This window comes from Vicia villosa, unplaced genomic scaffold, assembly GCF_029867415.1.
Source record: "Vicia villosa cultivar HV-30 ecotype Madison, WI unplaced genomic scaffold, Vvil1.0 ctg.000052F_1_1, whole genome shotgun sequence".
Lineage (NCBI taxonomy): Eukaryota > Viridiplantae > Streptophyta > Magnoliopsida > Fabales > Fabaceae > Vicia > Vicia villosa.
In genome coordinates, this window is record NW_026704981.1 from 1634474 (window position 1) to 1706562 (window position 72089).

Genomic DNA, 72089 nt, shown 5'->3' on the forward strand with positions numbered 1-72089 from the left:
CCAAAGCTCCTTTCAAAATTTCTGCTACACCCAAAGTGGCATCGGTAATCATTACCAGTCCGACTCCATTTCCATACTCCCCAAACAAAGTTGTCCCGTGGAGTTATGACACCCGTGGAGTTATGACACTAATGTTTATGTCCATGGAGTTAAGCAGGATACCTTGACCGAAGAGGCCATGAATTTTACTACTCCAACTGTTGATAATATTGTGGGTACCAGTAAGATTACGAGAAGTGGAAGGATCTTTTCACCAGAAATTTCTCCAAATGTTGCTACTAATCCAGTCCAGGTCCCAGTTTCTAATCAAGATATCAACGCTCGAGGCAAAGAGCCACAAGTTGAACCATTTCAAATACTGGTGGAAGTCATTGTTGAGGATCCATCAAAGCAAGAAATGGAGGAAATATTGAAAATCATCTGCAAGAGTGATTACAATATTGTCGAACAACTGGGGCACACTGCTTCAAAAATCTCAGTGCTGTCTCTGCTAAAGTATTCAGAAGCTCATGCCAAAGCCCTGATGAAGTTCCTGAAAGCTGCACATGTACCACAAGAGATTTCAATCGATCAATTTGAAAATTATGTTTCCAGTCTAACAGTGAATAATGGTCTCGGTTTCTCTGATGTTGATCTAACCCCTGCTGGAAAGAATCACAATAAAGCCCTACATATCTCCATTGAATGTAATGGCACCACTCTATCTCATGTGCTGGTAGATAACGGTTCTTCTTTAAACGTGTTACCAAAAACAGTACTGGAAAAGCTTGACTTCAAAGGAATTGTGTTACAACCAAGCGATGTTGTGGTAAGACCCTTCGACGGGTCAACAAGAACAGTGTACGGAAAGGTGAATCTCGCAATCAGAGTGGGCTCTCAGATCTTTGATTCTACCTTTTACGTAATGGAAATTCACCCAGCATATTCCTGTTTACTGGGACGCCCTTGGATACATGGGGCAAATGCTGTAACTTCTACCCTGCATCAGAAGTTGAAGTATCCAGTAAAAGGAAAGATTGTCACAGTTTATGGCGAAGAGGAATATGTGGTTAGTCACCTGAGCAATTCCAAGTATGTTGAATTGGATGACGAATTCATCGAAACTCCCTACCAATCTTTTGAGGTGGTCTCTCCAGATGTCTCTACTGCCAAGCATATTTCTGCTACTCCAACTACAACTATGGCTTCTCTTAAAGATGCCAAAGCTATGATCGAAAAAGGTGGTTGCACAGTATGGGGACAGCTCCTCGATGTACCTTACAAGTCCGACAAGTTAGGCATGGGCTATGCTAATGGAAATCAAAAGAACGATAAAAGTCCTTGTTCTGGAGGATTAATGTCACATTTCATCAGCCAAGGAGTAAATGCTATTGAAGGCGATGAAGTGTTCTTGAACCATATCATTCAGCCATATCCAAATGAAGTTCCAACCCTTCCCATGGGAGTTTGGGATACTTTGGGAGAACCAAGCGGCGGGTATAATTTTTAGTATACCGCACCTCAGAGTTCTTTTATTGCTATGGAAGACATTACCCCAACCGGATGGGGTGATCAATTTGAAAATAACAAAAGTTTCACAAGTTCCATCACTGAGCAATATCAGAATCCACCTAAAGAAGTTTGGGATACGCTAGGAGAGCCAAGTGGCAAATATGACTTTATGGTGAAATATTCCGCTCCTCCGAGCTCACAAGTCGCCATTGAAGACATTATCCCAACTGGATGGGATGAACATTACGACGACAATTTTACTCTTGAAGAAGCCAGGGAAACACCAAATAACGAGGGTTATTTTCTGTCACAGTACACTACTCATCAGAATGCACAAGTCTCCCTTAAAGACATCATCCCGACTGGATGGGACGGCCTTATCGAGTATCTCGCTCAGCCAACAGAGGTACCTCAACCTGGATCCTCATATCCAACAGATCATCCTACTTATCCTGAAAGATCACCGGCTCATTTCCCCACCAATGAAATCAATGTTGTGGAAGATGAAGAAGACCACTGCAACTGGAACAGCTGGATACTCCCTGCTCACAACAATGGATTGAACAACTGGGAAGCTGAGGATGTGATCTCCTTTGATCAGGAGTAAACGCAATTTCCTGTTTTTGTTGTTTATATTGTTCAAAGATAAAAATGGTTCCTGTACTATCGAACCACGGACTTGAAAGCCGTGTGCCTTGCCCGAAGCACACTTGTCCTTTTATAAGGGTTTGTCATATCATGATCATGTGCATTCAATAAAATCATGGGATGTTTGCATATTCAAATTTTGTGATCCTTTTTCTTTCTTTGCATTTTCAAATAGCTATGTTTTCTTACACACACCCACATAAATAAATACAGATTCACATTCACTTTGGATCCAGTCAATAACGATTCTGCTATTGCCCGTCATGACTTTGAAAATCCGATCTACCAAACTGAGGACGAAAGTGAGGAAGATTGTGGGGTACCAAGAGAGCTTGCAAGGTTGCTAGAACAAGAAGAAAAGACTATACAGCCGCATGAAGAACCAATTGAGGTTATCAATTTGGGCAGCGACGAAGAAAAGAAAGAAGTCAAGATAGGGGATGATCTAGAAAACAGTGTCAAGCAAAGACTGATTCAAATGTTGCAAGACTACGTCGAGATATTCGCCTGGTCCTATGAAGATATGCCTGGCCTTGACACGGATATTGTGGTTCATCGCCTGCCAATCAAAGAAGGTAGCACTCCAGTTAAGCAGAAACTACGGAGGAGTAGGCCCGATATGTCAAAAAAGCTCAAAGACGAGGTTGAAAAGCAATTCAATGCCGATTTTATGAAAGTTGTGAGTTATCCTCCTTGGATAGCTAACATCGTGCCTGTGCCCAAAAAAGACGGGAAAGTCAGAATGTGTGTAGACTACAGAGATCTGAACCAGGCAAGCCCCAAAGATGATTTCCCTTTACCTCACATCGATGTACTGGTTGACAATACCGCACAATTCAAGGTATTCTCCTTCATGGATGGATTCTCAGGGTACAATCAAATCAAGATGGTACCCGAAGACATGGAAAAAACAACCTTCACAACACCTTGGGGAACCTTTTGTTACAAAGTAATGCCCTTTGGTTTAAAGAATGCGGGAGCTACATATCAACGTGCAATGGTAGCTCTGTTCCATGATATGATTCATCAGGAGATAGAGGTTTATGTCGATGATATGATTGCAAAGTCCACCACCGAAGAAGAACATCTGGGTCATCTACACAAGCTGTTTGACAGACTCAAGAAATACAGGTTGCGACTAAATCCGAACAAGTGTACCTTTGGAGTAAGATCCGGCAAACTCTTAGGTTTCATCGTCAGCAGCAAAGGTATTGAGGTTGATCCTGCCAAGGTCAAAGCCATTCAAGAAATGCCTATACCCCGTACCGAGAAACAAGTCAGAGGATTCTTGGGACGTCTGAATTACATCGCCAGATTTATTGCCCATATGACTACTACTTGTGTGCCGATCTTCAAACTGTTGAAGAAAGATCAAGTGGAAAGGTGGAATGACAAATGCCAATTAGCCTTTGATAAGATCAAAGAATGTCTCCAAAAACCGCCAATCTTGTTACCACCTGTGGAAGGAAGACCTCTGATAATGTACCTAACTGTGTTAGAAGACTCAATGGGGTGTGTACTGGGGCAACATGACGAGTCCGACCGAAAGGAGCATGTAATCTACTATCTTAGCAAAAAGTTTACCGATTGTGAAACCAGATACTCACTTCTCGAGAAAACTTGCTGTGCTTTAGCATGGGCGGCTCGCCGACTAAGACAATATATGCTAAATCACACCACTTTCCTAATCTCCAAAATGGATCCTATCAAGTACGTGTTCGAAAAACCTGCTCTCTCTGGAAGAATAGCAAGATGGCAAATGATCTTAACAGAATATGACATCCAGTACACTTCGCAAAAAGCAATCAAAGGAAGTGTGGTAGCTGATCATCTGGCTCATCAAGCAGTGGATGATTATCAAGCATTGAACTTTGACTTCCCAGATGAAGACATTATGCTAGTCACTGGCTACGAACAACCAGGACCGGAAGAAGGACCCGAGCCAGGATCCCGATGGACTATGGTTTTTGATGGAGCTTCTAATGCACTGGAAATGGCATCGGAGCTGTGATCATTTCCCCTACAGGAGGTTATACACCATTCACTGCTAGATTATGCTTCAACTGCATTAACAATATAGCCGAGTACGAAGCATGTATTCTGGGTCTCAAAGCTGCAATTGATCTTAGAATCAAGTTCCTGGAGGTCTATGGAGACTCGGCGCTTGTGATTTATCAAGTCAAAGAGGAATGGGACACGAAGCACCCGAATCTAATTCCTTACAAAGAATATGTGCTGAGTCTGATTCCTTACTTTGAAGAAATCACTTTTGAACATATCCCGCGTGAAGAAAATCAACTAGCTGATGCCCTAGCTACTATGTCATCCATGTTCAAAGTCAGGTGGGACAATGAGGAGCCAATGATCACCATTTACAGACAAGATGAACCAGCCTATTGCAATGAGATCGATGCCGAAGGAACAGAAGAAAAACCCTGGTTCCATGAAGTAAAAAGATATCTCGAAGCTCAGGAATACCCTGAAGGGGCATCCATTAACGATAGAAAGTTTCTAAGAAGATTTGCTGCCAAATTCTTCCTAAGTAATGGAACCCTATACAAACGAAACCATGACTCGACTTTGCTTCGTTGTGTAAACAAGAAAGAAGCAGAACAGATTATGGAAGACATACACGATGGTACCTTTGGTACTCATTCAAGTGGACATACAATGGCTAAAAAGATTCTGAGAGCAGGTTATTATTGGTCTACCATGGAGACAGACTGCCATCGTCACTCCAGAACCTGTCTCAAATGCCAGATATATGCCGACAAAGTACATGTACCTCCAGTCCCGCTAAACGTCCTGACGGCTCCTTGGCCTTTTGCAATGTGGGGTATTGATATGATTGGAGAAATCAAGCCTACTGCCACCAACGGACATCGCTTTATCCTGGACGCTATTGATTACTTCACCAAATGGGTAGAAGCAGCTTCATTTGCTTCTGTCACCAAAAATGTTGTGGCCCGATTTATCAAGCACAATCTCATTTGTCGGTATGGCATCCCTGAAAGGATCATCACAGACAATGGCACAAATTTAAACAACAGAATGATTACTGAACTCTGCACACAGTTCCAGATCAAACATCATAATTCCTCTCCATATCGACCAAAGATGAATGGCGCGGTGGAAGCTGCCAACAAGAACATCAAGAAAATCATACAAAAGATGACAGTAACCTACAAAGACTGGCATGAGATGTTACCTTTTGCTCTTCATGGTTATCGCACATCTGCGCGGACTTCAACAGGGGCAAATCCATTCTCCTTAGTCTATGGTATGGAGGCAGTTCTTCCAATTGAAATTCAGATTCCTTCCCTAAGGATTATGAAAGAAGCTGATCTAGACGAAGACGATTGGATTCAGACTCGGTTGGACCAGATAAATTTGATTGATGAGAAGAGGCTCGCAGCTATTTGTCATGGTCAGTTGTACCAGAAACGTATGATCAAAGCCTTCAACAAGAAAGTCAAAAGTCAGGCATACCAAACTGGTGGCTTGGTTGTCAAACGCATCATCTTACCACAAGGTGACCCCAGGGGCAAATGGACTCCCACTTATGAGGGACCGTTTATAATCAAGAAAATATTCTCCGGCGGAGCCATGTTGCTTACCACCATGGATGGCGAGGATTTCCCACACCCTGTGAATGCGGACATAGTCAAAAAGTACTTCGTTTAAAGAAAAGCTCGCTAAGTTGAAAACCTGAAAGGGAAACTTAGGCAAAAATGAGCGTCTCGGTGGATTGAAAACCCGAAAGGGCGATCCAGGCAAAAATTAGAGGCTAAATAAAATTATCCCGGTAGGCTGAAAACCTGAAAGGGCAGCCTAAGAAAAAGTTAGGGAATAAAGCGTACAACTATGTTCCGTTTATTTACCTACTCACCTTCAAGGTTCAACACATCAAAGACACCGATCAGTCCAATTACTTTCTTCCAACAAGTGAGGGATGAGATGCTCGAAGACAGATTGGCAATAGCAGAATTGAAACTCGACTGGATTGTTTTCACATAGCTATTTCACTTTATAAATATTTTCCAAAGCTTTATGACAATTTCCTACTACTAGGATTTTTTCTCCTTGTACTAATTAGCCTATCATGGCTCTTTTTCAAAAATCAATTCATCTTAGGCTCAAAATCAACATTTTCACTTTTTCTGTTTTGAATACGTAAACGTCCCAATGATAATTTTGAATGAACATGTGCATTTGAATATGATTGATGTTTACCAGGAAAAACAGGAATAGCATTCAGGTAATGTCCCGATCATTTGGACATCATCCCGAAACCAGCATCAGAAGAAAAATCCCCAACAAGAAGTGCATTTCTCAGCAAATTCAACAAAGTGATTCGAGAAATCTTATTCCCCAGCAGGGCTGTTCCAGATTGCTATCCCCAGAAGGTGTGATCTCCACACCAGGACTTGGTCAAATAGTGCATCGGAGGATTATGCATCTTCCTCATTCCCACTTTAAAGGGCATCAAAGTCAGAACTTTCAAATTACTTTTCATCCCCGAGCGGTAATCAAAGATCCTTCAACAGAGCACCCTGGTTCTCAAAGAAGGTCCCCAGCCGAGGGTATTCAAACAAGACGACAAAAATCATCAACGATCACAATGCCTTCATTTATTTTCCCAATCAGAAGCTTGATACGCTCAATACATCATACATCATGCATCATACATCGTACATCATACATCATACATCGCACATCATACATCATACACATATTCATACACAACATAACATGCATATTTCTCCTTTAGTTCGAGAATCTCATACATTACATACATCATAAACATTGCATGTCACTAACTTGATTTTTTCAGGCAGACGGATGTCTTCAGCAAAGATGTTCTCAAACACATGCAGTGTTCCCCTTGAATTCTATTCCGATAAGCAGTCCTCTCAGATATAATCAAGCCGAAGATTCATTCTGAAGAGATCTCTCTTTCCAAATCACCTATCAACTCAAAAAACAAGCAACACAGATCTAAGTCGATACCTCAGACGGTTCCAGAACGATCTACCATCGAAGATCTAAAGCTGATACCTCAGACGGTTCCAGAACGATCTACCATCGAAGATCTAAAGTTGATACCTCAGACGGTTCCAGAACGATCTACCATCGAAGATCTAAAGCTGATACCTCAGACGGTTCCAGAACGATCTACCATCGAAGATCTAAAGCTGATACCTCAGACGGTTCCACAACGATCAACTTTCAAAATCTAAAGCGGAAAAACTTTGGACAGTTCTGTAACGATCATCCTCCTAGACTTAAAGCGGTAACCTTGGACGGTTCCGAAACAGTCAACGCAGAGGTTTTCAAATCCTTCATCAAGATATAATCAATGGATTCATTCTGGTGAACAAACCATCAAATACATCTGCCAGATGGCATCTGAAAGCCCATCTCAGGCAATGTTTCAATCTGCCAACAACATTTCTCATACAACAATCAAATGCAATTTCCAGCATCACTTCCGGTGGAGGTAAGTGCAAATTTTCAGGGCATCTAAAATATTCAATCATCTTCTACCTTCAGATTTCAAACAATCTCTTCAGGTTTAAGAAGATTGAATAGGGGCAATTGTTATACCCCAAAATTTGCCCGCATCTTTTTTCAAGAAAACTTCAATCTAAAAATTAAAAGTTTCATATAATCTTGGATTTTCATATCCTGATTTATGAATACTTGGTTTTTAGAATTTTTCTTATACGGTATTTTGGCTCGCTGTTGAGTTTATTCTTACGCAAACGCCAAGTACTGTTTATTACTTCACACACGCTATTTATTTGAGATTCATTTACAGATAAATAGTACTGACGCAATTGGTACAGAGATAAATCTTTTGCAGGCGCATAGTCCGTGGATTCAGACTGTACTGGTAACAAGTAAATTATTATTATCTTTTGTTTCCCACTAATTTTTGTACTATATTCCATTATTTTCAAAATCTTTTCCTTTCTATTCAAATCTCTTTCTTTCAAAATCAAATCCTAACTTTATTCTATACATCTCTTTTTTTTCAAACCCTACCATACACTTTCTTTCAAATCCTACTTCCACTCAAATTTTCCTTTTGTACGGAATCACTTCATTCCCCAACGTCTCTATCCTTCTTTTCGTTCTATAAATACCTCTCATTTTTTTCATAAAATCTCACATCAAATTCTAATTCATCTCTCAAATTTCTACTTCATATTCATTCTCTCTTCTTCCCCCGGCAAAAATGGCGAAGCGGATAGAGACGTGTTTTCTTATGATCATCACCGTCGTGGTGGTAATCATGTCTTTCTTCTGTCTGCATAGCCCTGAAAAATGTGGACCTGGGATGTTGACACTCCCAATCATCTACATGTTATTATTTGTAGCTTGGGTTATTAATCGTCATTCTTAAAGTTTGTCGTATCTCTTATTTCTTAATGTACCGTTTACTCGTCGTACTGTTCATTATAGTATGTAATATTTGTACTGTCAGTATTAAATGTCGTACTATTTGTCATATTGTTGCTTAATTATCCAGATAATATTTTGTGTGTTTTCTGCCAGTTAAATATTTATTTTTCTGTGCATTAAATGATTTTCAGGGTTATTATCGGTAATTTTGCTCGCATACAGTACATATTATTTATTTATTACGTCTGTGTTTTTCTAACAAGTCATGTAAATAAATTTTCATCATTAACACAAAACAAAACCAAAAACAAAAACAACAAAAATATTAACTTTGACTGTTGAATTTTCACTTTAACTGCTACATGCCTGAACAGTCAGTTGACAGTCAAACCGCTGACAGTGCAATTCTCCGTGTTTTGTACCATCAATCAAATCAAACTTTTGCATTTCAAAATTCCAAGATTTTTGTCCTAGAAGTCTTCTGAATATCACATGATTAGCAGAGACTCAGCACTGCACAAAAATCAGGTACGCTTAACTGTCTCCTACACAAACAGTCCCTAACTAGGGTTTTTTGTTTTTTTCAGGAGAACAAGTTTTTTGAGACTTCAAATGGATTTCATGGACCTCCATATATCTCAAAGTACCATCATACAAATTTTCAAACTTCAATTCGCTCAGACGCACAGTCAGCAGCTCAAACAGTCAACAAACGACCCGTTTGACCAAAATGTCAACATACAGTCAAAAATGAAATTTTTTGTCAAAGTCCATATTTTGTCAAAGGATTCATCATTTTATCATTGGTTGATCATAATTCATCAAGGAAAGATCAAAAATCAACAAAACCCTAAGTTTCAAAATTAGGGTTTTCTCCTAATAAATCAACTGAACTTTGACTGGCCATAACTCTCTCATCCTTCATCCAAAAAATTCAAACCAAAGCTCATGCTGAAGGAAATTCAATTATCTTTCAAATGCAATTGGTACCATGGTCATTAGATTCACCATTTGAAAAATATGGACAAAGACATTACAGGTCATTTTCAAAGTCAACAAAAAGTCACTTTTTTCAAAAGGACACACAAGGAGCATGGAAAATCATTTTGATATGAGACCAAAGACATTGGTTAGAGGACTCTTTGAGGTTTCCAAAAAGTTCAAGAACTACTTCATATGATAAAAATTGAGGGATTTACACCTTGTTGAAGTTGGCTAAATTTTGGGAAAATGCATGAAATCAACATTGATCAAAAATGTTTTTCTTCCAAATGAAACCCAATTTCCATGGTCCAAACATGTTTCCCATGATGTAAAGGGCCTCCCACGACCAACCTAAGGCCCATAACATTTTTATTTCATTTTTGGTTTAATTTTATCACATTTGAAATTAAATTGAAAAAGAAATGGTAAAGGATAATGATGTATCTTTAATCTTAAGCTAAAGCCTCCACAATTGACTCAATTCTGCAGCAAGAAGCAAGTACAACAGGCTAGGGCAAGAGGTGTGGAAAAATCAAGCTATGGTTGCTTGAAATCAAAGCTACATGTATTAAAGAAGTCAAAAATTCAACAACAACAATCAATGCTTCCTAGCTTAGTTCTTAAGCACTTCTATGTCTATAAATGAAGGAGCATACTTCAGTAAAAAAGAGACACGAATTGAGAGCCATTCATATGCTTGTAACATACTTGTATCAACTTGAATTTTTCAAAGAAATTTAAAATTCGAATTTTAATTTCTAGCTTGTTTCAATACAAACTAAATACTCAAACACATTCCCTGACCCTCACTAAACATAACCAGATCAATTGCAAGCCTTGAAACTCACTGAATCGAGCTACACAGGTCACGATTTGTCCAAACAAAAATCAATTCGTATTTGATCATACACGCATGCTTAGCAAGATGTAGACATATATTTGAGTTTAGTTTGATGTGTTGATCATTTCTGGAAGTTTAATTGAGTTTTGGATGCTTGTATACGAGGTTACCATTTTTTAAGGTTCTTAGATCCTATTTAGGGATTTTCGTTACAAGCAAAATTAGAAGAAACTAAGGCCATATTCGAATTCAGGGGAGAAAACCGTCAAAAGAGCATATCGCGAAAAATTTATATTGTGGTTTACCCCTATTCGTTATTTTGCAGATTTAGGGTTCATCAATTACAGCGCTTTTTGCATAAAAGCGCTGTTAAAAGTGGTGTCTGGAGGTTGAAGACAAAGACGTGTCCTCACCCCATTGGCTTGCGCGCGCGCCTTTTTTAAATTCAAATTCTTCTAATTCAGTGTGTTGCAGGTGTCTTGTGTGTCATGCGCCTTCAGGCTTCCCACCACCTGATCAATCTGACAGCTCATCCAACGTTCCAAAACACGCAGCTACACCATGTTCCCTCATAAATCACCACACCAGATCATTAATATTTATATTTTCTATTTTATTTAATTTAACTTCTAAAATTATATTAAAATAGTTCTAAAAATCCAAAAAATGCACAAAAAATATTTTTAAGTTGATAAAATAATACTTTATTTTCTGATATAAAAATATTTTATTTTTCTTCATAATTTAAATATTTTGTATAATTAATTAGATAATATGTATATATTTGTCTTTTAATTATTTTAACCAATCAAAAAGTCATAAAAAAAATTTGTTCTTTATATTAAATATAGTTTATATATTATAGACTAATTTTGTACATATGTAGGATAATTTTCTCTTTAAGTTTTAATTATTTGTGTAATTATTTACATAATTATATATTAGTTAACTTAATAATTTCAAAAACTACTTCAAAAATTCCAAAAAAATTAGTTTTGTTTTAAAAATAATTAATAAGCATTGTGAACATATTTTAAACTTAATTTTTAGGTTTAAATTTTATTTCCATCTTTTTCTCATTTTAATTAAATTAATCATGCATTAATTCTAATTAAAATCAATCATCAAAAAATCCAAAAATATTTCTTTTATTTTCTTGCAATTTAAATTCCTAGATCAAGTGTATATGTTGTCAAATTCATGTAAATAGCGTAGTTTACATTTCCCGCAAAATCGATGTAATAGCGTAGATTTACTTTCTGCATTTTACATTTCCGCATTTTAAATTCCAGTACATATAAAACTGCGTGTATGCCGAAGATTAAAAATTGAATCGTTAGATCACTAACTTCAAAAGATAAAGTATCCTGAATCAAAACATAATCACACTTGCACCTCTTAGGGTAATCCCTCTTTTACTCTTTTCAAAATCAAAATCAAATTCTACTGTTTCAAATGCAAAATCGAACTTTCGTTTACATCCGGTAAAAGGATAGTTTTTTAAAGGAAATAGGAAAAGACCTTATAACTTAGGGTAGACCTCCTAATTTGCTTGCTCAGATCAAAACAAACAAATCTCTCATATATCACTGTTTTTCAAAATAAAAATTTCAAAAAGACAATACTTTGTATATATCCAAACGAGGATCATTACGAAGTTAACGTTCTTTTTTCAAAACATCTTTCGAAAGATAAAACACTTTGTATACATCCACACAAGGATCATTACAAAGTCAATTTACAAAAGTATTTGAAACCACATACAAGCATTTCAAAGGCAATAGAAAAGTGATTCAAAAGAAGTGAGCTAAGCAAATTAAAGAGCCCATGGATAACCATGGATACAAAGGGTGCTAATACCTTCCCTTTGTATAACCTACCCCTTACCCAGAATTTCTTAAAGGTCTTTTTCTGTTTCTTTTATAAACCTTTCCTTAATTGGATAAAATAAAAGTCAGTGGCGACTCTCTGATTTTCAAAAACACAAAAGCAGAAAGAAAAGAGTCAGTTCGCGTATCTCTCACACGAGAAGTACGGTAGAAAACCGAGTGCATGACAATAACATATACTTGCAAGTGAAATTTGGTGCACCAAACAAGCTCTCACAGAGTAAACAACAAGTAGTCCTCAACATTAATCCACATATTTTTTGAAACATTTTCATATGATAAGCTCAAGTATTAGCACAAAACAAACATTAGACAATCATGAAACAAGTCTCAACCACACTAGTTTTATCACATTTTTAGCAAATGTCAAAACCAAATTATGACCTAAGAGAATCAACCAATACCACACTTATGCAACATTATCAACAACATTTACTAACAAACAAACACCAAGCCTTGCCAAGCATTCTCCCTCAACAAAATCAACTCGAGTATCCAAAAAACACATGAACATAGTGCAAATAAATTTTCAGCATCGCTATTTTTGACAACATGAATCTCATTACATTATTGAACCAACAAACATCAAGAAATTTACAGAAACTTTCCAGCATTACTAATATCGAACAAACTCCCAACAATTTCCACTATTAAAACCGAACCGAAGTATGACTTCCCGAACGGGGCAGCCGCGTGTGCAACATGAAAGTGTCGTCAAATCAAACTACAATCGAGCAAATATCATTTAACTACTAACACAATGTTATGACAAGCATGCTTCCATATTAAAATGACAATTAGTAACAATCTCCACATGGGACAACAAGTGTATTACAGCAAAACATAGCAAAAAGTATGCACAAAACTAAACCAACCAAACATACTACAAGAAAACTCATCAATAGGTATCATTAAGCAAAGCTGAGCAACATCCATCAACAACTAATACCTATTCCAACATATCATTTTCCAACAATTTCAAACAATAACATGAATTACTTCCCACAATTAAATCACAAATGTACATATTCAAATCAAACACGGCACTGCTCTGTCCAAACTTTAAGTCACATGAACTCATCATCACTTTATCTCCATAATTCAAGAGCATGACACTTTTAGAAAAATATAATTCTAATGATACTTCAAGCCTTTAAAACACGCTATTTTCCAACCAATTTTCATGCTAAAACCTCATCAATTAGTAGCCGAAATTTTCAGCACTTAAGCACTTATGTCAACATGTTTTTTATGCATTTTCAAAGCACCAAAGCAACATCAAAACATCATTAAAAATCCAGCAACGATTCATCATCAAAATAGCACCAAAATGTCATCAAAACACAACCAAAACCATGTTAAATTTTCCAGAAACTGTGCATGTTCATACAACCATATTTCTATGCATTTTGAGGTTCTAAAACAACAACAAAACACCATACATTCCCAGCACTAACAAGTCACAAAATCAACAACAATTCATGAGCAAGTATCACCAATTAATCACTACATCCATATTATTCACTATTCAAGCAACTTTGATCAAATCACATCTCTCACAATCAGCTCATCAAACATGTAGTATGCATTCATTTGAGTTCATAAGCACTTGAGACATATCATCAACATAATCCACATTAAAATTCCAGCCCTATCTTAGCTCATATCAACATATTTTTCAATAGTTTTCTTAAACAAACTACAACAACAATCAACACCGAAAATTCACAACAAATATCCATCAACCACACCTTGAACAACTCTTATCTATTTATGCACACAACAATTCACACCATTAAACATCCAGCGGAATTAACCATAACAAACGACCACATCATCATCAATTCTCATGTTCAATTACCAATTCAAGTGCTCAAATCTTCGGGTAAACCATAATTCTAATCAACTTTCCGCATCTAATACTTGAACCGCAACACAAATCGACTCGAGAATCAAGCAACGAATATCAACAAACTTCAATTCAATATCTATTATCAACTACACACAATGATTACCAAATTCATCCATAATGCAAGCAATTGAAACAAAGACTAAAGGATTGCGGCATTACCGAAAAGATGAAGAGGAGGCTGAAACGGAATTGGAGGCCGCGATTCACGACCAGAAGCGGCGAAAGGGAGCAGTCTTCATGGCACAAGACGAAGAGAGAGAAACGCTGGTCCGTGGCGGTGATCGGCGGCGCGGAAATCACTTGACGGAGGGAGCTGCTCGGAATGAAGGAGCACAACGGAGAAGGTGGATCAAATAAGAGACCGCATGGTGATGATTCGGTGATGAGAGGGAGAAAGATCCTTGAGCTTCAATCAATTTGTGTGTTGGTGCGTTCTTGAGTTCTTCGTGAAACTCATCATGTTCTTGAGAAAAAAGAAATAAAAGTTGTGTTTGATTTTAGAGAGTGGGAGGAGAGAATTGGAGTTTTGTTTGTGAAGTGAGGGAAAGAAAAATTGTGAATTTTTGGAGAATTCAAGTTATGGGAGAAAAGGGGGAAAACTAATTTATATAGTGTATGTGGTGAAGTGTCAAAAATGCCCCTAACGTATCTCTCTTTTGTTCGTTTTTGGGGAAATTTGACTCGGTGCGGAATTTGGAAATAAAACGAACATCACTGCGAAGATGACAAAATTTGTGACTCGTAGCCGCGAGAATCGTCTCAATCCGACAAACGGTGAGGAAATTATGCGCGTTTGAATGACAAGAAAAATCGGTTCATCTGGTGCGACCGTGCAGAATTTTGCGAGTACCGTTCAAAGAACGCAATAAAATTCAAACTTCGGCTCGAAATCTGACTTAGCACGTGTGACGAAGAATCGAAGATAAAGAAATTTTCGAGAGAATGCCGCTGGAATGGACCTCATACGATAAAAATCAAAGGAGTTATGAATTTTCAAACTCGCCGCGACATACCCGAAAGCACACTTTTCACTGAAAAATCAAGGCGTTCTTCAAAATGCTGGGAATTTTTGGTGCATAATTGGTCTTCGGTCCGAACATATGAAATGTCGGGAATATTAGCACAGAGCTTCAGTTAAAATCTCGAGTGAATCGGATGAGCGGATTGTGAGATATGAATTTTTTAGTGTCCGAAAACCTACGGTTCAGCACCATTTTTCACTGCGAACGCTCCAGTAATTTGAAAATTCGACAACCTTCCTCATGGAATTGGTTTCTGAGCCAAACACGAAAGTTGTAGATAACATCGAAACAGTCGGGGCCACGCAGGAATTCAGCTCATATCACTTTCAGAATAAGATTTATGAATTTTCTCGTATTTCCACTGTTTGAACCATATTTCACTCCGTACCTTCTTAAACCCATGAAAACTTTTTATTATTTTTTTCCTTTTCGAACGACGAAATAAACGTCTTGGATAACTTATAGCTCAAATAAAGAGGGCAAATTTTGGGGTGCAACAGCTGCCCCTATTCAAACTTCTTGAACCTGACGAGTGAGAAACGAAAGTTTCGAACCGTTGAGGTGGAAGGAGATTGAATACCAGAATGAACTCGAAAATTTGCGCTCTTGATCAATAGAAGATTCCATCTTGCAATAAGAAGGAATGTAACACCCCGCAGGCGAGGAGAAAAAACTTCAATTGACCTGGATAATTAAATAAGCTCCAACTTGTGATAAGAAGGAACAGGCAACCCCATTGCTGAGAGAAAAACTTCAATTGGTCTGGGCACCAAGAGAAGGTCGACATCTTCGGTTGATCTGTGTATCAAAGAGAAATAGACGTCTTTGGCCGATCTGAATATCCGAAATAAGAATGTCTTCAACTGATCTGGGACATCAGGACTGAGCATACATGTCTTCTTCTGGCAAAAATAAATCGTCAGGTGGGTGGATATCCTCAACTGATCGGAAACATCAGGATTGTGCCTTCTACTGATCTGGGGACATCAGGAAGAAAATGGATATCCTCAACCGATCTGGGGGCATCGGGAATTTTAAAGAATGCTTTCAACTGATCTAGGGACATCAGGACTGAGCAAGCAAGTCTTCTTCCGACGAAAATAAATCGTCAGGTGGGTCGAAGTCCTCAACTGATCGGAAACATCAGGATTGTTCCTTTTACTGATCTGGGGGCATCAGGAAGAAAATGGACCTCCTCAACCGATCTGGGGGCATCGGGAATCAAGATTGTCTTCAACTGATCTGTGGACATCAAGATTGAGCAGACATATCTTCTTCTGAACGAACTAAATCGTCAGGGAATGGATATTTCCGACTGATCTGAGGCATCAGAGGGCTTGCTCCTTCGGAAGATCTTAGAGATCCGGAGGCGGTTCTTTCAACTGAACTGAATTTCAGGATAAGAATAAATATCCTCAACCGATCTGGGGACATCGGGAATAGGAGTGTCTTCAACTGACCTGGCGATATCAGGAATAATAGACAGTCCTCTTCTGATGAAGTAAATCATCAGGAGATATCTCCGACTGATCTGAGGCATCAGTGGGCTAGCTCCTTCGGAAGATCTCGGGAGATCCGGAGGCGATTCCTTCAACTAATCTGGATATTAGGATAGGAACAGATATCTTCAACCGATCTGGGGACATCGGGAATAAGCATGACTTTCATCTGGTCTGACAATGTCAGGGAGAGGGAGACAAACTTCTTCTGATTTAGTCATTAGGATAAGCGCCTGTAATGATTAGGCGAGTCGCTCTCTGGGAGGCATTAAAATATCTTGATGACTTTCCTGTAGAAAGAAACATATATGACATGATTTATGCATGATGCATGTATGAATGTTTAGGGAATAACGTTCCTGAGAAGGAATACGCTATACGCTTTTAAGAATGTTATACAAATGATGCATGATTCGGACGCTGCTTGGAGAAACAACGGAAGAGCACTGAATTGTTGGAGTAGTCCTGGAGAGTGTATGGAACTCTGCGGGGAGGACAAGATGAGTGACTTGAAATCACAAACTGCGAGTTGGCAAAGATGGATCAGAAATCTGCTGGGGACGATAAAATCTGGATGCGAGCTCTGTTTGGGGAAACAAATCCTTCTTGGGGATAAGGAATCTAGCATAAGGTCCTTTTAGGAAAACACCTTCACTGGGGGACAAGATAACTCTCCTGGGGGACATAGGTCGATCCGTTGGGGAGAGAAACGCTCTATTGGGGAAAATGAGGAACTCGAGCAAGGAATATCATTAATAGCTTGCTGGGGAATCAGATACCAATCAATCATGATTCAACTGGGGAAGAGACATTCTACCGGAGAAAAGGGTTCCTGGAGCACGGAGAATGCATTGAGATGCGCTTTGTTGAGGAGATGAGAATCTTGGAACAAAGAAAACCTCATCTGGATGCACTTAATTGGGGAATGAGGATCTCTCGCTTGGCTAGATCCTCCAACACGCTGACACGGTGTACTCGAAAGAATGTACCTGCGAGATATACAGATGAAAATGCCCCAGGATATAGCATGGTATCTTGGCCTGCCATCCTAGCTACACAAAACTTCGAAGTAAATTAAAAGGTTTTATCATTTCTAATCATGTATTGTAAACGCAATGCAGTTTTCATATGCAAAGTTTAACAAAAACTCAGGATGTTTTATGCAAACAAAACAGTAAAAGAAAACAACTTTTGAAGATAAAAATATCTTTATTAATTGTAAACAGAGTGCTCGTAAAAGAGGCGAACACAATTCAGAAGTAGTTCCTAGTAAGAGGTAACCACACATTTTTGAATACAAAAGAAATGGCAACGTGAAACGGATATCCATTGGTTTCGATCCCGCTATCACTTTTATAACCTTGACGTTCTCATCTCCTTGCTTTGGAAGACCGTACTTATTAGGATTAATCACTGCCCAATTTAACAACTGATGTAACATCGCGGAACTTGTAGACCCGACGTGGATTTGTGAGTGCTTTAGGGATTTGAGCTGCCAGATGCACAAACTCAAGAACACAGAATCTTGCTTATCCCTCGGTCGGGAGCCCTAAACACGACGATTGGAATTAGAGAATGCTTTAGGGATTTGAGTTGCCAGGTGCAAACTCAAGAACACAGAGTCTTGCTTATCCCTCGGTCGGGAGCCCTAAGCATGTATGAAGAGTGATTGCCAAGGTGGCATGCAAGATGTAGTCGTTCGCTTTTGTCCCTTTTTTGCCTAAGCCGCCCTTTCGGGTTTTCAACTTAGCGGGTATATTTGTTTCTTTTTCATTCTTTTGCCTGATTCATTTTCTTTTCTTTTTCTTTTTTTCTTTTTTTTCTTTTTTTCTTTTTTTTATCAGGTCTATGCGAAGTATTTTTTGACTACATCTGCGTTCACAGGGTGCGGAAAGTGCTCACCATCCATTGTTGCAAGCATCATGGCACCGCCAGAGAATACTTTCTGCACAACAAAGGGGCCTTCATACGTCGGAGTCCACTTGCCTCGAGGATCGCCTTGAGGGAGAATGATTCTTTTGAGTACCAGGTCGCCTGGTTTGTAGCTTTGGGGTCGCACCTGCTTGTCAAAAGCTTTCCTCATCTTCTTTTGGTACACCTGACCATGACCAATAGCTGCCAAACGCTTCTCATCAATGAGGTTCAACTGATCCATCCGATTCTGTACCCATTCTGATTCGTCAAGCTCGACGTCTTTCATAACCCTCAGGGAAGGAATCTCAACTTCAACAGGCAGTACTGCTTCCATGCCGTAAACAAGTGAGAAAGGAGTTGCCCCAGTCGATGTACGTACAGAGGTGCGATAACCATGCAAGGCAAAAGGTAGCATCTCGTGCCAATCTCGGTAAGTCACTACCATCTTCTGCACAATCTTCTTAATGTTCTTGTTGGCCGCTTCAACGGCGCCATTCATCTTTGGACGGTACGGAGAAGAATTGTGATGCTTGATCTTGAAGGACTCACAAAGCTCCTTCATCATCTTGTTATTGAGATTCGATCCATTATCAGTAATGATCTTCTCAGGAATCCCATAACGACAGATTATGTTGTGCTTGATAAAGCGAGTAATCACTTGCTTGGTAACATTCGCATAAGATGCGGCTTCAACCCACTTGGTGAAGTAATCGATGGCAACCAAAATGAAGCAATGTCCATTAGAAGCAGTAGGCTTAATCGCTTCAATCATATCAATGCCCCACATTGCAAAAGGCCACGGAGAAGTCAAGACATTCAAAGGCACAGGCGGCACGTGCACTTTATCAGCATAGATCTGGCACTTGTGACAAATTCTGACATGGTTATGACAATCAGTTTCCATAGTGGACCAATAGTAACCAGCCCTCAAGATCTTCTTAGCCATCGTATGCCCACTAGAATGGGTACCAAACTCGCCTTCATGCATTTCTTCGATGACTTTCGAAGCTTCTTCTTTCACAACACATCGGAGCAACACACTATCATGATGCCTTTTGTACAAAACACCACCGTTGAGGTAGAACTTAGCTGCAAACCTTCTAAGAAACTTCTTATCAGTCACCGACGCTTCGGGAGGATACTCTTGAGTTTCGAGGAACTTTTTAATATCATGATACCAGGGATTACCATCCAATTCAACATCAGTCTCAAAGCAAAATGCTGGTTCGTCCAACCTATTGATGGTGATGTTAGGCGCTTCATTGGCCCATTTCACTTTGAACATAGAAGCCAAAGTAGCGAGAGCATCAGCAAGATTGTTCTCTTCTCTAGAAATATGCTCGAATGTGATCTCATCAAAGTATGGAATGAGTCTCATCACATGCTCCCTGTATGGAATCAGATTCTGATGGCGAGTTTCCCAATCTCCATTGATCTGGATAATGACAAGATTGGAATCCCCATAAACCTTCAAGTACTTGATTCGCAAATCGACCGCAGCTTCGATACCATAGATGCAAGCCTCATACTCAGCCATGTTATTAGTGCAATCAAAACAAATACTGGCTGTGAACGAAATATGAAAACCTGAAGGAGAAGTAATCACAGCTCCGACACCATTCCCGAGTGCATTAGAGGCACCATCGAACACAAGTGTCCATCGTGATCCCGGTTCGGGTCCTTCCTCTGGTTCGGGAATATTACAATCTCTGATGTACAAGACATCCTCATCGGGGAACTCAAACTTCATCTGTTCATAATCTTCGACCGGCTGATGCGCAAGATAATCTGCCAACACACTACCTTTGATGGCTTTCTGGGTAGTATACTGGATATCATATTCAGTCAAGATCATTTGCCACCTGGCTACTCTTCTGGAAAGAGCGGGCTTCTCAAAGACATACTTGATAGGATCCATCTTGGAAATCAATAAGGTGGTGTGAACCAACATATACTGCCTAAGCCGCCGAGCAGCCCACACCAAAGCACAGCAAGTTTTCTCGAGCAGTGAGTATCGGGATTCACAGTCGGTAAACTTTTTGCTAAGGTAGTATATTGCATGCTCTTTTCGGCCAGACTCGTCATGTTGACCCAGCACACATCCCATTGAGTTTTCAAGCACTGTGAGGTACATAATCAAAGGCCTTCCTGGAACTGGAGGCATTAGTATCGGAGGCTCTTGCAGATACTCTTTCACTTTTTCAAATGCTCTTTGACAATCATTATTCCACTTGACCGTCTGATCTTTCCTTAGCAATTTGAATATTGGTTCACAAGTGGCCGTAAGATGAGAGATGAATCTAGCAATATAGTTCAACCTCCCTAAGAAATCACGAACCTCTTTTTCTGTTCTCGGCTCAGGCATCTCTTGTATAGGTTTTATTTTTGCAGGATCAACCTCAATACCTTTTCCACTAACAACAAAGCCCAACAACTTTCCGGATCGCACACCGAAAGTGCATTTGTTTGGATTCAACCTCAGTCTGAATTCCCAAAGCCTCTCAAACAACTTCTGCAGATGAACCAAATGCTCCTCTTCAGTATGAGATTTTGCAATCATGTCGTCAACATACACTTCAATCTCTTTATGGATCATATCATGAAAAAGAGTCACCATGGCGCGTTGATACGTTGCCCCTGCGTTTTTCAACCCAAAAGGCATCACTTTGTAGCAGAGAGTTCCCCACGGCGTGATAAATGTTGTTTTCTCCATGTCTTCTGGTGCCATCTTGATCTGATTGTAACCAGAGAAGCCATCCATGAAGGAAAACACCTTAAAAGGAGCGGTATTATCCACCAACACATCAATATGGGGAAGAGGAAAATCAACCTTCGGACTCGCCCTATTCAAATCTCTGTAATCAACACACATCCTGACCTTTCCGTCCTTCTTAGGTACAGGAACAATATTCGCAACCCACAGCGGGTAATTCACCACTTGCAAGAAGCCAGCATCAAACTGTTTCTCAACCTCTTTCTTAATCTTCTCAGACATATCTGGGCGAGTCCTTCGAAGCTTCTGCTTGACAGGAGGACTATCTTCCTTGAGAGGTAGACGGTGTACCACAATATCTGTATCGAGACCAGGCATATCCTCATAGGACCAAGCAAAGATATCAGCATACTCTTTCAACATAGCAATAAGCCTCTGCTTTACACTATTCTCAAGCGCAGCCCCTATCTTGACTTCTCGGACTTGCTCTTTAGCGCCAACATTTACCATCTCAATTGCCTCCTGATGCGGCTGAATCGCTTTCTTTTCTTCCTGTTTCAACAATCTGGCCAACTCGTCGGGGAGATCACAATCTTCATAAGCTTCCTCCTCGGCTTGGTAGATCGGATTGTCAAAATCATAATAAGCAATAGCGGAACTGTTACCAATGGAATCCGTGGTAGTGGAACATCTGCATGATTGATGTTTTTATTTTAGTTTTATTTTTATTAAGCTATGTGCAAGTGTGTGCAAAAACATTGCCATTTAAAGGAAAAAGTTAAAAGAAAGACAAAGAGCAAAACATTTGAATGCAAAAACGTCCTTTTATTTCATGATTAACTTTGAAAATGCGAACTGCATGGCCCTACAAATGATTCACTACGCCTTGGGCATAGCGTAGGAATTATTGCATGATAAGAAAAGTAAAAACAAGAAATTTACTCCTGAGCTTGTGTGACTTGAATGACATCTTCAATTGTCCAGTTGCGAGGTATCTCCCTAGGAATACTTGGACGAATCCAGCTATCAAAATCACAGTCACTATCCACCTCCTCGCCATTGACAATGGCATTAACCTGACCATCTTAAATGACACCACCACTCACAAACTTGACCGGGCTAAGGATATTAGGCTTTGGCGATGCAATATGCTTTCCAGGACTGAAACCAAGACCATTCTTGTCAAATTTGGGACGCACATCAATTACTTGCCCCCAGCCTTCCACCTTTCCAGTCTCAACAACAACCTGAGCGTCTTTCAGAGAAGACATAATCGTTTCTGGCTTCGCTATCTCATAAGGAGGAGTTCTCACAGCATTTACAGCTTCAAACGCTTGGAATGGCGTCTCATGTATTTCACCTTCGATCTCCACATACCGGAAAGAAGACAAGTGACTCACGATGTAATCATCCTCACCACAAACCCTCACCACTTTACCATCAACCGGATACTTCAACTTCTAATGAAGAGTGGATGTCACAGCGCCAGCCTTGTGAATTCAGGGTCGTCCCAATAGACAACAGTAAGCAGGTTGAATATCCATCACATAAAAGGTCGTGGTGAAGATCTGAGGACCAACTTGGATTGGCAGATCTACTTCTCCGAACACAGACCTCTTTGAACCATCAAAAGCGCGTACCACCAACTCACTGGGCCTCAACTCAACACCAGCATAGTCAATTCTCATAAGGGCCGATTTGGGAAGCACATTCAAGGAAGAACCAGTATCAACCAACACACGAGACAAAGTCGTCCCCTTACACTCCATTGAAATATGCAACGCCTTGTTGTGGTTTCTCCCCTCAGGAGGAAGATCACGATCAGTAAATCCCAAACCATTTCCAGCTGAAATATTATTGGCCACCGCCTCTAATTGGTTCACAGATATTTCTTGTGGCACGTAGGCACCATTCAAAATTCTCAAGAGAGCATCTCTATGACCTTCCGAACACATCAGTAATTGCAAGATGGAAATCTTTGATTGGGTTTGACCCAACTGCTCAACAACTTTGTAATCAGACTTCTTGATGATTCTCAACAATTCCTCCACATCCTTGGAAGATACATCATTATCAGGTTCCCCACTCTGAATCGGAGAATTCTGGACATCAGTTACCACTTGTTTGCCTTTGGCCTTAGCCGAAGCATCTGCATTGTTTTGTACTAGCTGAGGAGAGAACACCCTACCACTGCGAGTGATCCTACCAGTACCGGCGAAATTATTAGCATTTGCAACTGCAGCTTCCACAAGTTTCTCTTTAGACGGCTCACCCTCTTCCTTCGTGCCATAGTAATACACGTCTGAACCATAATGCCAAGGAATGGCCTTCTCACTCTCATAAGGAACTGGTCCTGGCACGGTAATCATCAACGCCGCTGGTTGTTCCTCATATGGGATATTGAAAGGTATCTGAATAGGCACTTGGATACATATTGGAACAACAGGCTCATAAGGAATTGAAATCACAGATACTTCACCATTCTCACTCTTCGTGCCTCTCAACCTTCGGTAAAATTAAAGAGGACCCTCATCCATCAGTTTTTGTACCATACCTTTCAAATCAGCACAGCCCTCAGGTTGACTCTTGCAATTCTTACAATTGATACCACAACCCGGGAAGATGCCGCTATTTACCAGATGTTGCTTCACAGACACAAGGGGAAAAGTCAAACAGCTCACATCAGATACAACATTTATCTCTTCACTCTCAATGGCATTCACACCCGAGCCTCCGTGAGTTGGCATCGGATTATTGACAATATTGGGTACTGGAGTGAATTGAATGACTTTTTGATCTAACAAGTCCTGAACCTTGTTTTTCAAAGCAATGCATTTTTCAGTATCATGCCCCACACCACCAGAGTGGAACGCACAACGGGCATTCGCGTTATAGCTTTGTGATTGTCTGTCTGGAGCATTTGGAGCATCCCTCAACGTGATTTTCTCAATATTGAGCAAGTGCTGCAACAACTGAGCATATGTCATAGGAATCAGATCAAAGTGCCTGTTAGGTCTGGTCCTCGGAGGGTATCGATTGTTCTGATACTGAGGACGTTGTCCTTGCTGTTGTTGTTGTTGGGGCACAAGAATAGTAACAACATTCACCTGGGAGTTACTTCTTCCTTGGTTTCCTCTTCCATACACAGCGTCAGCATTTCCTTCCTTCTTTCTGGCATACCCCTCCGATGGTCTCTTGCCACTCGCGGCGCCAGAAGAAGTGCCTATCTGAATCCTTCCCATTTTCAAGCCCATCTCAACACGTTCACCACATCTAACCATTTCAGCAAAACTTGCAGACGTACTACAAGCCAAATAGTAATGTCCCGACAGAGTGCTTGTGAACATATCAATCATCTCACGCTCAGTCATAGGAGGTTGCACTCTTGCTGCCAACTCACGCCATTTCTGAGCGTATGCTTTAAAAGAATCCTTGGACTCTTGCACCAAACCTTGAAACTGGGTTCGATTGGGTGCCATGTCAACATTATATTGATAATGCTTAATGAAAGCCTCCACAAGATCTCTCCATGAGTGAATATGAGTGCGCTCGAGTTGTACATACCACTCCAAAGAAGCTCCAGCCAAGCTATCTTGGAAGAAGTGCATTAGAAAGCCCTCCTCTTCGGAATACACAGACATTTTCCGGTAATACGCCTTAACATGAGTCATAGGACAAGTCGCTCCATTGTATTTGTCAAAAGATGGAACTTTGAACTTCGGTGGAATCCTCACACCAGGAACCAACCCCAAGTCATTGATATTCATGCCTAACACCCCTTTGCCTTCAACAGCCCTGAGACGTTCCTCAATCAGACGATACCTTTCAACTTCATCATGCGCACCCTCAACACTATGCCTTGATACCTGATCAAAGTTCTCAAAGTTGAAATCCTGATTACCACGGTTCTGATTATCTCTCCTCCCCAACAGACGAGATGGAGGTGGTGGAGGGAAACCTTGATTCTGGTTGAAAGGATTATAAGGCACATAGTTAGGACGCCTGAACTCATTCTCATCATGATGATCATCAATACGGCCTGACACATCATCAAACAAACCATACATTTTAAGTCCTCCTAGAGTTCTCGACGAGAACTCGCAAATCCTCTTGACCCCTGGTGACGTTAGCCAACGCCTCCATGAACTGCGTCATCTGTGCATTCATCTGCTCCGTCAATTGAGCTCTCATCTCTGCCATCTGTTCCTGAATCTGTTCCATCTGCCTTCTCTGATTGCTCCTAGTCGGATACGGGTGATTAGCCGTCTTAGAACTCCTTCTGATAACAAAACAGCAAGACATAATATATAAGACCTGCAAAGCCTGCAAATGTATGACATGTATGATATATGAATGATATGCATGAAATGTTTGTCAATTTTCAGGTATCCAAGAGTTCATCCCACTTTCAGATAGGACATAGCAACCCTGATACCGAATATATTTGAATAACAATCCACACACGAGAATACTTCATCAAATTGAGCATATTTCATTCAAACATAATTCCAAATTTGAGTTCATACAAACAAAACACATAATCGTGTCACAATGTGCTCATAAGGCATACAAAAGAAATCCAGCGTAACAAAATGCGACACCATCCAACAATCCTGGACATGGGCAACAAATATCAAAATAAACAGTAAATCGACATCATGGACCAAACAGATCCACTCCACAGCAACACTAGGATCGTCTAATAACAGAATGAGCTCCTCCATCTCCTCTCCGCTGGGCTCGGAGGCTTGCGAGCTCTTCTTCAAGTCGAGCCGACTTGGCTTTTTCTTCCATCAATTGCTTTTCTGAATCCTGCACCTTTCTCTTGCTATTGTTTTCGGACCTTCGCAACTTCGCACATTCCTGTTGTTTTCGGTACAAGCTTTCTTCCATCAAGTCATGAGATCGCCTTTGAGCACGTGTCATGTTTGAACCTTCACCTTCCGCATGCTTGAGCTTACGAGCCAATTCCGCCTTTTCGTGATCTTGAAAATACCTCTCCAAACCAACCTCATTGTCCTTTGCTTTTAGCTTGATGTTGTCCGCTTCGGCCTGAATAGAGTTCAGCCGCAACTGTATCAGATAAAACCACGGGAGGTTGCTCATACAATGGACATGACCTCACAAATGGCAGCAACAGATTTGCCACTCTTGCCTCAACCCATTTCCTGTAAGGACCCATAGCAATAGGAACCTTCTTGCTCAAAGTAGTCCGATCCCTTCTATGGACTTTAGTCCAAGCATACGCTATCTTCTCTAGCTCCAGAGGATCTTTACCATCAGCAAAGTACACTGATTCAAACGCTTCTACATCATTCTGAGCCTTTTCCATTGCATATCCCAATTGACGATAGGCGAGCGTGGGATTATAACTAATACAACCTTTGGTTCCCATGAGGGGAACATTGGGATATTGACCGCAACTAGTGATGATGTTCCAAACCTTCCCCACACAATAATTCCACCTGATGTCATAAGATGTGAGGTTAACAATCCTATCTGACCACTTAAGAGAACTCTTCTTAAGCACAAAAGGTCCTCTCACTAGCAAATGCAACATGAACCACTAATACAACAACGGAAGACAAGAACCAACAACATATCCTCCCTTCTTACTTCTCGAATGGATTGAAAAATAAACATCTGCAAGCAACGTTGGCACGGGGTTTTTGTTCATAAAGACACAGATCGCCGCCAAACTCACAAAGTTCTCCCTTGATGGGAATAAGACAATACCATAAATCATGATAGCAAGCAAACGACTAAAATCAACCCACTGCTCCTTCTTAGCCGCATCCTCAGCCCTACTAATCAGAAAGCAAAGATAGAAACCAGAAACACCGCCCGATGACTTCCAATTTCTTTCCACCTCCTTTATACCCATGTGAAGAGCTTCAGCTATTTGTTCAAATCTCACAACCTTGGGAACTCGAACAAAAGGTACATCATCAGTGATTCGGATGTTGACTATGTAAGAAAATTCCTCGAGCGTTGGGACCAGTTGATAGTCCTAAAATGTAAAACATCTCAAGTGCGGATCATAGAACTGAAATAGGGTGATCAAAGCCATCGGATCAAAAGATGTATTGAGGATGGAGAGCAAATTGCCATAATCACGATTGAAGTCACGGAGAACCTCCCCTTTCAACCGAGAACTCAAACCAATCAACCCGGAAACATCAATATCCGGAATCTTGTAAGCTCTGGTATGCCTCGTGCGTTCTTTGACAGTATCAGTGAGAATGTCCATCTTCAACTTGGGTGAACTCCTGAATGTCCCTGAAAAATATGACATGCAAATGCTTATTATTATATACATTTTTTTTTGCATTTCTTTTGGAAATAAATATGCTATGATGCAAAGTGGTGGGACTTGTTGCCGCCCACCAGGCATTCTGGACTGCCGGTAACACACATAATACAGAGCCAAAGGTTCGGCCCTAGATGGTATACCATACGGAACATAGAATGTCAATTCACGGAACCAAAGTGTAACACCCTTCTAAAACCCCCACGGAAAATATAATAAAAATTCAGAGTAAACATGAAATACAAGGATGTCACAACTTCTTTAACATAAAATACTATAGTCATTTGTCATGCCACACGAGGAACCATTTAACATAAATACAATTCATGTTCAACACAGCGGATTATAATTCATAACATTGCATAATCATCATCATTCATGCAAGTTCTCTAATACAATTATAAACAACAAAGACCGACATAATAACTCGTCTCTAAACTAGCGTTCCCCAGTGTTACATTCAGAGCATGACTCGACACGGACTAAGGGCTAGCCTATAAGCTATCTTCACCCAATCAAGACGCCGCTACATCCTTAATCTGAAATCATCAAAGTAAGGGTGAGTTTCATTCGAATTAATAAGCATTATGCAATCATAAGCAATAAAATCTCATAGTAATTATCATCCACTCAATCATACATATAATCAGAATTATTACAACAAGTAAACATCAATCCAACAATATTGGCCATCGGCCCACAACTCATCAATTATACTAATGATCAAGTTATATTAACAACATATTCTTAATACATCAATCATATAAACACACCAAGGCATAACACTGAATTCCATCCAATCATGTTATAACCAATGCATATGATTAAACTGACACTATGCATGTGGTACCATACATGGGATATACCCATCCAACTGATATCCTCATCACTGAGATACAGTTTAACCAGCACCGATTCCACACACAGAGAATCATGCTCACCAAATATCCAGCACCGATTCCACACACTGGGAATCATGCTCACCAAAATATCCAGCACCGATTCCACACACTGGGAATCATGCCCACCAAAATATCCAGCACCGATTCCACACACTGGGAATCATGCCCACCGTTTTGATCCACTTTCATCACCGGGATCCATCACCAAAAATGTATGCCAATGAATGCAACATATAACATGCTTACAACATCACCAATCCGATGTAACACATCGTCTCATTATCATCACCAAATCATCACCAATAAGCATGTATATATTCTTAGCATTCATACAAACATATCACACATACATTCACCACAGTTCACATGTTAATATTAACAGTATATTAACATTCATAATTCATCAATCATCACCACGTTCATACATCGTTACATCTAACATCATTGCACACAATGTAACCAATTATCAAAACAACCCAACAACATAATCACAAAATATGTATTCATTTACGACATGTTATAAACCAACATCACCCAATAAATATCACAATCTCATCACCAATACAGAACATGCATCAATAGTCATATATATAAGCACATATACATATACTATCTTTCAATTCATTAATAATTAAATCGAGTTTAAAAAGTAAAGTTGGCTATTGCCCATTTTATCAATTCATCAGATAAAGCATCTCACTAGCTTCACAACGCCCAAAACGGCACATAAATCGGATACTCGGATCAAAAGTTATGAGTTTTCAAAGATAAAACATTTTTAGAAAAAGTGCTGCAGGAACGGGGTTGTCCCTACGTGGGAACCGGTTCCTGGCAGCTTCAAAGTCACGTCTCTGATTTTTACTATGGGGAACCGGGTTGTCCCTACATGGGAACCGGTTCCCAGCTACCCAGAACCCATATTTCTCTGTTTTTACAAGGGGGAACCGGTTCGTCCCACATGGGAACCGGTTCCTACGTACCTGCACAGCAAAAATCACCATTTTGACAGCATTTACCATATCCCAATACCCCAATTTCAGGTACATACGAACATACACACAATTATCATTGTTTTTCACACAATTACACATTTCAAACAAGTTATTGACATGTATTAACATCATATATCACAAGTATCAACAAAATCATGCCAATTCATACAAGATTATCAAAACCTAACAAAATTCCCAAACCCGACACGTACGATTGAACTAGACAACAATCCTAATCAATCATACTACCTACAATCACATAAGGAATACTAACCCGAAGAATCCCCCCTTACCTCAGAGTCGAATCTTCGAAGTTCTCTTCCCCTTTGGCTCTTCTCACTTTCACGTGTTCTCCTTTCTTCAGACTCAGTTCCTGCTTCTCCTTCCTCTTTTCCCCAAATTCCTTATTTTATGAAAAATAAAATAATTATTATAATGGGCTTGCTTAGTCAACACCCCCTCTTCTGCTAATCACCACTCTAGGCCCAAATGTCAATATTTCATCATTTTCCAAATAATTCCAAATAAAAATACTAAAATTCCAATTATTTAATTTAAATCCAAATTAAATTAATAAACTGAAATTATGGGGTGTTACAACTCTCCCCCACTAAAAGAGTTTTCGTCCTCGAAAACATACTTCAAGTAAAGTCCCAGATAAGAGTACTTCATTTGACTCTCTCCCATTCTCCGTTAACACCTTCTTAGTCGAGTCTCAAAATTCATCTGACATAACCAACACCAGCATATCTCATGCATTCAATCTCCGCCCTTACTTCGCATCTGACCATCCCAGGGTATACCACTCGCTATACTCCAACGATTAACGACAATGAAACTTCGAGGTACGATCCATACAATACACTCAACAACTGAATAATACAATTACATAATCCATGGTATGATCGCAACTGATCAACACTGTAGTAATGGATTCCATTTACTCACGTACCAACCTTAGGCACACTCTTGCAATTGAGCGATAAAGTAATACTTACACTTACTCAAAGCAAATTCCCGAGTTACTTCATCTATTAAAAACATTCCCACTATCGGAACAAGCACACATCAGTAGTTATAATTACATAGCTCATTATCCTCAATATACCATTGCTTACAAGGTAGCTCAATTGAGTCCCACTCTCCACTAAGAATCAGATTAACTTCGTCCTTCGCAGAGTATAATTCCACATTATATTCATAAATTTACATAACACCTTACAACAGTACAAAATTATTATGGCATTACATAGTATCAACTCGTTGTCTTAACATTCTTCGAACACATACTCATTAACTACATTCAACCATAATAGGATATCCATCATCTCGGCAATTATTCAAAAGGTCATAATCCTTTGGCACGACATCCTCACGTCCACGAGATTCTAAACCCAACATATAGATAAACACATATTCTCCATGTAGAACCCCGACATATTAATTCTCACTACTCACGAGTAGCACTCATAACACCACTTTACATCATACTTTCGCTGTACGACTACGACTACTCGTCTTAAGTCACCGTCCAATACTTTGCACTCCTTCATATTCACTTCCTCATAAGTTCCCACAATATGGTGAGTGGTTATTCTCACCTCTCAACCTTCACCACATCTTATACCATTAAGGTAACAAGCAATCTCATACTATCTATATGACTCCGCCTACTATCAACAAGAGATTAAGGGTGATCAAGTCCTCAATTTGTCAATAGATAGCCGACAATCATGTTTAAGCATAAACCGTTGTTACTACATAATAGTGTCCTTCCTGAGTTTATACTCAACTCATTAACATTGTCTAATTCTCTACGGTGTCCTTCTTCTAGAATTCTCAACCCGGTAGCATCTTGAACGCAAACGCGACTTCTAGACCTCATTACACCATCCTCGTTAATTCTGAATTCGCCGTCTTTACCTTTGTAATCCAAGGTCGACTTATCGATCAACTCAACATCAGCTTTCTGACTTTCTCTATTCTCGTCAGGAATACCATTAGTCAGTTTCAGTATACCCAATCTAACATTATTAGGAGCACTTTCACATACCAAACTTAATTCTCTGAATTGTTCAATTAAATCCAACTCTTTCACCATCAGCATCGACATTTTTAGAGGCAACCTCGAACCATACCAATAATGTTACTGCAACTTCAAACAAACCATGGCTGCCAATTCTAAATCATGAGTCAGATAATTCCTTTCCTGCGCTTTCAATCGTCTCGACGCATAAGTTACTACTTACTGGTTTTACATCAATACACCATCCAAACCCATCAACGACGCATCACAATATACCACAAATGGTTCCAAAGTCTATTTCACTTTTTCTACTGATTCCTTCATCACTCAAATCCATCAATATTTAAATCATCTTTATCCGCTTATTTATTAAGGACATATTCTACTCGACTTCGTTCCGAACAATCGCGGTAATAAGCATTCCTATTTCAACACTGGTCTAGGCTTCTTTATCCAACATCATAATATCTCCTCATAGGACCACTCTACTGTATTTATAACTCTTCCACAAGTTATAACATAATCTCACCTCTTCGTAGTCTCAAACGACACCCTAATCCGATACTCAAAGTTCAAGATATGAATGTTTCCAACCGTTACCCAAGATACAATACCGATACCATGCAACGAAACTCTATACGACATCTCCAAAACTTCTCAATTGGCACATTTAATCTCTAAGATTGCTTCTCAACAAGCCTCCTCATTATTCCTTTATTCTGTTTAACTCTGACACTGACATCCCATGCCGCACCAACGAACAATCTAGTTCTAAGGACAAGTGTAACCGTAACTTCACCTCTTTCTAACATCATCCTAACACAATTAAATATGTTACAGCTGCTGCAACCATTTTTATAACAAGGTTCATCTCGTTAGCTTTCCGACGCTTCAAACGGAACTCAAATCGGATGTCCAGAACTCCAGTTATGAATTTTCGAAGTTTCATAACGATTCAGCAATCTTCCTGCGATTTGCTTACGAAAATTCTGCTCCAGAACTCATCCTCTTCAAATTAATCTCATTATTAACATCATCTTATCACATCTCTTCGCTTCCAAACTTCTTATAACTTAAACAACACATTTCATCGCTGAAGTTCGATTTCTGCAACATCCTGAAACCAAATTCGTGTACGCCATCATCAACCTTCTTATCCTTGAGATCATATTCGTCTCTTTGCATTACTCGCACTTCGAAACTTTCTCAACAACATCGATAACCTCTCCCATCATCTCAATTACTTACTAGTAATCCTACGACAAGGTCTACGACAATACTTCTTTTAATCACTGCTTCAACAACAACCTTTTACATAGGGCTACTCATACAACAACATCGCAGTACGTCAGTAGCACTTGAGGCATCACAACTTCCAAATTCCATTTCTCAGAAATAACCATCATCTACTCCGAGACACTCCGACTGAACAACAACCACGGTCTTCAGTCCATGTCACCTTCGCTTCAGAAAGCAATAACTCCACACTCTTGTACTACTGCCCCACGCATCTCTCTAACATCTTGCATCTGAGACATATCCGAGAAGCATGACTTCTCCCCCACTAGTTTCAATCCCACTTCTGCAAGCAAACATTTAGAACACACTGAGTACCGACAGTGTTTCACACACATGTCGCATACCGAAAGGAAATTAACAACAAGACTCTGGTCGCAAGGACCGACAATGCTCTGATACCACTATTGTAACACCCTTCTAAAACCCCCACGGAAAATATAATAAAAATTCAGAGTAAACATGAAATACAAGGATGTCACAACTTCTTTAACATAAAATACTATAGTCATTTGTCATGCCACACGAGGAACCATTTAACATAAATACAATTCATGTTCAACACAGCGGATTATAATTCATAACATTGCATAATCATCATCATTCATGCAAGTTCTCTAATACAATTATAAACAACAAAGACCGACATAATAACTCGTCTCTAAACTAGCGTTCCCCAGTGTTACATTCAGAGCATGACTCGACACGGACTAAGGGCTAGCCTATAAGCTATCTTCACCCAATCAAGACGCCGCTACATCCTTAATCTGAAATCATCAAAGTAAGGGTGAGTTTCATTCGAATTAATAAGCATTATGCAATCATAAGCAATAAAATCTCATAGTAATTATCATCCACTCAATCATACATATAATCAGAATTATTACAACAAGTAAACATCAATCCAACAATATTGGCCATCGGCCCACAACTCATCAATTATACTAATGATCAAGTTATATTAACAACATATTCTTAATACATCAATCATATAAACACACCAAGGCATAACACTGAATTCCATCCAATCATGTTATAACCAATGCATATGATTAAACTGACACTATGCATGTGGTACCATACATGGGATATACCCATCCAACTGATATCCTCATCACTGAGATACAGTTTAACCAGCACCGATTCCACACACAGAGAATCATGCTCACCAAATATCCAGCACCGATTCCACACACTGGGAATCATGCTCACCAAAATATCCAGCACCGATTCCACACACTGGGAATCATGCCCACCAAAATATCCAGCACCGATTCCACACACTGGGAATCATGCCCACCGTTTTGATCCACTTTCATCACCGGGATCCATCACCAAAAATGTATGCCAATGAATGCAACATATAACATGCTTACAACATCACCAATCCGATGTAACACATCGTCTCATTATCATCACCAAATCATCACCAATAAGCATGTATATATTCTTAGCATTCATACAAACATATCACACATACATTCACCACAGTTCACATGTTAATATTAACAGTATATTAACATTCATAATTCATCAATCATCACCACGTTCATACATCGTTACATCTAACATCATTGCACACAATGTAACCAATTATCAAAACAACCCAACAACATAATCACAAAATATGTATTCATTTACGACATGTTATAAACCAACATCACCCAATAAATATCACAATCTCATCACCAATACAGAACATGCATCAATAGTCATATATATAAGCACATATACATATACTATCTTTCAATTCATTAATAATTAAATCGAGTTTAAAAAGTAAAGTTGGCTATTGCCCATTTTATCAATTCATCAGATAAAGCATCTCACTAGCTTCACAACGCCCAAAACGGCACATAAATCGGATACTCGGATCAAAAGTTATGAGTTTTCAAAGATAAAACATTTTTAGAAAAAGTGCTGCAGGAACGGGGTTGTCCCTACGTGGGAACCGGTTCCTGGCAGCTTCAAAGTCACGTCTCTGATTTTTACTATGGGGAACCGGGTTGTCCCTACATGGGAACCGGTTCCCAGCTACCCAGAACCCATATTTCTCTGTTTTTACAAGGGGGAACCGGTTCGTCCCACATGGGAACCGGTTCCTACGTACCTGCACAGCAAAAATCACCATTTTGACAGCATTTACCATATCCCAATACCCCAATTTCAGGTACATACGAACATACACACAATTATCATTGTTTTTCACACAATTACACATTTCAAACAAGTTATTGACATGTATTAACATCATATATCACAAGTATCAACAAAATCATGCCAATTCATACAAGATTATCAAAACCTAACAAAATTCCCAAACCCGACACGTACGATTGAACTAGACAACAATCCTAATCAATCATACTACCTACAATCACATAAGGAATACTAACCCGAAGAATCCCCCCTTACCTCAGAGTCGAATCTTCGAAGTTCTCTTCCCCTTTGGCTCTTCTCACTTTCACGTGTTCTCCTTTCTTCAGACTCAGTTCCTGCTTCTCCTTCCTCTTTTCCCCAAATTCCTTATTTTATGAAAAATAAAATAATTATTATAATGGGCTTGCTTAGTCAACACCCCCTCTTCTGCTAATCACCACTCTAGGCCCAAATGTCAATATTTCATCATTTTCCAAATAATTCCAAATAAAAATACTAAAATTCCAATTATTTAATTTAAATCCAAATTAAATTAATAAACTGAAATTATGGGGTGTTACACAAAGCCCATAGTCAATAACACACTGGAATAGAACACAGATCACCACTCGAACAAGAACCATAGTACCCCACGAACAAGAACCAACAGTACACTCGAACGAGAGCAGCGGTAACCCACGAACAAGAACCAATAGTACACTCGAACGAGAGCAGCGGTAACCCACGAACAAGAACCAATAGTACACTCGAACGAGAGCAGCGGTAACCCACGAACAAGAACAGCGGTCACCAACAATGTACCTGTTAAGCAATGATTGATTCCCGCCCCACTCACGGGTAAATCTAGGCCAGGGTAGGTCAAAAAACCAACAGAGGATCGAATGTAGGCGTTATCATACGATATTGCCTCATTCCACCAAGCTCTGCCCGTGGATACGTGATCAGATCAATCAGGCATACGCCTTCTGTCCGTCACGGCCACTTTAGTCTTAGTTCTTATGTTATCACTCATAGCCTGGGTATTGGGCCTTTTACCTCTTGAAACACCCACCCAACAAACAAAGATCCAGACAGTCCAGAATATGATGCAAAAAGTAAAAGCGTACATAGAATGCAATGCAAACATATAAATATGCAAAGCAGTAAAGCACCCAAAGATAAACACACAAGCGCTAGGATCGACTTGGTAAGTCCGGACCCGCAATAGGTCGAGACGTCCCCAGCAGAGTCGCCAGCTGTCGCTACCCGCGAAAATTAACTGAGTCGCCACTAACATATTTATCCTGAAAAGGAAGGGAATGTCAGCAAACCACAAAACAAAACAACGGTCTCACGACCAGAGAAAAAAGGGTAAGGGAGTCGGTTATGCGAGGGGAAGGTGTTAGCACCCCTCGCGCCCATCGTACTCGATGGTATCCACGCTAGTGTCTAAATCTATGGGTGTGTAACAAATCTACGCTAATCTGGACTAAAATGCATGCAAAATGTAGGGAAAAGAAAGAGTTATGCTCGCACGGGCCCTACCCCGCTGCCTACGTATCTGTTTTGCAGAATCAGAGCTACCGTAGCTCGGCTAACTAGTTTCTGTTTGTTTTGTGTTTTTTAGGTGAACAAGTTACATTTGCACTCCGCTGCTCGACCTTTGGAGACTTATGCTTGGGAATGGAGCGGAAATAACAAGCTCTTAAGAAAAGAAAATCAAAGAGTTTGATTTGTGTTTTAAAGAATGCATGAGGAAGACCTAAGCTAAGGGGGAAAGCTTGCTACCTAATGTTATCATACAAAGGGTACAAGTCTAAACTAAACTAGCAACCTACGGGGGAAAAGGGAAAGCACACAATAGTATCACATAAACGAGCTCCGCTCGTAAAGCAAACAAAACCAACGGTACTGACCGAGTGGTAGAAAAGCGGTCCCGCCATAGCCAAGGGGAGCAGCTCAACCCAAGTCAACCAAGCATTAGACCTCGCGAAAATGATCGGACCATAGACAAGAGGAGCGGATCCCTCTCAGCAACCAAGCCGTCACGGATCGTAAAGGAAAACGGTGCGTGCGTACACCGAGAATCAACGTCGAGCGACGCGAGCTATAGGAAAGGCGGGGGTCCGGCTATATGAACCATTTTCCTGACATACTCGATAACAAGATCTTGTACTAGTTCAGAAGCGAGTGACGCGTAGCGTGCGCATACTGAACGGACTCGATGAGACTGGGCGGGGGTTGATTGCTAACCCTTTCCGCGTGCCTTCCATGAGGACTTAACGGAGTGCCATATAGGACTTATTACACCGTGACTCCCTGCCGCAAAGCACAAATAAAAACACACCAACAAAAACAGAGCCTCTTTCGAGGGCTTGGCCAGATGCATGTCTAGGTCCTACTTCTCATGTTAAAGGATGATGCGAGAAAGCGATAAAGTGCGAGAGAAATAAAATGAAACGAAATCAATACCAAACGGATGATGATCCGTAAACTAAAGCGAAGAGAGCGAGTAAATTAGGATCCCGCGAGCGAGCTAGCAAAAGCAACAGCAAACATGTCAGCACTCCGATTAAAATCCGCATGAGCAATCAAGAGTCGGCGCGATGAAAGTAAATCACGCGCCAACGTGTGCATTGGGCACAACGAATATCATACACCTGCAAGGGAAACAGAAATCCGGACAAGCAAGCATAATGATAAAGGATGCGTGTAGAAACGCGAATCAGAGAGAGGATAAATGTCGTGTCCCGCAAATAAAGCGGAACACGAGAGCGGGTATCGACCAGAGCCTCCATGTTGCCTTGCATACTAGCACACACGTTAGAGATAACAAGACACTGCAATCGGAATTGCGTTATTGAATTATAAGCTGAACCGGAAATGGATAACGGAATAGAAAGTGAAAACATAACAAAAGCGAATAAGAAGGAACAAGCAAATCAAATATGTACAATAAAACTACGGAAGCCAACACAAATATTTACATGCACAACGGTACACCGAAACGGCAAAACCGGGTAAAAACAGTGAAAACTAAACTCGTCAGAATTAAGCCAAATTTTTATGGTAAGCTAGAAACGTGCCAAAAACTCAAATATGGAGTCGGAATTTACAAAATCGGCCCGGAAGCACGACTTTCGGAACAGGGGCAGTAGCGAAAACGGTAAAAAAAGTCGGCCGAAACCAAAAATAAACTATACAAACAGCTCCGAAAATATTGTTACGTATGAAAAACATTATTCACATGATCAAAAACGATAAGCGGTTCAAAAGATATGGCAAAATGGAATGAAGCCGACACGACGCGCACACAAAACACAAACCGAGCATACTGAGTATATTATGTGAAACAGAAAGTTGCAGCAGCTCAAATGTCAATTATTAGCACATAGAAACACTATCTATCACTTAGAAACAACAAGCAACCAATACCAACTAGTTTCATATCAAAAGTGCAACAAAAGGACCAATTTTCATGAGTTAAAAGAATGGAAACATAGTGCAATGGAGCCATGGAAAATTCTGCATAATAGTGATAATAAAACAGTCCTAAAGCTCACCACAAATCACACACAAACTCAAGAGAAAACCTCACAACAATTAGCACAAAGTTACATATGTTTACAAGTGAAATTATGACACAAAACATGGTTTCAAGTAGCAATTAGAATGCCAAATTTGCTGCATTATTATGATGAAAAACCAGTCCCAAAAATACATTCATATCACTAGCAACTCAATGCAAAGCTTCATGAAAATTGGCAAAGGATAACATATACTTGCAAGTGAAATTTGGTGCACCAAACAAGCTCTCACATAGTAAACAACAAGTAGTCCTCAACATTAATCCACATATTTTTTTGAAACATTTTCATATGATAAGCTCAAGTATTAGCACAAAACAAACATTAGACAATCATGAAACAAGTCTCAACCACACTAGTTTTATCACATTTTTAGCAAATGTCAAAACCAAATTATGACCTAAGAGAATCAACCAATACCACACTTATGCAACATTATCAACAACTTGATTTACTAACAAACAAACACCAAGCCTTGCCAAGCATTCTCCCTCAACAAAATCAACTCGAGTATCCAAAAAACACATGAACATAGTGCAAATAAATTTTCAGCATCGCTATTTTTGACAACATGAATCTCACTTACATTATTGAACCAACAAACATCAAGAAATTCACAGAAACTTTCCAGTATTACTAATATCGAACAAACTCCCAACAATTTCCACTATTAAAACCGAACCGAAGTATGACTTCCCGAACGGGGCAGCCGCGTGTGCAACATGAAAGTGTCGTCAAATCAAACTACAATCGAGCAAATATCATTTAACTACTAACACAATGTTATGACAAGCATGCTTCCATATTAAAATGACAATTAGTAACAATCTCCACATGGGACAGCAAGTGTATTACAACAAAACATAGCAAAAAGTATGCACAAAACTAAACCAACCAAACATACTACAAGAAAACTCATCAATAGGTATCATTAAGCAAAGCTGAGCAACATCCATCAACAACTAATACCTATTCCAACATATCATTTTCCAACAATTTCAAACAATAACATGTATTACTTCCCACAATTAAATCACAACTGTACATATTCAAATCAAACACGGCACTGCTCTGTCCAAACTTTAAGTCACATGAACTCATCATCACTTTATCTCCATAATTCAAGAGCATGAGACTTTTAGAAAAATATAATTCTAATGCTACTTCAAGCCTTTAAAACACGCTATTTTCCAACCAATTTTCATGCTAAAACCTCATCAATTAGTAGCCGAAATTTTCAGCACTTAAGCACTTATGTCAACATGTTTTTTATGCATTTTCAAAGCACCAAAGCAACATCAAAACATCATTAAAAATCCAGCAACGATTCATCATCAAAATAGCACCAAAATGTCATCAAAACACAACCAAAACCATGTTAAATTTTCCAGAAACTGTGCATGTTCATACAACCATATTTCTATGCATTTTGAGGTTCTAAAACAACAACAAAACACCATACATTCCCAGCACTAACAAGTCACAAAATCAACAACAATTCATGAGCAAGTATCACCAATTAATCACTACATCCATATTATTCACTATTCAAGCAACTTTGATCAAATCACATCTCTCACAATCAACTCATCAAACATGTAGTATGCATTCATTTGAGTTCATAAGCACTTGAGACATATCATCAACATAATCCACATTAAAATTTCAGCCCTATCTTAGCTCATATCAACATATTTTTCACTAGTTTTCTTAAACAAACTACAACAACAATCAACACCGAAAATTCACAACAAATATCCATCAACCACACCTTGAACAACTCTTATCTATTTATGCACACAACAATTCACACCATTAAACATCCAGCGGAATTAACCATAACAAACGACCACATCATCATCAATTCTCATGTTCAATTACCAATTCAAGTGCTCAAATCTTCGTATAAACCATAATTCTAATCAACTTTCAGCATCTAATACTTGAACCGCAACACAAATCGACTCGAGAATCAAGCAACGAATATCAACAAACTTCAATTCAATATCTATTATCAACTACACACAATGATTACCAAATTCATCCATAATGCGAGCAATTGAAACAAAGACTAAAGGATTGCGGCATTACCGAAAAGATGAAGAGGAGGCTGAAACGGAATTGGAGGCCGCGATTCACGACCAGAAGCGGCAAAAGGGAGCAGTCTTCATGGCACAAGACGAAGAGAGAGAAACGCTGGTCCGTGGCGGTGATCGGCGGCGCGGAAATCACTTGACGGAGGGAGCTGCTCGGAACGAAGGAGCACAACGGAGAAGGTGGATCAAATAAGAGACCGCATGGTGATGATTCGGTGATGAGAGGGAGAAAGATCCTTGAGCTTCAATCAATTTGTGTGTTGGTGCGTTCTTGAGTTCTTCGTGAAACTCATCATGTTCTTGAGAAAAAAGAAATAAAAGTTGTGTTTGATTTTAGAGAGTGGGAGGAGAGAATTGGAGTTTTGTTTGTGAAGTGAGGGAAAGAAAGATTGTGAATTTTTGGAGAATTCAAGTTATGGGAGAAAAGGGGGAAAACTAATTTATATAGTGTATGTGGTGAAGTGTAAAAAATGCCTCTAATGTATCTCTCTTTTGTTCGTTTTCGGGGAAATTTGACTCGGTGCGGAATTTGGAAATAAAACGAACATCACTGCGAAGATGACAAAATTTGTGACTCGTAGCCGCGAGAATCGTCTCAATCCGACAAACGGTGAGGAAATTATGCGCGTTTGAATGACGAGAAAAATCGGTTCATCTGGTGCGACCGTGCAGAATTTTGCGAGTACCGTTCAAAGAATGCGATAAAATTCAAACTTCAGCTCGAAATATGACTTAGCACGTGTGACGAAGAATCGAAGATAACGAAATTTCCGAGAGAATGCCGCCGGAATGGACCTCATACGATAAAAATCGAAGGAGTTATGAATTTTCAAACTCGCCGCGACATACCCGAAAGCACACTTTTCACTGAAAAATCAAGGCGTTCTTCAAAATGCTGGGAATTTTTGGTGCATAATTGGTCTTCGGTCCGAACATATGAAATGTCGGGAATATTAGCACAGAGCTTCAGTTAAAATCTCGAGTGAATCGGATGAGCGGATTGTGAGATATGAATTTTTTAGTGTCCGAAAACCTACGGTTCAGCACCATTTTTCACTGCGAACGCTCCAGTAATTTGAAAATTCGACAACCTTCCTCATGGAATTGGTTTCTGAGTCAAACACGAAAGTTGTAGATAACATCGAAACAGTCGGGGCCACACGGGAATTCAGCTCATATCACTTTCAGAATAAGATTTATGAATTTTCTCGTATTTCCACTGTTTGAACCATATTTCACTCCGTACCTTCTTAAACCCATGAAAACTTTTTATTATTTTTTTTCCTTTTCGAACGACGAAATAAACGTCTTGGATAACTTATAGCTCAAATAAAGAGGGAAAATTTTGGGGTGCAACAGAGTCACGTCTCTAACCTCGCCCTAGGGTAAACTATGGATTTTGATTTTTGTACCTGTAGAACGGGTTCTAGGGGTCTTAGAGTTTTTGCTCGACCTTAAAGATACGTTGACTGGTATTTATAAGAGAGTTTTCTCTGAGTGTAGTATCTGCGTGACAATTACTTTCGTAATCAACGCTCTACGTCCTAAGAGGCTTTAAGTGGGGTTAAAGTGTTTCTAGGTCCTCCTGGTACAAATCAGTCTCGGAATGCATTGGCGCAGTTAATCAGAACCAGCCAGGTAAATCCCAAGAGTAGATTTGGGAACCAATATTAGAGGGTTTCACCGGGAAGACATCCTCAATCCTATCTTAAGTTGCACTCAAATCCGGGTATAGGAATTTCTCACCACAAGGGGGAATTAAGCCCTTTCCCGATACAGAAAACCCATAAAAATAAACAAGTAGAAATGCAGCAAACACATGAAATGACACAGAGGTTAGGCAAGACCTCTCTTGTTTGAGGGGGAATTTGGCATCCCTAATTCCTCATTGGGGTTGGACCAGCACAGGTCAACCATTGGTTTGGATGAAAACCAATGTTATTACTTGTCCCCAGCAGAGTCGCCATTTTTCTGTGGTGTCGTTTTTTTTACCTCCCCGTTTCATTTGGGAGGACGGCACGCCAGACCCTTCACGCGAAATTTGGAAGGAGAAAGGCGCCCTTTGGATGAATTTTATTTCAGTTCTTCTTACGATAGCACACAAACTTTTTAATTATCCTACAAGGAGGAAGGGGAAAAAGATCTAAAATAAACCCTAAGAGTTTTCTAGGTGTGGGGATTTCACCTAATCAAAAGTTCTGGAGTCCGGGAGGTCAGTTATACTTAGGGAAGGTTTTAAGTACCCTACATATCCGTAGTACTCTACGGGAACCTTCTCTGTGTCTATGTGTTTGTGTTTGTGTTTGTTAATTGATTGGGAAAGTTTCTCCTTTTTGTTAGGAGAGAGAATTGAATTGAATTGAATGAAAGATAGATGAACTGACTGTTTTTGGTTTTTTGATTAGCTCGCTGAGATTCCTTGTGAATCTCATACCTACATATCCCTAATGGAAGTCAGAGCTTTTTGTAGTTCGGGGAACTAATTAGGGAAATGAATTGATTTTTTTGGTGCCTTGCTTGAAGCTCAAGGTTGAAGCTTTGAATTAAATCTGTGTTTACAGGAAAGAGACATGAAGTCATCTTTACAGAGAGGTATTTCTACTATTCCACCACAAACATTTTAAGTGACAGAAAAGCTGAGTTTGTTTCATTAAGAGAGGGACCTTACTTGGTTTTGTACAAGCATTCCAGTCGCGTGTCTCTTGAATGAAAGAAATATTCTCAACCAAATTAGGGAAAGTTGTACAAGTCCGGGGATGTGCCAGAGCATGCCTTTCAGATTCCTAAATGGGAGAATGTTTGAAATTGAAATGTTTGTTTGTTTGTTTGTTTGAATGTAGTGAAATAGGAGAAATATCTCTCTATAGAGATAAGTCATGTCTATCTACTGTATAAAAGATTTGATTTTGACTGGCTTGTATGAGGCCCAAGCTTGAGGCTTAAAAGGTTTTTTATTAACCACTGGGAATTTGACTTTGAATGAGGAAATTTGTGCTCTGTATGAAGCCCAGAACTGAGGCTGACTCTAGTTGGAGAGTGTTTATTTTATTTGATTGAAAGGTTTATTTTAGTGTTTTGTATAAAGCCCAGAATTGTGGCTGACTCTACCTAGGGAGACTCTATTATCTGCCTTGTACAAAGCCCAAGGTTGTGGCTGACTGCTGAGGAAACATAGTTTGGAGACTATGGATGACTCTATTTTGTACCTCGTACAAAGCCCAAGGTTGTGGCTGACTTAGTGGGGAAAAGATCCTAAAGGTTAGGAATCTTTTGACACAGAAAATGATGTTTATCTGCCTTGTACAAAGCCCAAGGTTGTGGCTACTTGATGGGGAAGGACTCACTGTGGAGACTCTATTATCTGCCTTGTACAAAGCCCAAGGTTGTGGCTGACTCTGGATAGGGGAATACTTATGAGTAGGATTTTTGACTCTGAGGGGAGTATCTGCCTTGTACAAAGCCCAAGGTTAAGGCTAACTCTACTGAGGATTGCTCTAGTGTTTAGAGACTAAAGGTTGACCCTTCTGAGGATTGTGCTCTTATTAAGCAGGGATTGATGAATGAAAGACCCAGGTTTGAAGATTGACTCTACTGGGGAATTTTTTTGAGACTGACCTAGGGTTGAATCTACTGGGGAGTTTTTGAAGGTTTGAATGAAAGATGATTTGGAAGCTAACCCTTTCCAGGGAATTTGGATTTGAAGGATTGATTTTGGAGGCTGACCTTTTCCAGGGATTTTGTGAAAATGAACGAATTGATGGAGGCTGACCCTTTCCAGGGGTTTTGACTTTAAAGGAATGGTTTTGGAGGCTGACCCTTTACAGGGGTTTTTGACACTAAAAGATTGATTTTGGAGGCTGACCCTTTCCAGGGGATTTGACTTAAAAGGAATTGTTTTAGACTTCTTGTTTAGAGCCCAAGATTTAGGCTGACTTTGGTTGAGGATATTTCAGATATAGAACCTAGACTCTGCTTAGGAGAAGATTCACTGGAGATTAAAGATATGGGTGACAGAAACTGTCCATGTCTCTCATTCCAAAAGGTGAACTCAATACTGAGATTGAGACATTCTTGGCTTATTTGAAGTCTGGTTTAAAGAATAGAAGAAACTCACTAGGGTAGGCTAAAAATGTGACTAAAGACCTGTTCCTATGTTTATAAGAAACCTGATGGATCCTTGTATACAAGCTCAAGAGAAAGATGTGAATATGCTTTTAAGAAGCATGTGGGTCCTTGTATTGTAAGCCCAAGAGGAGGCTAATCGAGGGTCCTTGTTATAGCACAAGAGAAAGATGTGTTGGTTTTTCCAAGATGTTTCACCGGGAATAATTCATCTTGAGGTTTAAACTAAGGAATTCTAATTAGGAAAGATCCTTCACCGGGAAGACATTCTCAATTCTAGGCCATAGTCCTATAATATATATATATATATAGTTTATTTGTCCTAAGGTTGTTCTCAGACGGAGTTCTAAATAGCATATATATATACAGTTGATATTTGACAATAATTTAAATGAAAGCTTGTAAATTGAAAGCTATAAAGCCTAACCTGGATGAAGAGGAGGCCTTTGAAGATGTATGTACAAGGGGATTGGGTCTTAGACTCAAGGAGAGGCCCAAGTGCAATTGATTTGAAGTTGTTGTTGTTTGAAAAACAGTTTGAGAGTTTGATTGAAAACAGTTTTAGAATGTTTATTGAAAACAGTTTTGAAATGTTTTTGTTTTGAAAACAGAAGAAGTGAAGATGGACACTAGGTCACATAGGTATATGAAGAGTTTCACCGGGAATAATGCCCTTCAATACCGAGATGAAAGTTTTGAAAACAGATGAGAGGTTTTCTGTTTAAAGATGAGTTTGAAAACAAACTATGAAAAGAAAAAGGTGTTGGGTCTTACACTCTATTATAGGCCCATTGAAATTTGTTTACTGTTTAAGAAAACAGTTGAAAATGTTATGTTGGATGTAAGGTTTTGTTGAATGAAAACCTTAGTCGTCTGTTTGTCGAAGTATGAAAATAGTTTGAAAATTGACAAAAGTCAACTTAATTAGGGTAAAGACAAAGTCTATACCTAATTAAGACCTAAATGATTAGGGTTTTATTAAAAAAAAATATTTACAAAGTGATTAGGTTATGAAAATCAAGTGAAAACTATATTTAAAGTACTTTAAAATACTTAAAAATATGTTATTTTAAACCTAATAAAAATGTATCAAATAATTAATATTTTTGTGATCTTTTTTATTATTCATAAAATAGATATGTTAAATGACAAGTGTGTGAAAAATCAAGAGGAAATGATTTAATTTGATTGGTTAATTAATTGTGTGAAGTTGTGAAGAAAAGTGAAATAAACAAGTGGTAAAAAATTGGTTTTGGCCTCACCATGGTTTGAACCCACGCCCTTGAAGTCACCAGTTCAAAATAACACCACTGGGCCATGCGCCAGTTGGTGACTATAACATGCATCCATTTGATTATGTTTCAAAAAAAGTTGAAAACCTTTGAAAAAAAGTTGAAAACCTTTGTGGGCAAGGGAGTATTAAGAGCGCATGTGAGGCCACTAGGGCAATCGATGAATTCGTTTATAAAACGCCTACCACTAAAAATATAATAAACTTCACCCCCGGGATTTGAATTTTGCGCGCCATGGCCATTGTCGTCTTTAACCTCAAGCTCGAAAAATTTGAATTTTCTAACTTGCTCAATTTTCAACCAATGGTCATGATGTAAACATGGAAGTTGTTCTAAATTCACTCACGATTCCAGATATGTAACTAAAATAGGCTAAAATTGACTATAGCTACTGAATTAACTAAAATACGTGAAGAACCCTAAAAATTGAAAATAAAGTTAAATGATGATATTGATGAATAAATGAATGATGATAGAGGGCTTTTGATCCTCTGATGACACTGAATGAACTGGTATTGAGTTTTAACACAAAGAGTACACGAATTAAAGAGGTGGAGTTCAAAAACTTACCTTTGAAAGTGAAGGTCGTGGTGATGGTGGAGAGCTTCTGGCTATGGATGAATGATTGCAAAAGCTTCCTAGGACCTTGTTGATGCTATCTAGGCACTTGGATTGCTTTGAAAACCTCTGAATTAATCTACTCGGCCCCTAGGCACTAGGACCTTGCTTTTGGGAATATTCTTCAATCCTTATGCAATGATGAAAATTAATGCATGGCATCTCTACTGATGTATTATGTGTCATGTAGCATCAATTGGTAGAGGCATTTGCACAATTTTGGCCAAAACTAAAGTTGGTCATGTCTTGAAATTTCACTACACGGGCCTAATTTTGAACAAGCATAACTCTTAGCTCAAAATGAATTTGGAGAAGGTTGAGCAAAATTTGGAAAGCCCTTAACATGTACTTCAATTCATTAGTTTGGAGTTTCTTCAAAATCATTTGGGAAATTTGTGTAAAATGGGCTTAAAGTTTGAAGAAAACTAGGTTAAAAACACTTAATATTTCACCAAGTGTTTATGACCTATAACTTTCAAAACTCATATCTCTCAAATGATTGATCTTTTGAAAAAAGTTCCAATGTGAAAAGTTGTTTTATTTTGCAAGATCTACAACTTTCATGTTGGAAGTTTTTAGAGTTGTGTAGGTGAAATTTTGAGATCCATGAACTAGGTCAAAACACACCAGTTTGACTTTTTGTTGACTTTTTTATCCTTGATGGATTTTCTTGATTTTCTTTGGCCAAATGACTTCAATAATAATATATTGATGATATTGATCCTTAAAATTCATGGTTTGATCCAAAACCCTAAAAGTCAAAGGTGATCTTATACAGTTGACTTTTTCCAAATGAAGTGAAATCTTGGACTTTTGTGATGAATCAAGTTCTCCTCCTCAAATGAATGATATGAATGGAACATATTGAGGTAATAAAAGTTCTTGAACCATGTTTTGAGTTGTGGAGCCATGTCCTGATTAAAAGTCAACTGTCCAGGTGAATTAGGTCAAAAACCCTAATTTGTAGGTCAGATGAAATTGATGACTGTGGATCTTGAATTGAAGTACAATTCCCATTGGATATTGTCATAGGGATCATTTGAAGATGATTGAGCCCTTTGAGTGATGCCCTGGAGCTTTTTAGGGTTTCCCAGATGTGGGCCTTGATTTTAGTCCTTGATAAGCTCAAAACCCTAGTCTGATGACCTGAGCAAACCTGATTCCTGATGACTGGTGTCTAATCAACATAGGTGGATAAATGAGTCATTTGAGTCCTATGTTTGTATTATAGGTCCTTTTCTTATTGATTGATACTTTGCTTGAGCTTCTTTGTTTTTGAACTCCCTTGACTGAGTGTTAGATAAGCAAGAGACTGCTTTGGGTACTTGCCTTGAGTTGATGAAGTTCCTGGAGGTGTGATATCTTAGGGGGGGTCAAAATTAGGGTATGACATTTTGTTACTGATGTAACCGGTTATATGAGGGATGTAACCGGTTACATGACTCTTTTTTCCAATATTTTGTGTTGCCTATACTGATGTAACCGGTTACCTGTTTGATGTAACCGGTTACCACTGAAGCAGTTTGCCTTGTTTTTCAATTTTGAATTAATGTAAACGATTACCTATCTCATGTAGCCGATTACCACTGTTACTTTTGCCCAATTTTACTTAATTCATGTACATGTGCCTTATGCTTCCCATTCTTTTTCCAATGTTCATGATTAATCATAACACTTGTCTCCTTGTTATTACTAACATTTTTGCTAGCTTGTACAAGGCTTCGAAGGAGATCTCTGATAGACGCGTGCGCGTCGTGTTCCACTTTATTTATGGGACATGACATCTTTTGATCATGATTATATTTTTTCCATTGCTTGTCTGGATTATCATTTTTGCGCAGGTGTGTTGAATGTGTACGAGCATACATTCCGACTCGAGATTCGCTTTTACACTGACTCTTGATGTTAATGTCAGATGATTAGACTTTCTGACTCATATTGTTATTGATGGCAGCTTACACAAAGTTTTTCGGACTTCCCGCTTTCGTTTGCTTGCTCATTGCGGGTTTGCTATCCGTTCGGTATTACCTCGTGTTCCTTTTTATCCTCATTCCACATCATATATTGCCATGAGAAGTAGGATAGACACTCATCTTTTAGCTGGAAGTCCTCTCTAGGTGGCCATGACAGTGCAAGTTTATATTTGAGCTTTGCGGCAGGGTGTTATGGTGCCATAAGACCTATTCGAAGGCAACAACGTTAAGTCCTCATTTTAGACAAGCGGAGAGGGTTCGCAATCAACCTCCGCCACGTCTCATTGAGTCTGTTCAGTTAGCGCACGTTACGCATTGCTTGTTTTTGAACCGGCCCCAGATCCAGTTATCGAGTATGTCAAGTGGAACAAGGTTCTTGCAGTTGGATCCCCATACTTTGTCTACCTCGCGTCACCCGATGCTGATGCTTTGTGCACGAACGCACAGGCTGCTATTCCCCTTTCTTCCCATTCACACCTTGTTTGCCTCGGAGGAATTTCCTCGTTGGCTAAAGCTTCCCTTGATAGCTTGTTTGTCCCAGAGGACTTTCCCTGGTTGACTAAAGCTCCCTTTGGTCATCTTGTTTTCTTCGGGGGACTTTCCCCGTTAGCCCTGTCTTTTGCTTGTTTGTTTCGGAGGACTTTCTCCGTGGACTAAAGCAATCTCCTTGTCCCCAGGTCACTACTTTGGTAGTTGTTTGCTTCATGAGCCGAGCTCGATTGTATGCTATCGTGTGCTATTGTGATGTACTTGCTTATTGTATGTTGTCTGATGTGCGTTTTATCTGCGATGCCTGTTTGTATGACATCGTTGTGATGCTTGTTCACATTTGACATGTATGCTTGTTACATGTTTTCCATGCATGTATTCCTGTTACGTGTATGTCTCATTTTATCTGTGATGCTTGTTCGTTTGATATATTTTTAATGCTTGTTCATATTTGACATGTATGCCTGTTACATGTCTGCCATGCATGTATGCCTGTTACATGTATGTCTTATTTTTATCTACGATGCCTGATTGTATGATATCTGTGATGCTCGTTCACATTTGACATGTATGCCTGTTACATGTTTTCCATGCATGTATGCCGGTTACGTGTATGTCTTTTATCTGCGATGCCTGTTTGTATGATATCACTTGTGATGCATGTTCACACAGTTGCACATGTATGCCTGTTACATGTTGTTTGTGATGCTTGTTAGCATTTTATTTGTGTTACTTGTTCACATTTAACGTGTATGCATGTTAGATGTCTGCCATGCATGTATGCCTGTTACGTGTATATCTTGTATCTGCGATGCCTGTTCGTATGATGTCACTTGTGATGTCTGTTCACAAATCCACATTCATGTATGCCTGTTACGTGTTTGTCTTTCTATCTACAATGTCTGTTCACATGTTTACTTGATGTTTGCTAGGATCTTTGTGACGTTGCTTGTTCATTACATGCTCCCTTAGGTACTCGATTCCATTTCTCTAGGAGACGCGAATCGAGATAGAAACAGAAATTTTTGAGCCGAACTATGGCGCTCTGACTTCTCCATTGTACATGGGAGGTACGTAGGCACAGGGTGCGGACGCCCTAGCGAGTGGACTTTTCTTCTTCTTTTTTTTGTCTAACTTTCTTTCTACCTTGCTTATTCTTCCATTGCATGTTTTTTCTTAGCACATTGAATGATACACATACACACCCTTAGATTAGAAACTAGCAATAATGGATCATGTGGAGTACCATAGACGTGAGGGGTGCTAATACCTTCGCCTTGCATAATCGACACCCTTACCTATTCTCTGAGACTATTTATAGTTTTATTTGGTTTTCTTTGATATTTTCCATTCCTTCGTGTAGGATAAATATATGTACGATGGCGACTTTATTTTTTTCCGATGAGTTTTCCAGTTGCTTCAGCTGGAGACTTCATTGGGGACTGTTGACCTATCATTGGTCCATCCCGAGTGTCATTCCTAGTTCTTGCTTATGTTCTTTTCAGTGGGTGTTTGTGTGTTTATTGCTATCATCATGTATATATTGTTTGCTTGCATTTTCATCTATGTGTTTACCGCTTTCCATTTTCTGGATATTTGTTATGATGTGTTGGCTGGTTTTCAGTTTGGTAGGAGGGTTGTTACCGTGAGGTAAAAGGTACACTACCCAGACCAAGTATACACTTAGATTAGCGTGGATAGTTATGTTGGCTCTCGTGGCGCTTGGCACATAGGGTTGGCATAACATTCCACAACCAGGAGAGAACTTGGTGAGGCGATCGTTGTCCTACACGATTATTGCACTAGGCAGGCGCTTTCATTGTTTGTTCGAAATTCCTGGCGACCATTAGGGACATCCTGTTTGTGTCTAGGACTCATACTTGAGAGGTTTGGGATGGGACAGGAAACCTTGGCTCCTACCTACCCGGATTGCTTGTTCTGATTAGTGCCGAACTTTTGAACTTGTGTCGTTGTAATGAATTTTTTTTTTAGAATGCTCAATTTGGTTTCGGAATCAGTTTATTTCCATAATCAACACAGCTTTATCCAGATATATTGGAACCTTGATCCTGTATTATGTGCATAGCATTTTTGCATCATCTTAACATTCATGTTTTACTTTCCAGGTGTCCTTATCTTTGATTCTAATTTTAAGCAACAGTCTTCCCAAAATGAGTCCGCACAAGAGTCACAACATCGGATACAAATTCACGAAGCCTTTTTTGGGTTCGTTATTGGCTTTGGCTGAGAGGTCTCCTCCCGAGAATGAAGTCATCTTTGAGAGGAACTATGGAAAGATACTAGGTATTCTGGACTCGTCTCTGACAGTATATCAGGAGAGGGGTGTCCACACTCTCTTGCAGTTCTACAATTCACCTTTGCGTTGCTTCACTTTTGTTGACTTTCAGTTGATGCCTACCTTGGAAGAGTATTCGTATCTAATGGGAGTTCGGGTCGAACATCGGGTTTCGTTCCAAATCAATATGGGTGTTCCATCGTCTAATCAGTTAGCGCCTACTCTTTATTTGAGCAAGTCATGGGTGGAAGCTAACCTTGAATCTAAGGCTAGCCATTCTGGTTTCTATGTGGAGCCTCTACTGAATAAAGCACATGTTGCTGCTGTTCAAGGGGTTTGGAAAGATTTCAATATTCTTTTGGCCTTGTGCGTATACAGGATAGTCTTGTTTCCCAATGTACCTGATTTCATGGACATCAACGCCATCCGCATCTTTATGGTGGGGAATCCTGTTCCCACTTTCTTGGGAGATGTGTACCATTCAGTGCATTCCAGAAACCACAAGGGAAGAGGAGGTGTTGTGAATTATTGCATTCCATTATTGTACATGTGGTTCAAGAATCATTTGCCTTGCAAGGGAGCATTCGTAGCTACTTGAGATTCTTTGAGTTGGGCGAAGAGGTTGATGAGGTTGAGAGCCAAAGACATTCCCTGGTACATGTCCAAGTTAGATTGGAAAGATGATGAGATGATTTCCGATTGTGGGGAATTTGATAATGTTCCTCTCATGGGAATTCGATGTGATATTAACTACAACCCATGTCTTGATGTCTGGCAATTGAGTTTTGCTTTGGTAGGTCCTCACAAAGACCAGCATATGAAAGAAACCATATACTATGATGTGCTACAAGATGACGCTGCCTTGTAGAGAGCTGTCAGAGCATGGATTCACTTCTGAGTGAAAGTTAAGGCGGATCTGGGTGAAAGAGACTACATTGCTCATCCTGATTACGTGGAGTGGTTAAAGAAGAGAGCCGGATGCAACGGTTTGCCTTTTCCTCTTGAGGAACCGTTATACGAGCATGTCCCGAGTTTCATATTGATGTGTCGTTGGGTAGCTTTCTGAAGACGACAAATGCCAATGAAAAGCTTCATGGAGAGAATCTGGATTTGACTATGCAGCTTTATGATGCCAATCAGGAGAAGCTGGTTTTGAGTCGCCATTTGAAGATGAGTAGTGAAGGTTCTAGCAGAAGGGCGAAGTCTTAGAAGAGTCAATGAGTTATTAATACCTCGGGTGCTTTTGATGAGGTTGCTGAATTAAGGAAAGCCTTGGAAGAAGCTGAAGGCCGAGTACTAGAGAGGAAACATGAGCTCAAGAAAGCGCGGGTTCAGCATAAGGCAGAAACAACAAGTTTGATGTCAAAGCTTCAGGGCAGCAATGACTGAGTCAGTGAAGCTTTCGCACAAAAGAAGAGGTTGGAATTCTAGGTTCACAGGAGCCAAGCTTGGTTTGACAAAGTGTTACGAGAGAATAAGATTCTGAAGGAATAACTTCAAGCAAAGGACGAGATCATTCGAAAGCTCACCCAGAGACCAGATCATGAAGACGCTCGGGAGTAGTTTGTTTAATTTGTTGATTTCTTTTTTATCACCATCACGCTTGTCGTAACACCCCATAATTTCATAAATTAATTTAATTGGAATTTAAATTAGTTATTTTGAATTAATCGGTTTTATTCAATTAAACAAAGAATTTGGAGAAAAGAAGGTTACTGGGCTCAGTGTTGTGTTTAGTAAAAGAAGGGTGTTAAGTGATAGGCCCTTACTAAGTGAATTTCCTTATTTTCATAAAATATAGGATTTTTGTGGAAAAGAAATAGAAAGCCAAAAAGAAGATAAGAAGCCAAGTAGAGAGAAGATAGAATACGTGAAAGAGGAGTAGAAGAGGAAGAGAGCACTCAAGCAAGTTTTAAATTCAGGTAAGGGAGGACTCTTCCAGTTATCATTTATTATTGGGTTTTAGATGATAATATTGAATTGGGGTTGTTGTCCGTTTTAATTGTGATGTATGTTAGGTTTTAGGATTTTGAGGTTTTAGGTTCAATTGTATGTTTTTGTGCAATATAATGTGTATGAATGATTATGGATGTCAATTGGATTTGTGTGATGTTAGAACTATGTTCAATGGCTGGAATTAGTTGTGTGTTGATGTGAAATTTGTATTGGTATGAAATGGTATGAGTAGAGGGACTGATATGCTGTCAAAACTGAGATTTTTTATTCTGGACACGATGTAACCGGGTAGCAGCCCTGTTGTAACCGGTTACAGCATTGTAAAATAGGCAGATTGGGCATTCTGGGGTACTGTAACCGGTTACAGCTGAACGTGACAAATAGCGAATATAATGACGGTGATGTGTAACGGGGTAACAACCCTGCTGTAACCGGTTACACTTGACAATTTTCAGAAAAATTTAATTTTGTAAAACTCATATCTTTTGAACCGCACGTCCGTTTTAAGCATCGTTTCGAACGTTGTGTGCATAATTAGAAATCCTATCTAATTAAATAATATTTTGAGACGTTAGGCTATTTTATTTTTAAAACCTCGATTAAATTAATTGTTGATGTTATGCATTATCGACATACGTGGCCTTATGTAACAATGTGATCGATGTGATTATGATATGGCTATATTGCGATTGTGATGATTGTTGAGATTGATATATGATTAATTATTGAATGATGCTGAGGCATGTACATACTTGTTATTGATGAGGATGGTGAGTTAAAATGAGACTATGTAGCACATCGGATCGATGATGCTGTAAGTATGTCATGTGTGTGCATTCATACATAAATCATATGGTGGTTGAATCTAGAAGATGTGTTGGATCAGTGAGGGCATAATTCCCATTGTGTGGAATTCGTGCTGGTTGGGCCGTATCTTGAAGATGTTGGATCGGTCGGGTGGGTTAATCCCATGTTTGGTACCACATGCATAGTGTCAGTATATTACATATGCATTATTATTATGACATGATTGGATGGTTTCCAGTGTTGTAATCGGTGATGTAATTGCGTTATTGTTGATGAATGTTTTCTTGAAAATCTGAATACATGCAATTGGGTGAATGATAAACTGATGATATATTATTGTTTATGATCTAATAACACTTGTTAATTGTGAATGAGACTCACCCTTACATGTTTATATTTTCCAGATTAAGGAGTAGCGACATCTTGAATTGGCGAGGATACCTCATAGGTTAGTTTGTAGTTCGTGTCGAGTCATGCTCTGATTTGTAACACTGGGGAACAATAGACTTAGAGTTACTTATGATACTTAAGTTTTTCTGTTTTGGATTATGTATCGTTTGGGTTATGTTTTGGTGATGTCTTACGATACTGTTGAATGATATTCCGCTGTGTTAATCATGTGTTTTTGATATTTTGTGGTTCGTTCCTAATAAAGCATGACAGACGGTTTATGGTTTTAATTATTTTTCTTAATTGTGGAACTCTTGTTTTATGTTTACTCTGATTATTATTATAATTTCTGCGGGGGTTTAGAAGGGTGTTACACTAGGGGTATCAGAGCATAATCGATCGTTGTGACTAGAGTCTTAGTGTCAGTCTTTCCCTATGTATGCGACTAGTGCGAGTTGACACTGTCGATACTTTTGTGCTAATAGAAATTATTTTGTGATTAGCAAAGCAATGGCAGGAAGAGGTGGAAGAAATGATGATGTGATCGCTGAGGCTCTGGGTATGATTGCTGGCATGCTAGGAGAGAATGCGAATGGAGCTGGGATTGGTGCGAATAGGAAATTGGCAGAATTTCAATGGAACAACCCTCCATTGTTCAACGACACTCACGATCCTGATGGTGCTCAGAAGTGGCTAAAGGAAATCGAAAGGATCTTTTGGGTGATTGATTGCGCTGAAAATCTGAAGGTGAGGTATGGCACTCACATGTTATCCGAGGAAGCTGATGACTGGTGGGTTTCTACTAGAGCTGAATTAGATTCTGACGGCATAGCGATTACTTGGGCCATATTTAAGAGGGAATTTCTGAGGAAGTACTTTCCTGAAGATGTTCGGGGAAGGAATGAAATTGAGTTTTTGGAGTTGAAACAGGGTAGTATGACGGTGCCGGAGTATGCTTCCAAATTTTTTGAGTTGGCTAAGTACTACGTGCACTACAATAATGACAAAGCTGGTGAATTCTCAAAGTGTATCAAATTTGAGAATGGCGTTCGTGACGAGATCAAGCAAGGCATCAGGTATTAGAGGATTCGCCGATTTGCTGATTTAGTAGACTGTAGCAGAATCTTTGAGGAGGATAACCTTAGGCTGAAGTCATCTCACTCTCGCGAGTTGATTGAAAAGAAGGGTAAGAAACCTATGGATCGAGGTAAGCCATACGATAAAGGAAATCCAAAAGCTGGTGATGGGAAAAGACCTAGTGGGGGAGATTCTGGGGATTTTGTTAGATGCTATAATTGTGGCGAAGTCGGACATCGTAGGAATGAGTGTAAGGCTGAATAGAAAACGTGCTTCAAGTGTGGTAAAGTGGGTCATGTTGCTGCGGATTGTAGGATGAAGACTGTGACTTGCTACAATTGCGGTGAAGAGGGTCACATTAGTCCACAGTGCACAAAACCAAAGAAGAACCAATCTGGCAGGAAGGTTTTTGCTTTTTCTGGATCAGAGACTACTCCAGGGAATAGATTGATTAAAGGTACGTGTTTCATACATGGCACACCTTTAATTGCAATTATTGATACTGGTGTGACTCACTCGTTTATTTCATTAGATTGTGCTAAGAGATTAAATTTAAAGATATCTAGTATAAATGGAAGAATGGTTATTGACACTCCTGCGTTGGGTTCAGTGACTACTTCATTTGCATGTTTGAATTGTCCTATTGATATATTTGGTAGAAAATTTGGAATGGACTTAGTGTGCCTTCCGCTCGAACAACTTGACATCATTCTGGGGATGAATTGGTTGCAATTCAATCGAGTTCATATCAACTGTTTTACGAAGACGGTTATTTTTCCTAAAGAGGTTAGTATCGAGGACTTAGCGATGACTGCGAGACAGGTGGATGAGGCGGTTAAAGATGGGGCAGTCGTGTTTATGTTATTTGCATTAATGGAGATGAAAGGAAAAGCAGTGAGTAATGAATTGCCAGTGGTGTGTGATTTTCCAGAAGTTTTTCCAGAAGATGTTAGAGAGTTGCCACCTAAGAGAGAAGTGGAATTCGCTATCGATCTGATTCCTGGAACTAGTCCTGTGTCAATGGAACCTTATAGAATATCGACATCTGAGTTGGCTGAATTGAAGAGTCAATTAGAAGAATTGCTTGAGAAGGAATTTATTTGTCCTAGTGTTTCACTATGGGGTGCGCCAGTGTTGTTGGTAAACAAGAAGGAAGGTTCCATGAGGTTGTGTGTGGACTGAATAAGGTTACTATCAAGAATAGGTAACCGTTGCCGAGGATTGATTATTTGATGGATCAACTGGTCGGAGAAAGTGTATTTAGTAAAATTGATTTGAGATCGGGGTATCATCAAATTCGTGTGAAAGCGGACGATATTCAAAAGACTGCATTCAGAACGAGATATGGTCATTACGAGTATAAGGTAATGCCATTCGGAGTGACTAATGCACCTGGTGTTTTTATGGAATATATGAATAGGATTTTCCATCCTTATCTCGTCAAGTTCGTAGTGGTGTTTATAGATGATATTCTGATATATTCCAAGAACGAAGAGGAGCATGCGAAACATCTTAGAGTTGTGTTGGAATTGTTGAAAGAGAAAAGACTTTATGATAAGTTGTCAAAATGTGAGTTCCGGCTGAATGAAGTAAGTTTTCTTAGTCATGTAATTTCCAAGGATGGTATTGCCGTAGATCCGACAAAGGTAGAAGCAGTATCTCAATGGGAAGCTCCGAAGTCTACTTCAGAGATTCGTACTTTTCTTGGTCTTGCAGGTTACTACAGAAAATTTATAGAAGGATTTTTGAAATTAGCATTGCCGTTGACTAAGTTGACTAGAAATGGTCAAGCATTCATCTGGGATTCGAAGTGTGAAGAAGGATTCCAAGAGTTGAAGAAGAGATTAACTAGTGCTCCTATCCTAATTTTGCCGAATCCGACAAAATCTTTTGTGGTGTATTGTGATGCTTCATTGATGGGATTAGGTGGCGTATTAATGCAGAATCAACAGGTAGTGGCTTATGCATCGAGACAACTCAAGATTCATGAGAAGAATTATCCGACTCATGATTTAGAGTTGGCAACTATAGTATTTGTACTGAAATTGTGGAGACATTATCTGTATGGTTCGAGGTTTGAAGTATTTAGTGATCATAAGAGTTTGAAGTATCTCTTCGATCAAAAAGAGCTTCATATGAGGCAGAGGAAATGGTTAAAATTTCTTAAGGATTATGACTTTTGATTGAATTACCATCCGGGTAAAGCGAACATTGTTGCGGATGCTTTGAGTAGGAAGTCTTTACATATGTTGATGCTGATGGTGAAGGAATTGGATTTAATCGAACAATTTAGAGACTTAAGTTTGGTATGTGAAGATGCTCTTAACAATGTTAAATTGGGTATGTTAAAGTTGACAAGTGGTATCCTTGATGAGATTAGAGCGCGTCAAAAAATTGATGTTGAGTTGGTTGATAAATTAACTTTGAGTAACCAAGGCAAAGGAGGTGAATTCATAATTGATGAGAATGATATCTTGAGGTTTGGTAATTGAGTATGTGTTCCTGATGTTGCCGAACTAAAGAAGAGTATTCTAGAGGAAGGACACCGTAGTGGATTAAGTATTCATCATCTTGGTGCTACCAAGATGTATCATGATCTGAAAAAGCTGTTTTGGTGGCCTAGAATGAAGAAAGAGATCGCTGAGTTTGTTTATTCTTGTTTGACTTTCCAGAAGTCGAAGATTGAACATCAGAAGTCGTATGGAGCTATGCAACCGTTGTTTATTCCGGAATGGAAGTGGGACAGCGTATCCATGGATTTTGTTTCCGGTTTGCCGAGGACCGTTAAGAACTGTGAAGCTATTTGGGTTATTGTGGACAGATTGACGAAATCTGCTCACTTCATACCGATGAGAATGGATTATCCTATGGAGAAGTTAGATCAATTGTATATTAAGAGGATAGTGATTCTGCATGGTATTCCTTCGAGTATCGTGTCAGATAGAGATCCAAGGATTACGTCGAGATTCTGGAAAAGGTTTGCAGACAGCGTTGGGTACTAAGTTAAGATTAAGTTCTTCTTATCATCTGCAGACTGATGGTCAAATAGAGAGGACGATTCAATCGTTGGAAGATTTGTTGCGTGCTTGTGTGTTGGAAAAAGGTGGTGCGTGGGATAGTTACCTACCTTTGATTGAATTTACTTATAACAATAGTTATCATTTGAGTATTAGTATGGCTCCGTTTGAGGCTTTGTATGGTCGAAGGTGTAGGACGCCATTATGCTGAGATGAATCTGGTGAAAGTACTGTAATTGGGCCAGAGATTGTTCAAGAAACTACCGAGAAGATTAAGATGATTCAGGAGAAAATGAAGGCTTCTCAGAGTCGTCAAAAGAGCTACCATGACAAAAGGCGGAGAACACATGAGTTCCAAGAGGGAGATCATGTGTTTCTGAGAGTTACTCCTACGATTGGTGTTGGGCGAGCTTTGAAGTCAAAGAAGTTGACGCCGCGTTTCATTGGTCCATTTCATATTACGGAAAGAGTGGGAAAAGTAGCTTACCGTATTGCTCTACCGCCGAAACTTGGGAATTTACACGATGTGTTCCATGTGTCGCAGCTGAGAAAATACATTGTTGATCCTTCTCATGTGATCCAAGTGGATGATATACAGGTGAAAGACAATTTGACGGTTGAGACCTCACCTATGAGGATTTAAGACCGGAAGCTGAAACAACTGCGTGGTAAGGAGATAGCTTTGGTCAGAGTAGCTTGGGGAGGACCGACAGGTGGAAATGTTACTTGGGAGCTGGAGAGTTAGATGAAGGACTCGTATCTTGAGCTGTTTACTTAAGGTATGTTTTCGAGGACGAAAACTCTTTTAGTGTGGGAGAGTTGTAACACCTCATAATTTCATAAATTAATTTAATCGGAATTTAAATTAGTTATTTTGAATTAATCGGTTTTATTATTCAATTATACGGAGAATTTGGAGAAAAGAAGGTTATTGGGCTTGGTGTTGTGTTTAGTAAAAGAAGGTTATTGGGCTTGGTGTTGTGTTTAGTAAAAGAAGGGTGCTAAGTGATAGGCCCTTACTAAGTGAATTTCCTTGTTTTCATAAAATATAGGATTTTTGTGGAAAATAAATAGAAAGCCAAAAAGAAGAGAAGAAGCCAAGTAGAGAGAAGACATAATACGTGAAAGAGGAGAAGAAAAGGAAGAGAGCACTCAAGCAAGTTTTGAATTCAGGTAAAGGTGGACTCTTACAATTATCATTTAATATTGAGTTTTAGATGATAATATTGAATTGGGGTTGTTGTTCGTGTTAATTATGATGTATGTTAGGTTTTAGGATTTTGAGGTTTTAGGTTCAATTGTAAGTTTTGTTGCAATATAATGTGTATGAATGATTATGGATGTCAATTGGATTTGTGTGATGTTAGAACTATGTTCAATGGCTGGAATTAATGGTGTGTTGATGTGAAATTTATATTGGTATGAGATGGTATGAGTAGTGGGACTGATATGCTGTCAAAACTGAGATTTTTGGTTCTGGGCACGATGTAACCGGGTAGCAGCCCTACTGTAACCGGTTACAGCGTTGTAAAATAGGTGGATTGGGCATTCTGGGGTACTGTAACCGGGTAACAGCCCTGCTGTAACCGGTTATAGCTAAACGTGAAAAATAGCGAATACAATGACAATGATGTGTAACCGGGTAAAAGCCCTGCTGTAACCGGTTACAGTTGAACGTGAAAAATAGTGAATACAGTGACGGTGATGTGTAACCGGGTAACAGCCCTGCTGTAACCGGTTACACCTGACAATTTTCAGAAAAATATTATTTTGTAAAACTCATATCTTTTGAACTGTACGTCTGTTTTAAGCGTCGTTTCATACATTGTGTCCATAATTAAATATCCTATCTAATTAAATAATATTTTGAGATGTTAGGCAATTTTATTTTTAAAACCTCGATTAAATTAATTGTTGATGTTATGCATTGTCGACATATGTGGCCTTATGTAACAATGTGATCGATGTGATTATGATATGGTTATATTGCGATTGTGATGATTGTTGAGATTGATATAGTATGAATTATTGAATGATGCTGAGGCATGTACATACTTGTTATTGATGATGATGGTGAGTTAAAATGAGATGATGTAGCACATCGGATCGGTGATGTTGTAAGTATGTTATGTGTGTGCATTCATACATAAATCATATGGCGCTGAATCCAGAAGATGTGTTGGATCAGTGAGGGCATAATTCCCATTATGTGAAATTTGTGCTGGTTGGGTCGTATCTTGAAGATGTTGGATCGGTCGGGTGGGTTAATCCCACGTTTGGTACCACATGCATAGTGTCATTATATTACATATGCATTATTATTATGACATGATTGGATGGTTTCCAGTGTTGTAGTCGGTGATGTAATTGCATTATTGTTGATGAATGTTTTCTTGAAAATCTGAATACATGCAATTGGGTGAATGGTAAACTGATGATATATTATTGTTTATGATCTAATAACACTTGTTAATTGTGAATGAGACTCACCCTTATATGTTGATATTTTTCAGATTAAGGAGTAGCGGCATCTTGAATTGGTGAGCATACCTCATAGGCTAGTCCGTAGTTCGTGTCGAGTCATGCTCTTATTTGTAACACTGGGGAGCGATAGACTTAGAGTTACTTATGATACTCTATTTTTGTTGTTTTGGATTATGTATCATTTGGTTTATGTTTTGGTGATGTCTTACGATACCGTTGAATGATATTCCGCTGTGTTGATCATGTGTTTTGATATTTTGTGGTTCATTCCTAATAAAGCATGACAGACGGTTTATGGTTTTAATTATTTTTCTTAATTGTGGAACCCTTGTTTTATGTTTACTCTGATTATTATTATAATTTCCGCGGGGGTTTAGAAGGGTGTTACGCTTGTTGATCGGATCAATCTATTGAGAGGATATGCTTGTTTGAAGGATCCGTATTAAACTCCATGTATTATATTACAGGTTGATTGTTATATGATATGTTTGTTCTTATGCAAAGCTTATTATCTCTTTGTCTTATAGTTTGCTTGAAATTATGAATCAAAGTATTGAACGGATGGAAATATTAAACATGTCGCTTGCATTTATACTCATGCATTTCATACATTCATGCATAACAGGTGGGCCAAATGGTATTCTTGTTACTGATCAGGTTTTCTGTTCAACAGTGATTGCTCATCCTTAATTGCACCGTTACAGCACTCGCTCTAACCAGAGGTTACAGATGGAACAACCCAAGGACGATTTGGTACAGATGAGAACTCAGGCCATGGCCCAGATGGCCCAGATTATGGAGGTGATTGAGAACATCGCTCAGCGTCAGGAAGAGCTGAGAATCAGGGTAGAGACGCCCACTGTTGTCAACATTGGTAGCGAGAATACGCCTGTGGTTACTGGGGAACTCTTGAAGAGCAGACCGTTGACCAGACTTAACCTCGTGTCCGTATCAGAGTTCAGCCCACTCCTGAAGAGTGCAAGCTCATAATCTCAGAAGGAATGTTACTGGCCCTATCCCTCATCTGGAGGAGGATCACCATGAAGATCAATTTACCATGGTTGAAGAGGAACAAGGTTATTAAGCTGACGACAGGAAATACCGTGTGTTAGAGGAAAGGCTCAAGGCTATTGAGAATCATGGTACTTTGGGATTTGATCTTGTTGACATGGGTCTGATGCCTGGTGTCTGCTTTCCACCTAAGTTCAAAGTTCCAGATTTCGTGAAGTACAAAGGTACTACTTGTCCCAAGACCCACATAAGAGCTTATTATCGGAAAATCTCCGCGTATTTCGATGATGAGAAGCTGTTGATGGAATATTTCCAAGACAGTCTGTCCGGGGCATCACTTGAGTGGTAGATGCAGTTGATAGGCGTGTATATTAAGTCATGGAGGGACCTGGCTAAGGCTTTCGTGAAACATGATCAGTACAATATAGACATGGCCCCGATCCGCACTCAGCTGCAGAATCTGACACAAGGATAAAATGAAAGCTTTAAGGAGTATGGTTAGAGGTGGCGCAAGCTTGCTGCCAGAGTGTAACCTCCTATGGCGAGCATGAATTTATTGACATGTTTACCAATACTCTCAAAGGTCCGTACTACATGACTGAAAGTACAACTCTGAGTTTTACAGAGCTTGTCTTGGCTGGAGAGCATGTTGAAACCGGTATCAAATCTGGAAGGATTCAGGATGGGAGCCCTGCTAGTAACAGTTCTGGGCGCAAGAAGCCATTCAGCAGTTATGCCAAGAAAGAGAAAGGTGAGTCTAGTGTTGCATATGCTCATAAAGGTAAGGGACGTCAGGGGTTGTATTAGCAAGTGGCCGTAGTCACTATTCCCATTGCTGTTAAGCAGTCTCAACAGCAGCATCAGCAGAATTATGCTCCTCGTCAGAATAGCTACCAGCCAATGCCCAAGAGGCAAATCGATCCAGTGCCAATGCCGTATGCCCAGTTGTTGCCTCATTTGTTAGAGCTCCATTTGGTTGAACGCCGCACTATGGGACCTCCTCATACCTTGCCTGCTAGTTATGATGCTAATGCGAAGTGTGATTATCATCCCGGTGCCGTGGGGCATGATATCAAAAGGTGTTATGATTCGCACCTGAGGGGCCTAATATTCTCCAAAATCCCATGCCGCTACATGGGAAGGCCGCCGTGAAAGCTATCTTTCCGAATGAAGAGTTGAATTTGATTACTGATGTCGAATTGCTGAGAACTCCATTGTCTTTTATGAAAGAATGGTTGCTTACAAAAGGTGTGTACCCGGGTTGTTGTTTAGATTTCGGAAAATGTATGGTTCGACCAGAGGGCTGCGTTGATTTGAGGATTGGTATCTAGAAAATGACCAATGACGGTTGTATTTAGTTTGATCGTCCGAGAGCGGATGTGAATGATGAAATTGATGTGATCACTATTCCCTACAAGCCTTATATATCAAGTGCCAGTAAAGAGATCCCCAGTGACCATCACTTTACATGGTCCGGTTCCTTACTTGAGTAACAAGGCAGTACCATGGAGATACAGGGATGAAGTGTTCTACCAGGCCAGTAAGCATGAAGTTGAGTATAGCCAACATGCCAACAACAATCTCCATAAAACAACATCAAATCCAATCATGACATATCAACGTAAGCCAAGACAAGCAAACATCCCCCGAGTGCAACGTATCAGAGCATAAACACCGACTCGAGCTACAAAAGGTAAATAACTACTCCACGTCATTAACTGCACGTTACCAACAAAGGGTAATATTCAAACAGAAGCGGTGAGATATCAAACAGTATAAAGGAACGTATGATAATATTCATAGCAAGGAAACGAACATACATCGTTCACCACTTCTCATCACAAAACAACTTTTAAACGGCAACAAGGTTATTAACCAATTATGACAACATAATCGAATTCATAGGTATTTTATCAACACGTCATAACAAACATCTCATAATCTCAACAATTCAAATGCAATTCATATGCGACTCAACTTATGCAAATGCATGTTGTACCATTTGGAGTAAAACTCCCATCATCTCAAAAGTTGCCATTGGTCACATCGTCGCTTTTTGCCATTTTCAGGCCATCGTCTATTCATGCAGTGGATGTGACTCAATGATACAACATCGACACAAACACAACATTTACAACATGTCACGACGACTAAACATCATCAATTCAATATTGAAATTCAATGAAAATAACACAATCATTACTATTCATAGTAATGCATCACTTTGCAATCACGTCGCTATGTTGTATCACCATACAACAATATCTCACTTCATAACATCAATCACAATATCAAACGATACATTTCAAGAAAAACTTTCAAAAGGTTTCCAAAGGTTTTTCAAACCATTTTAATTAGATAGATATTGATTAAAGCTTCACGGAGTTTCAAACGGCACTTAAAAAAGAGTTATGGATCAAAAGATATATTCAATAGAAGTTTCAAAAAGTTTTCAACAGCAAGGTTCTCTTAGCAGGCTCAAGCGCGCTTCGCAGAACTAAAAACAGAAGCAAGCCATTTTTGCGTCTCCGCTTAGAGGACCCGATCCACTTAGGAGCTCGCAAATTTTCAAATTTATTCTCAAGGGTCGCTTAGTAGACCAGAGGCCGCTTAGTGCACGCGCGATTATGCAAAAAAAAAACAGCGATAACAGACCTGTGTAACCACACTTTCACCACCCAAAACCATTCTCAAACATCAATTAAAGGCACATACAATCAATATCTAACATCATTCATTAACAATCTTCATCAAAAACATGATTTCAAGCATAATTTCATGAAAATCCAACATAAACCCTAAGATTCTACAACATACAACCAAGGCTCATATAGTCAAAACCCACCATAAACATCCTCATATACTCCCTTATCATGAAAGAATCTCACCCTTACCTTGAGTTTGGATTGAAGACAACTCTATCTTCAATTGGGAACCTTGACCTAGCTTCTCCTCTTCTCTTCTCTCTTCTTTTTCCAAATGAGCTTCTAATTTCTATTTTCCCAAATTTCCTTGTTTTGTTAACTCTTACTAACTTGTCATATTGCTAATGGGCTCTAATTTGCACCTCTCAATTACCAATTCTATCTCTGGCCCACTAACTAATTGACTTACTAACTCATGTTATATACTAATAATTCCCAATAAAATAACATAATGTCAAGTAATCACATAATTAACGCATAAATAGCACAATCATCAATTAATTCACATATCACACAAAAACATAAAATACTTAAAATAAAACGATTGTTACAACTCTCCCCCACTTAGAATATTTTCGTCCTCGGAAATTTACGTCAATCAAATAACTCAGAATACGACTCTCGCATCTTGCTTTCCAATTCCCACGTCATACTCTCTCCGGTGGCTCCCGACCAAACGACTTTCACCAAAACAATCTCCTTGCCTCTAAGCGTCTTCGTCTCGTGATCCTGAATCTGTACCGGCATAGTCTCCATTGTGAGATTATCCCGTAATTGCCCATCATCCATATGAATCACGTGAGACTGGTCAGAAATATACTTCTGAAGTTGCGACACATGAAACACGTCATGCAAATTCGAAATATTCGACAGTAACGCCACTCTATACGCCACATTCCCAACCTTTTTCGAAATCTGATACGGTCCAATAAAATGAGGAATGAGCTTCTTACACTTCAATGCTTGCCCCACACCTGTCACTGGCGTGACTCTCAAAAATACATGATCACCCGCCTGAAATTCCAAATCTTTCCTTCTCTTGTCATGGTAACTCTTCTGCCTACTCTTAGAAATCTTCATCTTCTCACGAATCAACTTAACCTTCTCGGTCGTCTCTCAAACAATCTCCGTTCCAAGCACTACACTCTCACCAGATTCATGCCAACACAATGGAGTCCTACATCTCTGACCATATAATGCTTCGAAAGGCGCCATTCCAATACTAGAATGGTAACTATTGTTGTAAGTGAACTCGATCAATGGAAGATAAGTATCCCACGTACCTCCCTGCTCAAGAACACAAGCTCTCAACAAATCCTCTAATGACTGAATAGTCCTCTCCATCTGACCATTTGTCTGAGGATGATACGCCGAACTCAACCTCAACTTAAACCCAGTGCTACTTGCAAACTTTTCCAAAAATCTGAAATAAACCTCAGATATCTATCTGAAACAATACACAAAGGAACACCATGCAGCTTAACAATCACATTGGTATAAATCTCCGCCAACTTCAAAACTGGATAAAGTGATGTTAATAGGTACAAAATGAGCCGACTCCGTACGCCTATCAACGATCACCCAAATCAAATCATGTCCTCTCACGGTATTCAATAAACCCATCACAAAATTCATTGAAATGATATCCCATTTCCATTCCGAAACTTCTAATGGTTGCATTAACCCTGCAGGCTTCTGATGTTCAATTTCGACTTCTGACAAGTCAAACATGCATACACGAACTGCGCTATATCACACTTCATTCCAGGCCACCAAAACAAATTCTTCAAATCTTGGTACATCTTAGTAGCTCCTGGATGAATACTCAAATTATTCCTATGACCTTCTTCAAGAATCGCTCTCTTGAAATCCACATTATCAGGAATACAAATTCGATTACGGAATCTCAACACACCATACGCATCCAACTTAAAGTCATCACTCTCAAATTGATCGATTCCAACCATCGAAACTACCAACTTCACAAATAACTTTTGAGCTTCTCTGATACTATCCAGAAAGTCATTATTAATCTTCAGCATACCCAATCTAACACTCTTAGGTGTCACTTCACACACCAAACTCATATCTCTGAATTGCTCAATCAATTCCAATTCCTTAACCATCATTGCCGACATATGCAAAGTCTTTCGGCTTAAAGCATCGGTGACAACTCTAACCACCTTTGTTGCCTCATATTCAATTCCTTCTGATCAAACAAATATTTCAAACTCTTATGGTTGCTAAACACTTCAAATCTAGAACCATAAAGATAATGCCTCCAAATCTTCAATACAAACACACCAGCAGCAAGTTCCAAATCATACGTAGGATAGTTCTTATCATGAACTCTTAGTTGCCTTGACGCATAAGCAACAACTTTATCATTTTACATAAGCACACCTCCTAAACCCATCTTAGAAGCATCACAATAAACCACAAAAGATTCTTCTGGATTAGGCAATATCAAAATCGGTACCGACGTCAACCTCTTCTTCAACTCAGGAAAACTCTTTTCACATTGAAGATCCCACACAACAGCCTTACCTTTACAAGTCAACTTAGTCAACGGAAGTTCCAACTTAGAAAATCCTTCAATGAACCTTCTATAATAATCGGCTAATCCCAAAAAGCTTCTAATCTCGGTAGCCGACTTTGGAGTTTCCCATCTCAACACAACATCTACTTTGGACGGATCCACGGCAATACCATCACCCGAAATAACATGACCAAGAAAACTAACTTCTTTCAACCAGAACTCACACTTGGACAACTTCGCATACATCTTCTTCTCTTTCAAAACTTGCAATACTAACTTCAAATGCTCGGCATGATTTGATTCTGATTTAGAGTAAATCAAAATATCATCAATGAACACCACTACAAACCGATCCAGATACTCGTTGTAGCGGGGAAAATCTGATATCGAAGCCATGGGATTGACTCGAATCAATATTTCGTTTGAAATCGCCACTGCGCTTTATTTTTTCAAAGGAAAAGGGAAAAGAACGAAAAACCCAAAGTTCTGTTTTTAAAACAAGAAAGAGATCTCAGGTACGGGTGTTGATTATATGAGGGGAAGGTTTAAAGCACCCCTCATATCTGTGGTACTCCACAGAACCTTTTTGAAAATCTGTGTTGTGTGTGTGCTAAAAAAGGGTTTGTTTTATTTTTAAAATAAGCTCGGCAAGACGTTAAGCCTTGGGCCTACATACCTCCTCGGTGCAATGGAGAAGTCAGAGCTAATGTAGTTCCGCTTAAAGGGAAAACATTTTTAAAACGAATAAACACTTTATCGTCGTTGGAGAGAAATACTCAGCCATTGATCTTGAGCATGAGAACAAACGAGTTCTTTGCATCGCTAATGAAAGAAGGGCTCCAACTCGGATAAAATCGACGAGTATGCCACTAGCTCTCTCACGCGGAAAAGATCTCATTATATCAATCAATTTCAAAATCGTGGGGTATAACCACTCGTTTCGATAATTAACAGTGTCTAAACTTTTGAAGAAAAAGCCACTAAGGGCAAAAGATATTTTTTAAAGAAAAGATTTTAAAAGAGATTTTACAAACACAAGAATATTTTGGAAAAAGGGAGAAGATTTTGAAAATTTAAGAATGGGAGGAGATGAAGAGGCTATCCTATTGCGTAAAGTAAAAGCTAAGGAAAGGAACGGTCTAACCAAATTAAGAAGCCAACACTTGACATTGAGAGTCAAGGTAGATTTCCCATCCTTTGGAATATCAATACTAAACCAACATTATCACTTGGGGATCCAGATGAACTTATTATCTTAGCACCACTTCGCATTAAGCACATTAAAATTCTGACGAATATCGGGCAGAGTAACGGCTGTTTTTGGGTAAAATCCTTATCTCAATGCCTTGGAATTAACCATCAAGGGCTTTCAAGGAAATACCTGCACACATAAACAGACAACAATCCAATGCCAGACAGACAGAATAACAGCAGAGTAATATCAGAATAAGGGTCCAGAGGCACTAAGTCCATAAGTCCGAATCTCCAAAATGCTAGGGATAGTAACCAATAGTCCAAAAGAGAGCCTTAGGTGTTTTTTATATTTTTGTTATTTATTAGTTTTTTAGCATAAAAGTAAAGTGTGGTCCAAGTGGACAAAAGAGAAAATGGCGGAAACATAAACATATGTCCAAATGGACAAAAGGAAAATAGCGGAATTATAAACGTCCAAATGGACAAAGAGAAAATGGCGGAATGTAAATATGATGTAATGATAAAATAAAGCGATAAAGCGAGAAATATAAAGAGCAATATAATAAAAGTGCGGAAATTAAAGTCAATTGTTAGATGTTAAAGATAACCATCTTGAAACTTGTCAAGTATGTTATCAAAGTTAGTAATAAAGATCGATGGTGAGTGAAGGATGTTCTTGGATTTAAAATCAATGGGGTTTATCAGAAGCTTGATAAAATCATAGCGACTACACGATAAAAACCTCCACAAGTCTTAAATCAACCGCATACAATTCTCTTCCATATTTGATCTTTTTGATTCGGGACACGAAATATTGCGCTATGTTAAGTAGATCGCCAAGTGATTTATGTAGAAATCACCCTACAACGAGGCCGGTCAAAACTTTATGTGCTAATGCATGCGAGAAGAACGATATGTAGATCGCCTTCCGAAAGCAATACCGCACGAAAAGAAAAATGGTGAGTGATCTAGTCTTTACCAAGAATCCATAAGAATTCTCAAGGTATTAAGACTTTCATCGATCAAAATAAAGAGAGACAAAAGATGGAACCACATTAAAAGCTCCTTTCATCCATAATTTCAATCACATAATTTTGCGGATTTGGATTCTCATCCTATCGACGCCCTAAGTCCATTGAAATTAGAGAGAAATTAGGCCTCTAACTTGTGATTCAAAGAAAATATCAAAAGAATGGAGTAGAAGATGAGTTAGAACCAAAAACAAGTTAAAAACCACAAAAATCAGCATTCTGCCCAGTGTAAATCGATTTGCACAGAGTGTAAATCGATTTGCATAACTCTGTTTTCAAAATCTGCGCAGTTTTTAGTTGTGTAAATCGATTTGCACAAGATGTAAATCGATTTGCACAACACAGTTTTCAAAAAAACAGCAAATAAAGAGAAGAAAACTTGTTTAAACATAAAACCAAACACCTTGTGATCTTGGATCAATTTGTGCACGAAAATGTATCAAGTAAGCAAGCAAATCTCATCAATATAGCACCAAAGGTGCATCAAGCATAAACAACAATGGATCACATCTTGAATTATGGATTGGATCTAGAATTTTACTAAATCTTTCACAAACTTTGAATCTTCTTCAAGAACACACAACCACAAGCCTTGATCTCTCACAATTGATGAAGAAAAAGTAGTGTTTATGTTGAGGTTTAGCTCTAAATTAGTGAGGTTCAAGACGTGACTCACTAATTTGTGTGGAAGAAAAAGAGCTTTGAGTGATGGGTTTGGAAGAGGTGAAGAGAGAATTTGCAATAAGTTTCTTGGCTATCAAAGCTTGAAAAATGAAGAGGGGAATGCCTCAATTTATAGCAATTAGGCTTGGGAAATTTTGTGGCTTGGAGTTAGGATTGGAAAATAGAATTAGGCTTGGGAAAAGGATTTGGAGCCAAAAATGAAATCCAATGGTCTTGATGCAATCACATGAGGGTTTATGATTAAATGATGTAGAGAATCAAATGTAAGAACTAAGTCATGCTTCCCATGCTTGCAAATGATGTCAACACTTCAAAAAGCTGAAATTTGCCTTCATTTTTCCAAATTCGCACTGGTGCAATCGATTTGCACTTTATGCAAATCTATTTACATAGCTGAAAAAGGCAAAATCTGGGGCAAAAACAGTTATGCAAATCGATTGCTGTCTTATGCAAATCAATTTGCACTGATGGCAGAAGCAAATCTGGTGCAGAAACAGTTGTGTAAATCGATTTACACCTTATGCAAATCGATTTGCATAGTGAAAATGTTGAAAAATGCTCCTTTTGATGGATGTTTTGACTTGGTACCTACAAAGCACAAACACACAAAAGCACAAGGCAATATTTTTGGTATTTTGGTTAGTAAAACAATATATACAAGAATAAAACTTGGGTGCTCGATGATTCCCTTGCAGATGAATTGTGCACAACATCACCAGTAGAACTCTAAGTTAAAACTTCTTGATTGATGATTGGTATGCAAATGATGTGTAATCTTAGGGTCAAAAATTGGGGTATGACACTCGTGAAAAATACGGTTCATGTACTCCATAAATACTCCTGGCGCATTAGTCACACCGAAAGGCATTACAGAATACTCATAATGTCCATAACGTGTCCTGAAAGCCGTCTTTTGCATATCCTCATCTTTCACTTTAATCTGATAGTAACCCGACCTCAATTCAATCTTACTAAACACACGGGCACCAACAAATTGATCCATCAAGTCATGAATTCTTGGAAGTGGATACTTGTTATTGATTGTCACCTTATTCAATTGCCTGTAATCAATACAAAGTCTCATACTTCCATCTTTCTTCTTTACTAACAACACTGGAGCTCCCCACAGCGACACACTAGGTCTGACAAACTTCTTCTCAAGTAGTTCCTCTAGTTTCTTCTTCAATTCCGACAATTCTGATGCTAACATCCTGTACGGTACCATAAACACAAGTCTAGTACCAGGTATAAGATCAATAGAAAATTCAACTTCTCTCTCTGGGGTACATCAGGAATTTCATCGGGGAAAACTTCAGTAAATTCACGCACCACCTTCAACTCTTCTATTATCTTTTGATTCTCAACAGACATTGATGCAACCAACGCAAACACTTGCATTTATTTCTTCATTAACATGCGCATCTGTCTAGCCGACAACAACTCAATACCTTCCTCTTCAGGAGAAGAAAACCTCACCGACTTGTCATAATAATTAATATGGACATGGTTATGCTATAACCAGTTCATACCTAAGATCACATCCAAACCTCTCAACGGAAAGCAAACAAAATTAACAACAAAGTAGTCACGAATTGACACAAGACACTTTAAACACACAAGAGAAGTAGTCACCGATCCCTTAGCTGGAGTATCGACAACCATCTCCCCATTCATGGAAGATAACACAAGACCAAATCTTTTAACACAATCAGTAGAGATAAAGCAATGAGTAGCA

The 72089-nt window shown here is 39.2% G+C and overlaps 3 protein-coding genes across 4 annotated transcripts; 2 read left to right on the forward strand and 1 right to left on the reverse strand.

Annotated features, from left to right (window-relative positions):
• Positions 1-22757: 22757 nt before the first annotated feature.
• Positions 22758-41065, reverse strand: LOC131623132 (uncharacterized). 2 transcript variants are annotated; one of them, XM_058894142.1, is made up of 3 exons: positions 35263-41065; positions 29819-33614; positions 22758-27600 (listed from the first exon to the last, which is right to left on the reverse strand). In XM_058894142.1, exon 3 carries the CDS (start codon positions 25386-25388, stop codon positions 23838-23840), a length of 1551 nt encoding a protein of 516 aa, XP_058750125.1. In that variant the 5' UTR covers positions 25389-27600; positions 29819-33614; positions 35263-41065; the 3' UTR covers positions 22758-23837. The 2 variants fall into 2 exon arrangements, 1 of the variants encoding a protein (XP_058750125.1); XR_009290151.1 differs by lacking the exon at positions 22758-27600 and adding an exon at positions 27882-28170 and having other exon boundaries at positions 29819-41065.
• Positions 41066-51334: 10269 nt separating this feature from the next.
• Positions 51335-52057, forward strand: LOC131623121 (uncharacterized). The gene has a single exon (XM_058894135.1). It carries the CDS (start codon positions 51335-51337, stop codon positions 52055-52057), a length of 723 nt encoding a protein of 240 aa, XP_058750118.1.
• Positions 52058-55122: 3065 nt separating this feature from the next.
• LOC131623122 (uncharacterized) lies at positions 55123-55953 on the forward strand. The gene is made up of 3 exons (XM_058894136.1): positions 55123-55359; positions 55543-55688; positions 55734-55953. The coding sequence occupies exons 1-3, from the start codon at positions 55123-55125 to the stop codon at positions 55951-55953; spliced, it is 603 nt and encodes a 200-aa protein (XP_058750119.1).
• Positions 55954-72089: the final 16136 nt, after the last annotated feature.

Bases quoted from the DNA above. Each gene is read 5' to 3' on its own strand.
- LOC131623132 (XM_058894142.1), bottom strand. From the start codon at position 25,388: ATGTATGGTTTGTTTGATGATGTGTCAGGCCGTATTGATGATCATCAT.
- LOC131623121 (XM_058894135.1), top strand. From the start codon at position 51,335: ATGAGTCCGCACAAGAGTCACAACATCGGATACAAATTCACGAAGCCT.
- LOC131623122 (XM_058894136.1), top strand. From the start codon at position 55,123: ATGGCAGGAAGAGGTGGAAGAAATGATGATGTGATCGCTGAGGCTCTG. The intron at 55,360-55,542 runs GTGAGGTATGGC...GAGTTGAAACAG, and splicing joins ATTGCGCTGAAAATCTGAAG to GGTAGTATGACGGTGCCGGA. The intron at 55,689-55,733 runs GTATTAGAGGAT...AGACTGTAGCAG, and splicing joins GAGATCAAGCAAGGCATCAG to AATCTTTGAGGAGGATAACC.